The 72,089-nt window shown below is 44.2% G+C and overlaps 1 protein-coding gene and 1 long non-coding RNA gene across 2 annotated transcripts; one reads left to right on the top strand and one right to left on the bottom strand.

Moving 5' to 3' along the window:
* Window positions 1–36,574: 36,574 nt before the first annotated feature.
* On the top strand, window positions 36,575–47,554 carry LOC141917650 (uncharacterized). Its single transcript, XM_074811013.1, has 3 exons — window positions 36,575–36,709; window positions 36,981–37,990; window positions 47,253–47,554. The coding sequence occupies exons 1-3, from the start codon at window positions 36,694–36,696 to the stop codon at window positions 47,439–47,441; spliced, it is 1,215 nt and encodes a 404-aa protein (XP_074667114.1). The 5' UTR covers window positions 36,575–36,693; the 3' UTR covers window positions 47,442–47,554.
* On the bottom strand, window positions 38,500–39,786 carry LOC141917654 (uncharacterized). The gene is made up of 2 exons (XR_012621391.1): window positions 38,709–39,786; window positions 38,500–38,662 (listed from the first exon to the last, which is right to left on the bottom strand). It is a non-coding gene; the product is annotated as an uncharacterized LOC141917654 (long non-coding RNA).
* Window positions 47,555–72,089: the final 24,535 nt, after the last annotated feature.

The following is a 72,089-nucleotide window of genomic DNA, read 5'->3' as shown; positions in this document are numbered from 1 at the left end:
AGTTCACAAAGTGCCTCTCCTGGCATACGGCCCTTTAGGGAATAGATTAAGTGCCTTGTTGTTAGGACATTCTAGTACAACTTTACAAGGATTGTTTGTTCTCCCAGGAGTAATTGATGCAGATTATGAGGGTCAAATTTGTGCTATGATGTGGACACCATCTCCACCAGTAACTGTACCTGCTAATTGTCGTATTGCTCAACTTGTACCATTTGTTTCACGGGCCCTGGGCACGGAACAACGGACCAGGGGAACTGGGGGTTTTGGCTTCACAGGTACTCCGCAGATCTATTGGACGCAGAACATCAGATCTTCACGTCCTATTATGACATGTATCGTTTCGTTATCCAAAGGTACTCCAAAAGATGTGCGGATCAAGGGGATGATAGATACAGGAGCTGACATCACTATCATATCATCCCGAGATTGGCCCAAAAAATGGCCAATGATAAATATTGGGTCAGCATTAGAAGGAATAGGAGGAGCCATGACCACTTGTCAGAGTACTATGCCAGTTCAAATTGTTAACCCAGAAGGACAAGTGGCCACAGTACGGCCTAATGTAGCGGAAGTCCCTCTAAATGTATGGGGACGAGATGTACTGGGAATGTGGGGCCCAAAGAGTTGTGGTGAACGGAGTTAAATCCAGTTGGAGGCCGGTCACGAGTGGTGTCCCCCAGGGCTCGGTTTTGGGGCCACTCCTGTTTAACATCTTTATTGATGATCTAGATGAAAGGATCGAATGCACCCTCAGTCAGTTTGCAGATGACACCAAGTTGGGTGGGAGTGTTGATCTGCTCGAGGGTAGGGAGGCTCTGCAGAGAGACCTGGACAGGCTGGAGCGATGGGCTGAGGCCAACTGGAGGAGTTTCAATAAGGCCAAATGCCGGGTGCTGCACTTTGGCCACAACAACCCCCAGCAGCGCTACAGGCTTGGGGAGGAGTGTCTGGAGAGCTGCCAGTCAGAGAGGGACCTGGGGGTGTTGATTGACAGCCGACTGAACAGGAGCCAGCAGTGTGCCCAGGTGGCCAAGAAGGCCAATGGCATCCTGGCCTGTATCAGAAATAGCGTGGCCAGCAGGGACAGGGAAGGGATCTTACCCCTGTACTCAGCACTGGTGAGGCCGCACCTCGATGACTGTGTTCAGTTTTGGGCCCCTCACTACAAAAAGGCCATTGAATGACTCGAGCGTGTCCAGAGAAGGGCAACGAAGCTGATGAAGGGTCTGGAGCACATGTCGTACAAGGAGTGGCTGAGGGAACTGGGGTTGTTTAGTCTGGAGAAGAGGAGGCTGAGGGGAGACCTCATCGCCCTCTACAACTACCTGAAAGGAGGCTGCAGAGAGCTGGGGATGAGTCTCTTTAACCAAGTAACAAGCGATAGGACAAGAGGGAATGGCCTCAAGTTGCACCAGGGAAGGTTTAGACTAGATGTCAGGAAGTATTTCTTTACAGAACGGGTTATTAGGCAGTGGAATGGATTGCCCAGGGAGGTGGTGGAGTCCCCATCCCTGGAGGTGTTTAAGGGTAGGGTTGACATAGCGTTGAGAGATATGGTGTAGATGGGAACTGGCAGTGTTAGGTTAATGGTTGGACTAGATGATCTTCAAGGTCCTTTCCAACCTAGATGATTCTGTGATTCTGTGATTCTGTGACTATCAGTTCACAGCCAGTGGGTTTTTCATAGGGGCCACTGTCACAGAGGGCACAAAGAGACCAACCATTCCCTTGAAATGGTTGACAACTACCCCTGTTTGGGTTGATCAGTGGCCCCTGTCCCAAGAAAAGCTATGTGCCCTGCAGTCCTTAGTACAAGAGCAATTAAACCAAGGCCACATTGAACCTTCTATTAGTCCTTGGAATATACGTGTTTTTGTAATCAAAAAGAAATCTGGCAAATGGAGGCTGCTGCATGACCTCAGGCAAGTCAATGCAGTGATGGAAAGTATGGGCGCCTTACAACCTGGGATGCCCTCACCAACAATGATACCAAGAGAATGAGACATATGTGTAATCGACCTGAAAGACTGGTTTTTTACGATCCCGTTGTATCCTGATGATGCCCCGAAATTTGCCTTTACAGTTCCAACCGTAAACAATCAAGAACCCTGTAAAAGATATCATTGGACGGTCTTGCCCCAGGGCATGAAAAACAGTCCTACCATTTGCTAGTCGTATGTTGCCTTAGCTCTTTCAACAGTTAGGAAACAGATCCCTAATGTATATTGTTATTATATGGATGACATCTTAACAGCTGCACCAACAAAAATGCATTTGCAGGAAGTGATGCCAGTTTTACGACAGGCGCTGGAAATATATGGTTTGCACATTGCCCCTGAAGAGGTTCAAACACTGCCACCCTGGAGATATCTAGGGGTGAAAATATTAGATCACACTATCCAGCCACAACCAATTCAACTTAATGATGAAGTAAAAACTTTGAATGATGTGCAGAAATTATTGGGTACAATCAATTGGTTAGGGCCCTTGCTGGGCATTACAAATTCCCTTTTGGCTCCAGTGTTTCACCTTTTAAAGGGAGACTTGGATCTACTTTCAGCCTGACAAACTGTCCCCAGAGGCAAAAGCTGTTTTGAATATTGTTGCCGACGCTGTTGCAAATAAGCAAGTTTATAGGATTAATGACCAGCTTGAAGTTAATCTGTATGTCATGCTAAACAACACTCACCCAGTAGGCATTCTAGGACAGTGGGATGACCAACTCACTGACCCACTGTTAATATTGGAGGGGATATTTTTGGTCTATCAACCAAAGAAAACAGTAAGCACTCACATAGAATTGGTAGCAAAATTAATTTGTAAAGGCCGTCAATGTTGTGTGCAACTAACAGGCCAAGATCCAAAAAACATTCTAGTTCCTATAAAACATGATTATCTTGATTGGTGTTTAGCAAACAGTACGGATCTGCAAATGTCACTGTTGGATTTTTCAGGGATAATATTGTTCCACTTACCATCACATAAACTTCTGCAAATGCATTTGGAATTGCAAATTGTGCAACGCCCTTTGGTTTCTCCGGTGCCACTTTCCGGCCTTACTGTCTTTACTGATGGGTCCGGAAAGACTGGAAAAGCAGTTGTTACATGGAAACAGGATGGTGAATGGCAAGACCTTATCGGACGAGAAGAAGAGTCTCCTCAGTTAGTGGAACTCCGAGCTGTTGCAATGGCTTTTCAAAGATTTCCTCATCTTCCACTAAATATAGTTACAGATTCCGCCTATGTAGCTGATGTTGTTAAGAGATTAGATAGATCTCTTTTAAAAGAAGTGAATAATAAGAATCTGGTTTTTCTTTTAAAGACTTTGTGGCATGAGTTGCAATCTCGGTCGCAACCCTTTTATGTGCTACATGTCTGAAGCCATACTGCACTGCCAGGATTCATTAATGAAGGTAATGCACGAGCTGATGCTCTTGCAGCCCCAGCTTGGGCTGCTCCTCTTCTGGACAAATTTCAACAAGCTGTGACTTCTCATGCCTTTTTCCACCAAGGTGCCAGAGCATTACAACGACAGTTTGAATTGACTCCTTCTGCTGCCAAAGATATTATAGCTTCATGTCCAGACTGCCAACAACACATATCTGTGCCTCAGCTAGGAGTTAACCCCAGAGGTCTACAGAGCCTTCAGTTGTGGCAAACAGATTTTACTCATATACCTGAATTTGGGCGCTTGAAATATGTACATGTTTCTGTTGACACCTTTTCCACAGCAGTATGGGCCCCCGCCCATTCTGGAGAGAGAAGTCGAGATGTTACCTCGCACTGGAGATCTGCCTTTGCAGCTTTAGGCATCCCTCACCACATTAAAACAGACAACGGTCCAGGATATGTGGCAGCCCACACCCATGCATTTTTACACCAATGGGGTGTATCTCATGTAACTGACATTCCTCATTCCCCCACAGGACAAGCCATTGTCGAACGTACCCATGCTACTCTCAAGCGACTGCTTGAAAAACAAAGAGGGGGAATGCAAGGAGAGATGCCACACAGCCGTCTTGCTAAAGCAATATATACTTTGAATCATCTTACCATCCCACAATATTCCAATAACCCTGTGATATTAACACATTTTTTGTCGTTACAGAGCTTGAGCGAAGTATCTGTTCCTCGTGCCAAAGTCCTAGTGTGGGATCTTTTCTCCCGCAAGTGGGAAGGCCCCTGGGACCTTGTTACTTGGGGACGTGGGTATGCTTGTGTCTCTACAGATCGTGGTCCGCAATGGATACCAGCACGAAATGTGTGACCGTTTTTATTGCCCTCCTCAGAAGTATCACCTCCGCAGTCTGGATGCTAGCACAACTAAAAACAAATGTCTGGGTCTAACTTGTACCCTTTGCAGGAAGCAAGGGAGGTGAATCAATATTATGGCCTGCACAAACTGTAAATGCTCTGATTGATACTGGAGCAGAGGCTTCTTTAATATATGGGAACTCCAGGAAAAGCTGTACAAACACAAATAGAAAGGGAAATACAAGACGTCCCTGGACAATTGTATTCAGTCACGTTTCCCTCATTTCTGAATATATAATAGGTATAGACATTCTAAAAGGACTAACTTTAAATCTTTCTGATGGTCAGTACACTAAAGGCCTTGATTTTAAAACAAAGAAGGGGGAATTCTCAGGACACACCACATAATCAACTGGTAATGGCTTTATATACTCTTAATTTCTTAAACAGAAATCATTCTGCTTTGACAGCAGCAGAACGACATTTTACTACTACAACAGACTCTGCAATTAAACTACGGGTCTTGTATAAGGATCCCGAAGGAGGCCCGACCTGGAGAGTGGATCTGTTGGTATTGGGGAGGGGGTATGTTTGTGTTTTATCACCCACAGGTCCCTGGTGGATATCAACAAAGAAAGTTAAGCGTATCGTGAGCTGGAAGGAGCAACCCTCCAACCCGATGCCACAGACCCCTCAATTAATGAAACATATAGGTTTATTAGTTACTAGTGAAAGATGTAGCTTAGACAATTCTCTGTTTAGCAATATTAAGAGTTAAGAACCCAGGTGTTTAACCTTATTAGAAACTCCCTTGGTTTTCCCCCTTGAGTGGTGGCCAGGCTCTGGGTGGAACCCAACAGGAGGATGAGAGCAGATGTTTCCGCTCAAAGAAAATTGCCAGTTATTTTGGCCTGTTGATTTAGAGGCTGGACCTGCTTGCAGCGACTTTGGATGCCTCACCTACGGATGGACGCATCGCGTAGGATTTCCGGTTTGCGAGGAAGGGCACTCTAAATTCTCGCTGCATCCAGGGTTCCCCAGCAATTGTGGATCTGAATATTAATACCCCATTAAGTAAGTGTGCTATTCTGTATTTTCCTTATTTTGTAATACTTAGTCATATGCTTTAATTATTGGTAGTGAAACCAGCCTATTCTTTTCAACTAGTAACTGTGACTGCTGTATTGTTTTTAGCCTCTTGTAGAACTATTTTATGCATACTGTGTTTTTTGAAGTTTGTCTAAACTTTAATTGTTAAAGCTTTGCAGGTGCAGCTATAAAACAAAGAAGGGGGAGATGTAGGAGAGACATCAGCCTGTCAGTGCAGCCCCTGAGAAGCAGTAGGGCTTTGATGAGAAACAGGCCTTGGGAGTAAGATCAGAAACTGCTGAGCTGTGCCAAGGTGGCAGGGAAAAACAACAGACAGCTGCAACACTCGTAGGAGCTGCTCAGATTGGGATAGGATAGAACGCTCGGGAGAGCTCATACAGGCATTCTGTGGAAAATTAAATAGTGTAAAAAATCAGTAAAATCCTTAATTGGGCTAGGATCGTACGTGCCGGACAAGTTAACATCCATTAGTAAAGAGCGCGCCCTAGTGCTCACCCGCTGCATCAACGGTGCAGCCTGTTTGTTCGTACTGTGTTCCAAGTGTTATAAATAAAGTGTCTCTCCTCTAGCAGGAGGCAGTAATTTTATGTTAATTGTTGTCTTGAATTTAGGTGCATACGCTGCACCGCGGTGAGAGCACACCTTTGCACCATCTGCCTGAGTGAGATATTGTCAGCTTAATCGGGTAGCGTTTAAGGTAAGGTAGACAAGATGGGGAGCAGCCAGAGTGGGGGAATAGTCAAAAAGAGCCCCCTGGGCTGCATTGTAACACACTGGAAGAAGATAGGGGGACCTCCAGGCGCAAGTGTGAATAAAAAGACCCTAATAAAATATTGCAATCAGTGGTGGCCCCTATATAAACTGGATGAGGGGGAAAAATGGCCCCTTAATGGGACCTTGAATTATAATACCTTACTGCAATTGATGCTGTTTTTAAGGAGGGAAGGGAAGTGGGATGAAGTCTCCTATGCAGACATGTTTTTCACCCTCCGAGACCATCCTGAATATCAAACAGACTGTGGCCTGGCACCCCCACGAGATCCACTAGTGCTGGCACTGGAAAAAGAAAATAAGAAGGAAGGGAAAGGAAAGTTGAAAAGATGTTGTTCATCATGCAGTATAGGACAGAGATGCACAAAACTGGGGAAAGAGAAAAGGGCCACCGAGGTAAAGGATTTGCCTGAGTTCTATAAATCACCGATAAGAAGCCGGCAGGAGGAGAGTGAGACTTTGGAGGAGCCAGAGACAGAGCCGAGCTCCCCGCCTCACAGCCCCATATCCTTTCATACTCAGGGACGGGAGAAACAAGTGGTATTGCAGGCTCCAGTGAGACAAGCCATAGGACCGGATGGGGCCCCTGTCAGAATAAAAGTTCTGTTTACTTCCTTTGATCTCGAGACCTGGAGCATAGCAAAGGGGTATCGAGATGACCCTGTTAGGGTGGCCAGGCATTTTCAGTTTCTAATAAAACAACATGATCCGGATTGGAGTGATATACAATTATTATTGGATCACACAACAGAAACTGAAAAACAATTAATATTAAAAACAGCCCAGGATCTGCTACTGATCACCTTAAGGGTACAGACAAAGATATAAAAGATCACTTCCCCTTATAGGACCCACACTGGGACCCCAACAGAGGAGCCCATATGAGATTGCTAAATGCATATAGGGATTGGATTGCAAGGGGCATGGAGCGGGCTATACCGAAAGCAATTAACTGGTCGACCCTATATGCCGTTCAGCAGGGACCCAAAGAAACTCCATCAGAATTCCTAGAGAAACTGCGGGATACTATGAGACGGCACACACCCTTAGATCCAAGATCAGAGGTGGGAATACAACAGTTAGTGTCATTATTTATAGGGCAATCAGCACGGAATATTCGAAAGAATTTGCAGAAACTGGAACCGCCGGACAATAGGGATCTGGAGATCTTGTTGAACGCAGCATGGAGAGTATGTAGCAATAGGGAGGAGGACCGAAGGAAGGAAAAGCGGGCATTAGTGGCATCACGACCGGAAAGCAGGAGATTCAAGAGTGTAAAACCCAAGCGGCCTTTGGGAAGGGACCAGTGTGCATGGTGTAAGCAGAGAGGACACTGGCAAGATGAGTGTCCGGAGAAGCAGAAAGGAAAAGAGAGAATACAAGCTCATGTCGAGGATGACGACTGACGGGGATCTGGGGAGTCTACCCTAGCGGATCCACTGGTTGTAATAAAGCTAGGGAAACAACAGCACAACATGGAATTTTTAGTTGATACTGGAGCAACATTTTCAGTTTTAAATGAAGCTTTAACACCCTTAGATGATGATTTTATAATGGTAAAGGGAGCTACTGGCCAAAGGGAAAAGGCATATTTTCTGAAACCTTTAAAATTCAAGTTAGGAAAGCAATTAGGAGTACACAAATTTTTATGTATGCCAAATTCGCCAAAATCTTGTTGGAACAATTGGAAGCAGAAATTAAATTCGAAAAAGAGAAAATAGAAATTAGAGTTGGGGATAAACAGTTGGTTGAAATTCTGAGCTTGGCCCTCATAAATACTCCAGCTAAAATGGAGATTCCTGAGGAGGTGAAGAACCAAGTGTACCCAATAGTATGGGCCTCAGAAGTACCGGGAAGGGCAAAGAATGCCTCCCCTATAATAATCAGACCCAGACAAGGAACAAGACCTGTAAGAATTAAGCAATATCCCCTTAAATTGGAAGACAGAAAGGGAATCCAACCAATAATTGACTGATTTATTAAATTGGGATTACTGAAGGAGTGTGAATCGGAGTATAACACTCCTATTTTACCAGTCAAAAAGCCAGACGGTAATTATCGGGTAGTACAAGATCTCAGGGCTATCAACAAAATTGTTGAAGATCTGCATCCTGTTGTAGCAAACCCATATACCCTGTTAACCAAATTAGTGCCTAAATTGGCTTGGTTTACCGTACTGGATCTAAAAGATGCCTTCTTTTGCTTGCCTTTGAGTCCTGAAAGTCAGTTATTGTTTGCATTTGAATGGGAAAACACAGAATCCAGAAGGAAGATGCAATTAACATGGACTGTGCTACCCCAGGGGTTTAAAAATAGCCCCACTCTTTTTGGAAACCAACTAGCTAAAGATCTGGAGCAATGGGAGTGACCGCATGGAACTGGGCAAATTCTGCAGTATGTAGATGATTTATTAATAGCCACAGAGACTAAAGAAATGTGCATAATATGGAGTATTAGTTTATTAAATTTTGGGGGACTTAATGGTTATCGAGTCTCTCCACAGAAAGCCCAGGTATCTCAGCAGCAAGTAACCTACCTGGGATACGAGGTCACAGCTGGCCAACGGACCCTAGGGACTGCAAGGAAGGAGGCCATCTGTCAGACCCCTCGGCCACAGACAGCTAAAGAGCTCCACACGTTCCTAGGAATGACCGGATGGTGTCGCCTGTGAATATATAACTATGGACTCATAGTAAAACCCCTTTATGAACTATTAAAGTCAAATCCAAAAACCCTCACTTGGAATGGAGAGGCAGACAGAGCATTCCATCAGCTGAAAAGGAAGCTGATGGATGCCCCTGCTCTGGGTTTACCAGACATCACTAAGCCTTTCTGGTTATTCTCCCACGAGAAACAGGGAATAGCCCTAGGGGTCCTGGCCCAAAATTTGGGACCAGATAGGAGGACAGTGGCATACTTCTCTAAACAACTCGATGAAGTAAGCAAAGGATGGCCTAGTTGCCTGAAGGTGGTAGCAGCAGTGCTTCCAGGAAGCATGGAAATTCACATTGGGCCAGAAAAATCACAGTACTAGTATCCCACACAGTGTCTGCAGTACTAGACATGAAAGGAGGACACTGGCTTTCACCTCAAAGGTACCTGAAATACCAAGCCCTCCTAGTGGAACAGGATGATATAGAAATAGAGGTTACTAATATTGTCAACCCAGCTTCTTTTCTCAGTGGAACCACAGGAGAACCAGTGACACACGACTGCCTGGAAATGATTGAAGCAGTCTATTCCAGCTGGCCAGACCTCAAGGAGGAACCATTTGAGGACACTGATGAATCCTGGTATACGGACGGGAGCATGAACTTGGCAACGCTATGGCAGATCGTGAGGCCAAAAGAGTGGCTGAGGAAGGTGAAATAGAAGTGCAGTCTTTGGTTCCAGACAGTAAAATACAAATTGATGGTGAGCCTCAATATTCTAGGGAAGACCAAAAACTTATTGAAGATCTAAAGGGAAGCAGAGAAGAGGGCAAGTGGGCAAAGACTCCGGAAGGTAAAATAATAGTACCATCTGCACTATTATGGGCTATAGCAATGGCAGAGCATAGAAAATCCCACTGGGGGGTAGAGGCCTTATATAAATATCTCAATCAGCGAATAGTTGCTCAAAATCTGTATACCACCATCAAACAGGTGACCCAGCAATGTGAGATCTGTTTACAAAACAATCCTAAAACAGGATCGAAAGCCCAACCCGGGCAGATAGGGAAAGGAAATTACCCAGGGCAACAATGGCAAATTGATTTTTCTGAACTCCCAAGAAAAGGGGGTTTCGGTACCTTTTGGTCTTGACAGATACCTTTTCAGGGTGGCCAGAAGCATTCCCTTGTCGAACTAATAAGGCCAGGGAAGTAACAAAGGTATTGTTACAAGAAATAATACCAAGGTTTGGGGTTCCAGCAACAATATCCTCAGATCGGGGATCACATTTTGTGGCAAAAATTGTCCAGCAGGTTAGTAAACTTTTAGGAACAGACTGGCAATTACATACCCCGTATAATCCACAAGCCAGTGGTCAAGTAGAAAAAATGAATCATTTAATCAAACAACAAATGGTAAAACTAGGCCAGGAAGCTGGATTGTCCTGGCCCCAAGCATTGCCCTTAGGCCTTCTAAGAATCAGAACCAAACCCAGAACTAAGGAGGGATTAAGTCCTTTTGAAATAGTATATGGGAGACCATATATGATACAAGCAGGAACATCAACCCAGTTTGGAGATGAAATACTAACAGATTCTGTTATAAGTCTACAAAAGCAGCTGCGAGAAATAGAGAAATTGGTCCTGGGGACCAGAGCTCGAGGTCTGGACGGGCCTGTACACAACATTGAACCTGGTGATTATGTATATATCAGATCTTTTTGAGATTCACCTCTGGAACCTAAATGGGAAGGTCCGTTTCAGGTGTTATTAACTTCCCATACAGCAATCAAGATTAAGGAACAGACATCGTGGATACACCACACCAGGGTGAAGAAAGCCCCTAAGCCAAAATGGGAATCAACACCTGTGGGACCACTAAAGCTTCGCATCCAAAAACAGTGATATAAGCATGGGGGCTTATAATATTGATTGGCTGTGGTCTTGTCTCCTGTGGCCTGCACGGGATTTCATCCCCACAGTTCATAGCCTCAATTATCGGACCGAAAGCTTCATTTTTACAGTCCAAAGATTAGATTCCAGTGTTGAAAGCATCTTCTAGGCTTCAAACCCTCGCTGATAGGGTTCCAAACCTCATTGGTATACTCCAAACCCTCAGTTTAATGGTACAAAACCTCATTTTAGGGCTGAAATTCTCATGTTTAGGGTACAAACCCTAATTTTAAGAGTCCAAAGCTATGCTTCTAGTGTTGAAAGCCTCTCCTTTATGTTCCAAATCCTCATTTTTATGCACCAAACCATCACTTCTAGGGCCAAAATCCTTAGTTCTAGACTTGAATGCTTTGATTCTAGCGTTGGATCCCCCTGTGTATGAAACAAACTCACAATTCTCAGGGTCAAAACCTGATTGTTATGCTGCTAATCATCATTTTTATGCTCTGAAGCCACATTTATCGGGGTCAAACCCTCGTTTTTATGCTCCGAACATCGCATTTAGGGACCACAGCCTCAATTTTTGGATCAAGAGCTTCATTTTTACATTTCAAATATTAGATTCCAGTGTTGAAAGTCTCCTGTACGCTTCAAACCCTCATTTATTGGGTTCAATAACTCATTGTTGTGCTCAAAACCCTCAGTTTAACCATGAAAACTGTTGCGGGAGGATATTGGACCTGCACAACTCTATGAGAGTTATAACAAGCAAAGCCGTTTATTTTTCCAATAGTACATACTTATGCTCTCGCCAAAGCTCTTACTTCATAATTAACAAATCAGCAATCAGACAGCTATCAACCTTTTCTCCTATCAGCATCAGACCACTCTAACACGCGCTGTGCAGACCAATCACCCTCTCGTTCACGCGGCGGTAACTTCTCACAGTCCAGTACTTTGCCACAGCTCAGTGTTGCAGCTGGCCGTTGTTTTTCCCTGCCACCTTGGCACAGCTCAGCAGTTTCTGATCTTTCTCCCAAGGCCTGTTTCTCATCAAAGCCTTGCTGTTGATTCAGAGGCTGTGCAGGGCTGACAGGCCGATGCCTCCCACAGAAAACCCTTATTTTCTTGGCCCAATGCCTGTATTTTAGGGTACAGGCTTTCATTTGAAGAGTCCATGACTCTGATTCTAGGGTTCAAAGAAAGCTTTTTATTCTCCAGACACTCATTTTGAGGGTTCAAAACCTCATTTTTATGCTCCAACGATCTCATTAACGCCCAAAGATATTATGGGTCCCAAAGCCTCAGTTCTGGAGTCCAAAGCTTTGATTCTAGGGTTGGAAGCCTCCTGTTTATGCAGCAAACCCTCATTGATGGGTTCAAAACCTCATTCTCATGCTCCAAATCATCATTTTTATGCTCTGAATCCTCATTTATTGAGTTCAAACCCTCATTTGTATGCTCCAAACATCTCATTTATGGCCCACAGCCTCAGTTTTCGGTCCCAAAGCTTCATTTGCGTGCACCAAAGATTAGATTCCAGGGTTGAAAGCCTCCTGTAGGCTTCAAAACCTCATTCATAGGCTTCAAAACCTCATTGTTATGCTCCAAACCCTCAGCTTAACGGTGAAAACCCTCATATTATTGGCACAACACCTCAATATTAGGGTACAGGCTTTCATTTGAAGAGTCCATGACTCGGATTCTAGGGTTCAGAGACTGCTTTTTGTTCTCCTGACACTCATTTTGAGGGTTCAGACCCTCATTTGTATGCTCCAAACATCTCATTTAGGGGCCAAGCCACATTCTTTAGACCCAGAGCCTCAGTTCTAGAGTACAATGCTTTGATTCTGGGGTTGGAAGCCTCCTGTTTATGCACCAAAATGTCACTGATGGGTTGAAAACGTTGTGGTCATGCTCCAAATCATCATTTTTATGCTCTGAATCCACCTTTTGAGGTTTCAAACCCTCATTTTTATGCTCCAAACATCTCATTTAGGGCCCACAGCCTCAGTTTTCGGTCCCAAAGCTTCATTTATATGAACCAAATATTAGATTCCAGGTTTGAAAGCCTCCTGTAGGCTTCAAACCCTCATTTATAGGGTTCAATACCTCATTGTTATGTTCCAAACCCTCAGTTTAACAGTGAAAACCCTAATTTTTTTGGCACAACGCCTCAATATTAGGGTACAGGCTTTCATTTGAAGAGTCCATGACTCTGATTCTAGGGTTCAAAGACTGCCTTTTATACTCCAGAACTCATTTTTACGGTTCAGACCCTGTACTGGTTCAGCTAGAATAGGTTTAATTTTCCCCAATAGTGGGGACAGAGATCTATCCGGGATATTCGATACCACGTGGGCTCCCAAGTGCGGGAAGAGCAGGGACGTCCTTTGTGCGGTTCAGTCCCCTCACTGCTGTATCTGTATGGTATATCTCTTGTTCTGTTCATTCTTATTTCTGTTATTGTTATTGTTGTTGTTCGGTTTGTTGTTGTTACACTGTTGTGTTAAATTTTTCCTTATCTCAACCTCGGGGTTTTTATTTCACTCCCTGCCCCGTCCGGTCTGAGGGTGGGGGAGGGGCAGCGGGAACGTGGTCTCGGGTCCCAGCAGGGCTTAAACCACCACAGCCTTTTTGGCGCTCAACGTGGGGCCACGAAATGCTTGGGATAAGGTCAAAAAAAAGACAAACCCTGACCAGAGTGTGTTAGAGCAATCTGTTAGGTGTAATTTTTCTGCTTTTATTTCTATTGTTTGGTAAGAAACATTTACAATGCTGGCCAACTTGCTTGCGTGATGGGGCTGGATTAATCCTTATATCCACTGTGTGTTCCCAGTGCTGGTGTTTGTTGTCAGTGGAAAATGTGTCAAGGGTCTTGTTTTGCTATACTGGCTACTGACTGCTTATAATGTGCTTGTATCACTGCTTGTGGGGGTGAACCAGTACCTGTTTGCTGCCTGGTCTTTTGTTAGGGGCCTCACCCCCTCTGTGGGTGAGCCAGGGGAAGAGATCCTCTCGGTTTTTGAGAGTTTTAGCTATCCTTGGAGCATCCAGGCCAGCATGTTTGTGGCACTGTGCATTCTGAATGTCTGCCAGATCTTGTTTTGGGCCATGCGGTACTTCTCCAACAATAGCACCACCCGGAAACCTGCCCCGGGGGCAGATAGTTATAAATGGCTAGGTATGTGGGAGAACATGGGCAAGTGCCTGAGTCAGTGGTCACCCCCAACGTTTTGGAATTTCACTCCTGAACAAATGCAGAGTCCTGATAAACTGGTGGAGTGTTTGGAAAAGGTGTGCTGCCAATCTGACAAACCCCGGGAGACACAACTCGCTGCAATGTTCTGAGGACTTGCCCATGCCGACCGTGTCATCTTTAACAGTACTCGCTGCCCTCAAGGGGGAGAAAGGGCTGCAGGATCTGAAAGTGAACTTACTGGTAGAGCAACTGGGCCAGGGGGACAGGCAGTGGCAGTACCAGTCGCCTCCACCAGCACAGCAGCTGGGCCAGAGGGACAAGCAGTGCCAGTATCAGTCGCCCCGATACAGAAAACCAAATATACCAAAAAGTCAGCTCGCATAGTAGGGGATGGAGATGAGCCAGGACCGGCACGAGAACAGGGGAAAGAGCCGGAGGTAACCATCCGATCTCTATCCCCGAGTGAGTTGTGAGATATGCAGAAGGATTTCAGCCGCCTTCCAGGCGAGCAGATTTTCACCTGGCTGCTCCGATGCTGGGATAGTGGAGCTGCTGGTTTTGAATTGGAGGGGAGAGAGGCCAAGCAGCTGGGACCTTTAGCCAAGCAGGCTGGTATTGACAAGGCAATAGGGAAACAGGCTCAAACCCTCAGCCTTTGGAGGTGACACCTGCTCGGTGTGAGGGAGAGGTACCCCTACAAGGATGATGCTCTATGTCGGTTAGGCAAGTGGACCAACATGGAGAGAGGCATTCAGAACCTCAGGGAAATGGCTGTGTTTGACATGGTCTATGGTGATCTGAATGATGAGCAGTCACCCATGGATCCAGATCAGGCCCCTTGTACACAGCTGATGTGGCGGAAGTTCCTGCAAAGTGAACCAGAGGGACATTCCAAAGCAGTAGCAGTAGCGTCCTGGTGGCGAGACACCCAGACTCAGACAGTGGACGAAGTGATTGGCCAGCTCTGGCAATATGAGGGAAATCTCCCTTCCTCCCAACATGCCTGGGTTTCAGCTGTAAGGGAACTGTCTCAGAGGCTCCAGAAAATGGAAGAGGACATGTCCTACATTCCACCTGCACGGGCCGATGTCTCAGCTATTAGAAGCAGGTGCTTCCCCACCCAAGAGAAGAGCAGTGGAAGGTACACACCACGGGGCACCCTGTGGTTCTTCCTCCGTGACCATGGAGAAGACATGAGGAAGTGGGATGGACAGCCCACTCCCGCCCTAGCTGCATGAGTACAGCAGCTGAAAGGGAAGACCACCATGAAAGGGGAGTCTTCCAAGAGAGACGCAGCTCCAGTGTCCAGTCGGAAATCCCCCAGACAGAATAGAATGGCTAACGTTATGCCTGACCCTCTTGAGGGGACCAGGAAGTCATTCCTGCAGGAGTCATTCTTACAAGTGAGTGATGGTGAGCAGGATTAGAGGGGCCCTGCCTCCAGCCAGGTGGAGGAAAGGGATAATCGGATTTACTGGAAGGTGTGGATCCAATGGCCTGGCAAATCAGACCCACAAGAATATAAGGCCTTGGTAGACACTGGCGCACAGTGCACCCTGATGCCATCAAGCCACAGTGGGGTTGAACCCATCTGCATCTCCGGAGTGACAGGGGGGTCCCAACAGCTGACCCTATTAGAAGCTGAAGTAAGCTTAACTGGGAAGGACTGGCATAAGCACCCCATTGTGACTGGCCCAGATGCCCCGTGCATCCTAGGTATAGATTACCTCAGGAGAGGGTACTTTAAAGACCCCAAAGGGTACCGGTGGGCCTTTGGTATAGCTGCCCTGGAGGAGGTTGAGCAATTGTCCACCTTACCTGGCCTCTCAGAGGATCCCTCGGTGGTGGGGTTGCTTAAGGTTGAAGAGCAGCGAGTGCCAATTGCTACCAAGACGGTGCACCGGCGGCAGTACCGTACCAACCGAGATTCCCTGGTCCCCATCCATCAGCTGATCCATCGACTAGAAAGCCAGAAGGTGATCAGCAAGACTCATTCACCTTTCAACAGCCCTATATGGCCAGTGAGAAAACCTAATGGCGAATGGAGACTGACCGTGGACTACCGTGGCCTGAATGAAGTTACGCCAGCGATGAGTGCTGCAGTGCCGGACATGCTAGAGCTCCAGTATGAGCTGGAGTCGAAGGCAGCCAAGTGGTACGCCACGATTGACATCGCTAACGTGTTCTTCTCCATCCCAATAGCACCAGAGTGCAGGCCACAGTTTGCATTCACTTGGAGGGGTATCCAGTACACCTGGAATCGATTGCCCAAGGGGTGGAAACACAGCTCCACCATTTGCCATAGACTGGTCCATACTGCACTGGAGAAAGGTGGGGCTCCAGAACACCTGCAGTTCATTGATGATATCATTGTATGGGGGGACACAGCTGAGGAAGTCTTTGAGAAAAGAAAGAAGATAATTGAAATCCTCCTGAAGGCTGGTTTTGCCATCAAGTGACAGAAAGTTAAGGGGCCTGGAAGGGAGATTCAGTTCCTAGGAATAAAATGGCAAGATGGGCGTCGCCACATCCCAATGGAGGTGATAAACAAGATAACAGCCATGGCCCCACCAACCACCAAAAAAGAGACTCAGTCTTTCCTGGGTGCTGTGGGGTTCTGGAGGATGCACATTCCAAACTACAGCCTGATTGTGAGCCCTCTCTACCACGTAACCCGCAAGAAGAACGATTTTAAATGGGGCCCTGAGCAACAACAAGCCTTTGAACAAATTAAGCAGGAGATTACCCAGGCAGTGGCTCTCGGGCCAGTCCGGACAGGGCAGGAGATTAAGAACGTGCTCTACACCGCAGCCGGGGAGAATGGCCCTTCCTGGAGCCTTTGGCAGAGAGCAGATGGGGAATCCCGAGGCCGACCTCTAGGCTTTTGGAGCCGGGGATACAAAGGCTCTGAAGCTAACTATACCCTGACTGAGAAGGAGATACTGGCAGCGTACGAAGGAATTTGAGCTGCCTCAGAAGTGGTCGGCACTGAGACACAGCTCCTCCTGGCACCCCGACTGCCGGTGCTGGGATGGATGTTCAAAGGAAAGGCTCCCTCCACACATCATGCAACAGATGCCACGTGGAGTAAATGGGTTGTGTTGATAACACAACGGGCTCGAATAGGGAACCTCGACCCCCCAGGATTAGTGGAAATGATCATGAACTGGCCACATGTTGCAGTCCTCCCAGTGCTGAACTACAACAGGGGGGGCTTCTTCCCACAGAGTCCCAGGGGTCCTCCACAGGCGAATCTCTGTTCCTCCGGTGACCTCCATGGGTGGCAGGGGGGGCAGCCCTGCCATCTCACCATGGGCTGCAGGGGAGCTCTGCAGTGGCGCACCCCCACCCCCCCCCCTCCTTTCTTCCACTGACATCAGTGTTCACACAGATGTTCTCACAACTTGTGGAGGTTTGAACTCAGCCGGCAGCCAGATGCCACGTGGCCGGCCGTTCACCTCCCCCTCCCCCCTCTGGTAAGGTAGGGGAGGGACAAAAGAACAGAATTCGAGGGTTGAGTAAAAAAGAAAGAATTTACTAAATATAACAAGAGAACAACAGTAACAATATTGAGTCCAAAAAGAAAATGGGTAAAATGCAACAGTGGCTTACCGAACACAGCAACCACCCCCCACAGCAACAATACCGCCCAACAAGCAGACGGCGAGCGTGCGAGAGAGAGAGACCCTGAGAGCGAGCCCGCCCACCTGGGCATGACATCGCATGGTATGAAATACTCCAATGAAAATTGACTCCATCCTGGTCGAAACCAGGACAGTCTCCACCCCTTATTCCATACCATTGACGTTATGCTCAGGTTTCCAAATATATCTTAAGGAATCACCACCCCTTTTTTTTTTTTTTCAGGTCTCACAGATATCATTCCCTAAGTCTATGGGCCATCCTTCCACAATGTCTGCTGAGTTCATTTGGTCCATAACATCAGGTTCCATCTGTTATGACAGTCTGTAAGGCTGAGGAATGAGGCGAAGTTAGCTCAGTCGGTGGAGCAGGAGGCTTTGGATGTGGCATGGGGATGTTGCAAGGCACTAAATGCAATAACAGGGTTATTTGACAGGCCAGTTCATTGGCTATTCTCACCTAAAATCAAATCTCCCTGAGGCACACATCAGACTTCTCCATCCTTCTGCATTACCCACCAAGTGCACTCAGGTCCTTCGGCAAAAGTAATCCCACGCATGGGTTTACCTTTACTCGATGCAGGAGTAACCCAGACGGTCTTCCCCAACATATTCCTAATGCGCACTACGGGGGCTTTATCCCCATCCAGGGTATGTAGGAGGTTTGATTGAGCAGGGCCAGCTTGCTTGGCAGATCCTCTGGGATTGACTAACCAGGTGGCTTTTGCTAAATGCACGTCCCAGTGTTTGAAAGTTCCACCCCCCATTGCTCTCAGTGTAGTTTTTAGCAATCCATTGTATCGCTCAATTTTCCCAGAGGCTGGTTCATGGTAGGGAATGTGATATATCCACTCAATGCCATGTTCTTTGGCCCAGGCGTCTATGAGGTTGTTTCGGAAATGTGTCCCATTATCTGACTCAATCCTTTCTGGCGTGCCATGCCGCCATAAGACTTTCTCCTCAAGGCCTAAAATGGTGTTCCGGGCAGTGGCATGGGGCACGGCATGAGTTTCCAACCAACCCGTGGCTGCATCCACCATTGTAAGCACATAGCATTTGCCATGCCAAGTTTGTGGGAGTGTGATATAATCAATCTGCCAGGCCTCCCCATATTTCTATTTTGACCATCGTCCTCCATACCAAATGGGCTTTAACCATTTGGCTTGCTTGATCGTAGCACATGTCTCACATTCATGGATTACCTGTGCAATAACATCCATGGTTAAGTGTTGCGGGAGGATATCGGACCTGCACAACTCTATGAGAGTTATAACAAGCAAAGCCGTTTATTTTTCCAATAGTACATACTTATGCTCTCGCCAAAGCTCTTACTTCATAATTAGCAAATCAGCAATCAGACAGCTATCAACCTTTTCTCCTATCAGCATCAGACCTCTCTAACACGCGCTGTGCAGACCAATCACCCTCTCGTTCACGCGCTGTTCACGCGGTGGTAACTTCTCACAGTCCAGTACTTTGCCACAGCTCAGTGTTGCAGCTGGCCGTTGTTTTTCCCTGCCACCTTGGCACAGCTCAGCAGTTTCTGATCTTTCTCCCAAGGCCTGTTTCTCATCAAAGCCTTGCTGTTGATTCAGAGGCTGTGCAGGGCTGACAGGCCAATGCCTCCCACAGTTAAGTCCACCCCTCGGTCACGAGCCCATCTATATGTTGTATCTCTTCCCTGATGGCCTGAGGAGTCATGGGCCCAGCGAGCCATGAATTGTTCACCCTTATGTTGCCAGTCCAGATCTACTTGAGCCACCTTAATCTTGGCAGCCTGATCCACCTGTTGGTTGTTCTGATGTTCTTCAGTGGCCTGGCTCTTGGGTACATGAGCGTCTACGTAACATACTTTCACAACCAGATTCTCTACTCAAGCAGCAATATCTTGCCATAATTCAGCAGCCCAGACGAGTTTGCCTCTGCACTGCCAGTTGCTCTGTTTCCACTGCTGTAACCACCCCCACAGCTCATTTGCCACCATCCATGAGTCAGTATAGAGGTAGAGCACTGGCCACTTTTCTCGCTCAGCGATATCCAAGGCCAGCTGGATGGCTTTCACCTCTGCGAACTGACTCGATTCACCTTCTCCTTCAGCAGCTTCAGAAACCCGTCATGTGGGGCTCCATAGAGCTGCCTTCCACCTTCGATGTTTTCCCACAACGCGACAGGATCTGTTGGTAAACAGGGCATATCGCTTCTCATTATCCAGTAGCTCAGTATATGGTGGGGCCTCTTCAGCACGTGTTAACTCTTCCTCTGGCGCCATTCTTAAATCTTTGCCTTCTGGCCAATTTGTGATCACTTCCAATACTCCCAGATAGCTGGGGCTCCCTAATCGAGCCCGTTGTGTGATTAATGCGACCCATTTACTCCACGTGGCATCGGCTGCATGGTGTGTAGAGGGGACCCTCCCTTTGAACATCCAGCCCAGCACTGGCAGTCGGGGTGCCAGGAGGAGCTGTGCTTCAGTCCCGATCACCTCTGGAGCAGCTCAGACCCCTTCATATGCTGCCAGTATCTCCTTTTCGGTTGGAGTATAACGGTCTTCTGATCCTCTGTATCCCCGACTCTAAAACCCCAGGGGTCGACCCCAAGTCTCCCCTGGTGCTCTCTGCCAGAGACTCCAGGTAGGGCCATTCTTCCTGGCTGCACTGTAGAGCACATTTTTAACATCTTGCCCTTTTCGAACTGGCCCGAGGGCTACTGCATGAACTATTTCCTGCTTAATTTGCTCAAAGCCTGTCGCTGCTCCGGGCCCCATACAAAATCATTCTTTTTCCGAGTCACTTGATAGAGAGGGCTGACAATCTGACTGTAATTTGGAATGTGCAGTCTCCAGAAACCCACAACTCCCAAGAAAGCTCGTGTTTCCTTTCTGTTAGTTGGTGGGGACATAGCTGTTATTTTATTAATCACCTCCATTGGAATCTGACCACGTCCATCTTGCCATTTTACTCCTAAAAACTGGATGTCTTGTGCAGGTCCCTTGACTTTACTACGCTTTATGGCAAACCTGGCTCTCAGAAGGCTTTGGATTATTTTCTCCCCTTTCTCAAAAACTTCTTCTGCTGTATCACCCCATATAATGATGTCATTAATGTATTGTAAATGTTCTGGGGCTTCACCTTGTTCCAGTGCAGCATGGATCAGTCCATGGCAAATGGTGGGACTGTGTTTCCACCCCTGGGGCAGCCGATTCCAGGTGTATTGGACACCCCTCCAGGTAAAAGCAAACTGTGGCCTGCATTCTGCTACCAGAGGGATGGAGAAAAATGCGTTGGCAATATCAATCGTGGCGTACCACTTGGCCACCTGTGGGGACGAAATCCCGTGCAGGCCACAGGAGACAAGACCACAGACAATCAATATGATTGGAAGTCAAGCTCAAACTTTATTAGCAAGCAAGCCCTTATATACTCTTGTGCCTTCTAAAAATAGCAGCAAGCCCTTATATACTGCTGTGCATTCTAAAAATAGCTCCCCTCGGTACTTTCCACAAACATTGCTACCCGCACACAGCCAGTAGATAAGTTCCTGCTTTTGCAATTCCAAAAGGTCCCTTCTTTATCAGTTTCTTCCTTAACGAGCACATTCTTTTCTTCTGGCCTTCTTGTAACTATTTCTTGCTTTTAGACGTCGTTAATCTTCTGACCCGAGTGCTGGTTGTGCTTTTCCATTGTCAGTATGGGCGGAAAGTTCAGTAAACCCAGCATACGCACCCACAGCCACCTTCGACTCTAGTTCATACTGCAGTTCCAACATGTCTGGCACAGCAGCACTCAGCGGTGGCGTGACTTCATTCAGGCCACAATAGTCTACTGTCAATCTCCACTCTCCATTAGACTTTCGCACTGGCCATATGGGGCTGTAAAGGGGGAGCGCGTCTTGCTGATGACTCCTTGGCTCTCTAGTTGACAAGTCAGTCTATGGATAGGGATTACAGCGTCTCAATTGGTGCAGTATTGCCATCGGTGCACGGTTGTAGTGGCAGTTGGCACCCGTTGTTCTTCAACCCTCAGAAATCCCACAACAGAAGGATCCTCTGAGAGACCAGGTAACACAAACAGCTGTTTAAGTCCTCCTGTTTCCAAGGCAGCTATACCAAAAGCCCACTGATACCCTCTTGGGTCATTAAAATACCCTCTCCTGAGATAATCTATGCCAAGAATACATGGAGCGTCTGGGCCACTCACAATGGGGTGTTTTTCCCACTCTTTTCCACTTAGGCTCACCTCGGCCTCCAATACAGTCAACTGTTGAGACCCCCCTGTCACTCCTGAAATACAAATGGGTTCTGCTCCTTTAAAATCTGACAGCATTATGGTGCATTGAGCACCAGTGTCCACTAAAGCCTTATACTGCTGGGGGTCAGATGTGCCAGGCCATCGAATCCACAGAGTCCAGTAAACTTGGTTGTCCCTGTCCTCCGCCTGGCTGGAGGCAGGGCCCCTCTAATGTTGGTCATAATACCTGCTAATGGCAAATGGGTTAGTGTGGTGTGCACGGGTTTCAGCCTCATCTTGATTACTGGAAATCGGAGCAGCATTTCTCCTGAAAGGACGACCTTCTGTACTTGTTCTTCCTTCCAGCTCACATACCCGCTCTTCTAGGAGGTAGGTAGGTTTTCCATCCCATTTCTTCATGTCTTCTCCATGGTCACGCAGGCAATGCCACAGCTTCCACCGTGGTGTATACTGGTTCTCTTGAGTAGAGAAACGATTGCTCCTAATAGCCGAGATTCTGGTCTGTGCAGGCGGGGAGTAGGACAGGTCCTCCTTAAGTTGCTGGACATCTTGAGATAATTGTTTCACAGCCGCGATGATGGGGGAAGAGACACTTTCTTCATATTGTCGTAGTCGGCGAGCCAGTTCATCCACTGTTGGTCCCTCTTCATCTTTCCATTCCATTAGTGCTAATGCACTGGCATATGATGAGGGTGTGCTCCGTACAAAAGTCCTCCACATGGGCCGGGTGCATTGGACTTCATCTGGCTCTGTGGGTAGCCGTGCATTATCTGGGTCATAGTAAACTACCTCCCACACAGCTAGCTCCCTCAAGTATTGAATGCCTCTTTCCATAGTGGTCCACTTTCTTGGTCGACATGTCAAGTCGTCCTTGACGGGATACCTCTCCCTCACACTTGACAGAAGTCGCCTCCAGAGACTGAGATTTTGTGTCTCCTTTCAAATGGCTTTGTCAATGCCCCCTTCCCTAGACAGGGATCCCAGCTGCCTCGCCTCCCTGCCCTCTAGTTCCATGCTACTGGCCCCGCTATCCCAGCACCGCAGCAGCCAGGTAACGAGTTGCTCAGCTGGATGGCGGCCGTAATCTTTTCTTATGTCTCGCAACTCACTCAAGGACAAGGATTGGGTGACTATCACTGGCTCTGCCTCCTCCTGTTCTCGTGGTGGGCCTGGTTCATCATCACCCTGTACACTGCGACGGGATTTTTTTGTGTATTTCTTCTTCTGTCTGGGAGCAACTGACACTGTTGTGGGTTGGTTCTCTGGTTCAGCTTCAGCGCCTGTGGTCGGGCTTGTAGTGGCTGCAGTCTCTGTTGCTTGGTTACTCTTAAATAGTAGCTTAACCATAAACAAAACCTGAACCACATGCAGGAAAACACTAACTCCTAACAGCACGGTAACCATGTTTAGGTCAACATTCCACAGATATTTGAACCCCCCAAATTTCTCAAACACAGCTGTAAATAGCCCCAGGACCGATGACCGCATGCTATCATAGATGAGCATCACATAGTACAACAGAAACAAAACCTTAACCCACCTCTCACGGAAGGTGAGCAACAGCATGGGAAACACGTATTGCATATGAGGTGATAAGATCTTAAGGAGCCAAGAAATCCACATTTTACCTGTTTTGTTGTTATCTCAAACAAAAAGAAAAGCCTCCGTGCCCCACGTTGGGCGCCAAAAACTGTGGAGGTTTGAACTCAGCCGGCAGCCAGACGCTACGTGGCCGGCCGTTCACCTCCCCCTCCCCCCTCTGGTAAGATAGGGGAGGGACAAAAGAAGACAATTCGTGGGTTGAGTAAAAGAAAGAATTTACTAAATATAATAAGAGAACAACAGTAACAGCCCACCCCCCTGGACATGACATCACATGGTATGAAATACTCCAATGAAAATTAACTCCATCCTGGTTGAAACCAGGACACAACTCGTCTTCACAACTCTCAGGTTCCCCTTCTTAAATACGTTATCACAGAGGCGCAACCACCATCGCTAATTGGCTCGGCCTTAGTGCAAAGGCAGTTCTGACTTTGACCCAGGGTGTCACCAAAACGGGATAAAAGAACTTATCGACACCAATGTGATGTAGATAAGCAGACACTCCTTTATTAACGGCTGGGTGCGCAGGGGAGTCATCTCACCAACAACGCACACCTAACCCGTGTAGCATGCTGCTTATATTGGATACAGTAATGCATGTTAATCAAGTTCTCATACATAAACATGATAATTCCTGTAACTCATTTTCTTATTCCCACCCCTGTCCGGTCATGCGCACTTGAGCCCTGAAATGAGTCGGGGGGCTGCTTTTGCGACCACCACGGACTACTGACTCAAAAGAAAGACTCTCCAATGTCCTTGACTCAAGGACTTTGGCTCTCATTGCAATTTTAACATGCTTCGAGGGCCTTTCACAATGTGTCTTTTAGAAAACCTGATCTACAGGGCAATAAATTGTCCTTAACGAACAGCCTAACAATAGTGCCTGGTCATGAGTCTTATTCTTTGAATAGAAATCTGGTCAATGACTATTACCGGCCTACGCGGCCTTAGCCTGGGACTTTACAAAGGACTTTGTAGCAGCATAACTGGTTGTATGGTTACTCTAAATCATTCCTTATTTAAATCCAAATCACCAAAAATCATTAAAATCAGCTCAAATTAATAACAAATCAGTAACAGGGGGAGCTCTGAGAAGCTTTTCACAGGGGGCCACTGCTGTAGCCTCCTCCCCCGCTACAAAAAACCCTGCCAGACAAACCCAGCACACCTTAGCATTCACAAACTGCTCAGACAACACTGGTCTCTGGAGGACACACAACCAATTTTTTTGCAGGTTTTTGGGACATCGTTCACTTACAATATTCCCCCAGAAGGAAGCTGAAAAGGATGGTTTGGGGGTGGTTTTTATGTTAATTCTTTTAAGAAATAATGTGTTTTATAAAATTCAGCCTGTTACCTAAAAAAGACTCACTTGAAATAAAGACTCTTGAAGACAGAAATTAGTTTAGAGGGGAGATAGTGCTTTATTCTGCACAGGGTGCTAGGTGGAAAGCATCTGCAAACCAAGCACACCCACCAAGGAACTTCAAAGTATTTATACACTCCAAACTATGTTATTACATGTTTTCTATCATGATTATTGGTTAGTTGCTTCTATCCCTTATTGGTTAGTAACATACAGTGGGTTTTTAACTTTCTGCGCAAGCTCAAAGGGTAGGGGTCTGTATCTGGGCAGGGGTCTTAAGCTGATCTACGTAAAACCATTTTAACAAGCTTCCATGTCCCAGGATGTTTCTCTTCTTCAAGGACGGTAGCTCCTGATTAGAAGTTCCTTACTAATTATTGTTGATGGTTTGAAGAACAGAGCGACCTATCTGGTGTGTCCGATTTGTCCTTGTGTTTGATGAGAAACACTTATATGGATAATAATACATACTAAGTGGCCTTGGGTGCGATGAGAAGCATTTCTGGGGCCTGCAATGTGTGATAAGAAACACTTTTGCGGCCTACAATTCCCGGTAAACAATACATTCTTTCCCATGGGTACCACGACATAAAGTTTAAGCAACTCCAAATAAGGCCTTTTGTTCAGGGTAACAAGCCTAGAAGCTGATACCCAAGCAAGTGCTTGATTTTAACTCCATTTGGGAGAAGCAGCTTTACGTGGCAGTTTTACAGTATCTGAAGGAGCTGCATTTCCCACATACATTAGCATTCACCTGTGTACTGGGTCTGGCTGAGCCGGAATTGGTTTTCCCCTGTAGCAGCCCTCATGGTGCTGTGTTTGATGTTGGGAGCTGGCAGGGTGTTGATAGCACACTGGTGGTGTGGCTACTGCTGAGTAGTGCTTACATGGCACCTGCGGGAGAAATGGACATGCGGACAACCAGTGTGATTAAGCAATGCCAATTTTATTGTGGTGAAGAAAGCCTTTTATAATGCTGGTGAAAATCACATGATACAATCACATGGTACAATTCTTTCTGATTGGACAGTTAGCTTTGCACATGCTCCTTAAGCTCTCTTCTGATTGGCTGAGAACTGCCACATCGACATTGTACAAACTTCTTCTCTGTCCAGACCAACACCCTGAAGTTGTTTAACTTCCTGGGTTCTTCCTCATTCTTCCAGGGTCATCTCCTCGTCACATCCTCGCCGAAGCTGAGGCTTTGCCAGTCTTGCTCATATGCAGGATTGCTCACATGCCGATTTCCCAGCAGGAAATCCTTTAGAATCCCCAGATATCCCTCTTTTTGTTTTTGAGCAATCCAAACTCCTTGTAAGCTTTTCCACAATGATTGTCCAATGCGAAAATTTAAGCATGGCAAAATAACAGCAAGCACACTAATCATAATAATTACAATGATTACTCCTTTTAACAATTCCTTCAACCATCCCGTAATGGGTACTAACATTCAGATCCGCAATTGCTGGGGAACCCTGGATGCAGCGAGAATTTAGAGTGCCCTTCCTCGCAAACTGGAAAGTCCTACGCGATGCGTCCATCCGTAGGTGAGGCATCCAACATCGCTGCAAGCAGGTCCAGCCTCATATATCTAAATCAACAGGCCAAAATAACTGGCAACTTTCTTTGAGCGGAAACATCTGATCTCATCCTCCTGTTGGGTTCCACCCAGAGCCTGGCCACCACTCAAGGGGGAAAACCAAGGGAGTTTCTAATAAGGTTAAACACTTGAGGTCTGTCTTCTTAATACTGCTAAACAAGGAAAGTTGAATACAGACATTCTTATAGCATTTCATCCTTATTAATAACTACATTTTGTCTAAGCCACATCTTTGAGCCCATATGTTTGCTGGATGAGCATTAATCACTGTCAGAACCATCACGAGGCTTAGAGTCACAAACTTGATCTCTTTTCCAAGGCCGTACCCAGCGAATGGAACCCACCACAAGCCATGATCTGTAAGCAAACACATATAACCTCTGCCAGTTAGTTGTACTTTAACAGGTCCCTCCCATTGGCCTGTGCTTAAATCTTTGAACATGACCAACGGTTGCTGTGTGCCCATAGACTGTTTGGCATCACCCTTTAGTGCTAAACTGTGAATCATCATTGGAGGTTCCTGACGCGTCCCTGTAAGTCACAGAAAATTTAAAACATACAAAGCTTTGTTTAAACATTCAGCTGGCATCATTCCTAACATTCCCTCTTTTTGTTTTTGAAGCAGTTGCTTCAGAGTTTGATGGGCACGTTCAATGATTGCCTGTCCAGTGGGAGAATGTGGAATTCCTGTGTAGTGTTTGATACCCCATAAAATACAAAAACGTTGAAAGCGACTAGAAATATATGCAGGACTATTGTCTGTTTTGATCTCTCGTGGTATTCTAAGCACTGCAAAGGAACTATATAAATGTTTCTCGACATGTTTTGCTGTTTCTCCAGTTTGGGCTGTAGCCAAACGGCTATAGAAAAGGTATCAATAACAACATGTACATATTTTAATCTACCAAATTCAGCTATGTGAGTGACATCCATTTGCCATAGTTGCAAAGGTGACAGGCCCCGTGGGTTGACCCCTGTTCCGAGGCCAAACCCTATTTTCTGACAGGACGGGCAGGAGAGAATAATTCCTTTCGCGTCTACAAGAGGAATTTTGAATTGTCTATGTAACATTTTTGCTGACTGATGAAAAAAGTTGTGAGATTCTCTAGCTTGTGCAAACAAATCTGGAGAAGGTCCAGACCAGGCTGGAGCAACCAGCTGATCGGCTAAGTCATTTCTATAGCCTAACCCCTCCTTAGATTGGTGACTTCTGATATGAGTAATAAAATAGAGAACTTCCCTCTGATTAAGAGTGTGAGCTAACTGTTGAAGCAGTTTCCCTAAACGTTCATTTTTTACTTCCTTTACTTGGCCACGTTCAATCCGCTTCACTATTCCCACTACATATAATGAGTCAGATACTACATTTAATCCTACATCTGGCCAGGATAAAAATACCCACAAAACCACTTGGAGTTCTAACGTTTGTAAAGAATCTTCTTGTTGGTCCTGAATAATATGATATTTCCATTCCTCTTCTTCTAACCAGGTACATGCAGCTCGCTTTGACTTTTTTCTAGCATCTGTAAAAACTGTTAGCCCTTGAACTGGTATTTCTGATTTTATTGGAAAAGTTTCAATTGTTTGGTTCATTAATAATGGTAATAGACGATGGGCTGGGTAGACATTGGACAGCTGACCAGGGTAATTTTCAAGAGCAATTTGCAACACTTCTGAGTGTCTGAGCAGCCATTCCAAATATTCTTGTACCAGGGGAACAACAATAGTTTGGGGATCTGCGCCTGAGATCTCAATAATTCTATTTCTACCTTGCATGATCAATTGCAATAGTAATTCTGCTCTTGTAGTTACTGTTTTCTTAGGAGTGTATGCTGTGAAGACCCACTCTAGAATACGTAATGGTTGTTTCTGTTCTGAATCCTATTGTATAATGATAGCTAATGGGTATTGTCTGTTTCCGCCGCTATTAACAATCATCAATTGTAATGGGAGTTCTAATTGTAATCTCTGTGTATGGTAGGACTCTATTTTATTTGTAATTTTTTGTAAGGCAATCTTGTGTTCCTGTGTCAAGGTTCTCTTTGTATCGGCCTGTACAGTAGTGCTCAATAAGGGTATTAATGGTTTTAGATCATCATTTGTGATTCCACACAAATTTCTAACCCATTGAATGTCTCCAATCATTTTCTGTACATCATTTAGTGTGTGAATATCTGTATTGATCTTTAATTTCTGAGGTCGAATGGTAGCATCAGTTATGATCCACCCTAGATACTTCCAGGGTGAAGTAAACTGTACTTTTTCAGGGGCTACTCGAAGGCCCCTTTTTGACAATTCTGCATGCAAATTACTTAATATGACTTCTGGTTGCATGTCCTTACCAGCTATTAATATATCGTCCATGTAATGATAAATGATTAATTGGGGAAACCTTTTTCTAATTGGTTTTAATGTCCAGGCAACGAAAATTTGACACATAGCAGGTGAATTTTTCATTCCTTGAGGCAACACTACCCAATGATAACGTTTTGCTGGCTCGGCCTTATTAATAGATGGAACAGAGAATGCAAATTTCTCTCTATCAGCCTCATGAAGTGGAATGGTGAAAAAACAATCCTTTAGATCAATGATCAATATTGACCAATACTTTGGTATCATCGAAGGAGAAGGCAGTCCTGGCTGCAAGGATCCCATGGGTTCCATTACTGCATTGACCGCTCTTAAATCATGCAACAATCACCATTTGTTATTCTTGGGAATAACAAAAATCGGAGTATTCCAGGCACTTTGTGAAGGGACAATGTGACCCGCTTGTAATTGCTCTGTAACTAAGTGATGGACGATTTGCAGCCTTTCCTGTTTCAATGGCCATTGATCTATCCACACAGGCGTTTCTAATTTCCATTTAAGTTTGAGGATGGGCTGCTCATCAATGGCCATCACTGAAAAGGCTGTGTAACCAATGTTGTTCTGACTTGACTTAGGACGTCTTGCCCAAGTAAGGTAATAGGAACTTCCATCACATAAGGCTTCGTGGTGACCTGAGCTCCATCCGGAAATCTGACTACAATGGGATCTTTGCTAATTCTGGTGGCTTGGGACCCCCCAATGCCAAACACTCCTGTTGCTGCTGCAATGGTAGGCCATGAAGCAGGCCATTGTTGAGTCGATATGACTGTAACATCAGCCCTTGTATTTATTAACATTTTCAATTTCTTCCATGTCCCATCAGGGGATTGGATAATCATGTCACATTCTGGTTTTACTCGACTTATGTCAAAAGATAAATATACTTGCGGTTCGCCGGTTGACCCGAAACCACCAGTCCCTCGATGACTGTCTCCTACATTTGGAACACAGGCTTTAAACAGCACAAGCTGGGCTATTTTGCTACCTTTAGGAATAAACACAGGTGGCGTTAAAGTTTGAACCATTATCTTTACAACACCAATGTAATCGGCATTAATTACTCCCAATAATACTTGAATACCTTGCCGGGTCATTGATGACCTCCCTATTAAAAGAGCACTCAATCCAAACCCTAATGGTCCTTTTACATTACTGTCCACTAAGTGGACCTTTTGATCTTGTATTGTAACGTCTACTGCGGTTTCCACGTCCACTCCGGCACTTGCTGCTGTGGCGGAAGCGATATTGGACAGGAAACCATCTCTTGGTCCTGATGTTGAGCTTGCCATGCACCCCTCATTTGTGTCTGAGCACGAGGGGGAATCGCGCTCTTCTTCATGTTTCCCGAGCACCTTCTACACGCTTGAGTGTTATGAGTATCTCGTACACAATTATGACACCATTTTTGAACCTTTGGGTTCCTGCATTGGTTCTGAAGATGACCTTGCTTGCCACAATTGAAGTATTTCTTCCCCCGTTTCTGACCCCCCCCACACTTTTATTCTTAAGAAATGGTGCAGACATGTTGCGCACTGCAGCGGCATAGGCTGCAACATTAGACTGTTGCATTCCTCGGTTGGTTAATTCAATTATATCAGCTACAGATGCTCCATGTGGGAGGGTTGCTATCAAGTGCTGGGTAGATGGGTTAGCGTTTTCGAAGGCCATTAACTTGAACATTTTTTCTTTCATCTCTAGGGTCATGTCAGATTGTTGTTCTAGGGAGTGATAAAGGCGATCTACATATTTTGAAAAAGGTTCATTAAGTCCCTGTTTTACCGTTATAAACTTGTCCTGTTTCTTGCCTTCTGTGTCAGGTACAGACATTAGGGCCTGACAGGCTATTGACTGTGATAGCCGTAACACTTCATTAGAGAGATTGACCTGTAGATCTACTGCGGCGAAGGGCCCTGTACCCAATAGCATTTGTGCTTGGACAAGATGAAGGGGATCACCCTGTGGGCGCGGACGAACCTGCTCTTCGTTAGCTAACTTCGACCATGCGCTTTCGAATAGCATTTTTTGAGATGGAGTTAAAATAACTGCCGCTATTTGATCGATATCTTTTGGGATTAACAATGATGACGAGAAGATATAGTTAATGATTTGTTTGGTCAATTGATGATGGAGACCATTTTGGATTACTGAAGCCCTAGCCTTTTCAAGCAATTTCCAATCGAAGGGATCCCACTCATTGGCGCCAGTAACAGTATTAACGGAAACTGGAAATGCTTGTACAGTTTCTGGGACAAAAGACCCTTCTAGTATAGCATCTCTAAGAACTCCTTTCCATCAGCGTGTAGCTACAGAGGCACTCTGCGTCTGTGAAGAAAAAAGATGCGTAGCTGCAGGGTGAGATGATGAGGGCGCAGTGGCAGGCACAGGAACTGAATACTCGAGTGATGGATCAGGAGGAACAGATGGCTGTGGTCTCGTGTTTGATGAAAAGGTATATGGCTTCTGCTCCCTCTTCTCTGCCTGTGATACAGTCAAGTTGTCAAGCTTGTCTACAATGTGCAGGAGCAAAGTTTCAATGTCTGCAGAGCCGGCTTGTGAGGCGGGGCTCTGTTCTCCCGAGGTGTTGTCCTGTGAGGGCGGGAGGGGCGGGCAGAAGTCCTCTGTACCCCCGCCCTCACCTGAGTCCCACCCACTACTGGCGTCTTTGGTCTCTTCCGGTCTCTCCTCAGTCCCTTTCCGGTTGGCATCAAATACACTTCCGGTGTTTTCAGCCCCTGATTGCGCAGTTTTGGGTTTAGCCCCCGCTGCTCGCCGCGGTCCCGGCGGCACAATTGTTAAGCCAAACAGATTTTTCGGCTGACCCAGCGCGGCGGGCGCCGCAAGCGGCGTAGAGCCCCCCCTCCCTCGTCGCTCCAGGGTGAGGGGGCTGAGGGGGGGAAGGGGCCAGACCGTCCTTCCGGCGGTGGTCGGGGCAGGGCTGTAGCGGCGGCAGCGGCGCCGTGGCTGATATATCAAGATTAGGGGCCGGTCCGAGCGCTGCAGCGACATACACTGCGGCCGTACGCTCACTACTCATCTCCTGTAACGCCTCTCGGATTAATTTCAATAGCGCGGTATAACCGCTCACTTCTTTTGCCGACTTTCCTCCATCACTAACCGAGTCCCATAGCTGTTTCCCTATGGCTTCCCAGGTAGCGGCTTCAAATACAAGCCCTGCACTGGGAATAAGTCCCTTCTCTCGGCTCCACTTTAATAAGCCTTCTAAGGTGGATTTGTCATATTTTATCCCTCTCACAGAGAGGATCAGTTGGAGGAGTTTTACTACTGCTTGCTCGTCTCTAGTAAGCGTAGACCCCATTCCTCCCCGGCTGCCGCCTTTCGCGGATCGTTTGCCTCCAGCGGCTCCCTATACTCAGCCGCCTCTCGCGACTAGCCGCCTCCCGCAGCTCCTTAAGGGTACAGCGCGCTGATTCTCACCTTCAGACACCGGGGCAGCATCTGGCTTAATTTCGACCCGCCTTCCTGTGATAATACCTCACCAAGTCCTCTTTGGACTTGTGCTAATTTGATTTGTGCCCCACGTTGGGTGCCAGGTGCAGGAGATAAACACATGCGAATGATCACACAGTGATTAAGCAATGCCTACTTTATTATGGTGGACAAGCCTTTTATAATGCAGGTGAAAATCACAAGATACAATCACATGGTACAATTCTTTCTGATTGGACAGTTAGCTTTGCACATGCTCCTTAAGCTCTCTTCTGATTGGCTGAGAACTGCCACCTCGACATTGTACAAACTCCTTCTCTGCCCAGACCCACACCCTGAAGTTGTTTAACTTCCTGGGTTCTTCCTCATTCTTCCAGGGTCATCTCCTCGTCACATCCTCACCGAAGCTGAGGCTTTGCCAGTCTTGCTCATATGCAGGATTGCTCACATGCCGATTTCCCAGCAGGAAATCCTTTAGAATCCCCACAAGAAACCTTAACAAAATAGATGCAGGCCTCTCAGCAGGGTGGGCTCTCAGCAGGATGGGCTCTTGAGATAAGGGAGGAGCTGCAACTACTGAGTCCCAAGATAAGGAACGGGGATTCAAAAAATGCTAAATTGACATGCTGAAGAGACCTAATTGGGTGAAAAGTCACGAGAGGAAGAGGAGGCATCTTCAATTTTCACCCTGAAGACCCCCGCCCAAGACCACCAGGAGCCATTGCGCAGGCGCAACGGGGAGGGACTTGGGGCGGGATTTATGATAATGATTTCTCAAAACTAATTGTAATATCTCTCCCTATTCTCAGGATTATAATGAATATGTAAACGCTTTATTTACACTATAGAAAGGAGCTGCTTTTCACTCCAAAATGTGCACGCTTGTGGAGGAGCGATCCCCCGTGCACCCAGCGCTGAATAAACATACCTTCTTTATAACCTTACTGGTTGTAAAGTCGTGACTCCGCATGTCATTTTGGCACCCCAGATGGGACTCTCTCTGCTCGGCTGCCGGAACGACTGAGGAACGGACGTCCTAGCCGCGGCCCGGGAATTCTCGGAGGAACTCCACTCTCAGCCGTTCACTGCAGGGGCAGACAAGAGCCATCTAAACTACGGGCAAAGGTATGTTTACGGGGTAACGGGAGGCTGGTAAGGCGCGCAGAGACGTCTGGCGCACAGCATAAGTAGCGTGGTCCCACGGGTGACTGGTAAGGCGCGCAGAGACGTCTGGCGCACAGCCTAGAGGGAACCCAGTTTGGTTAAGGCGCCTCGGAAAGAGCTCTGTTTAAGGTGTTAAACGGGATAGCTGTCGTTCATATCATCTGTTGTAACCCATGGGAAATCGAAATATTGAAATTATATGTGTTACATTTAAGTTAACTGGCTTTATACCTGTGGTAAACGATTAACGGTTTACGATTTATGTGGTACGCGAATTTAGCTATTATCTTAATTGGTACACTTTGTAGCATGAGTGTGAGTAAAAAGCAAGATGGGCCCTTTAAGTAACTGTGTGACTGAGTGCTTGCAGAGTGTGAGTGAGACACAGCACAGCTGCGAAGCGAGTGCAGAGTTCTGATCCGCGGTTCCATGTTCTCTGCGAGGAGAGCGGCCGGAGACGAACGAAGCGAATTCAGCTGCCAAGCGAGCAAAGTGGTCGTAGGGGGATATCCAACTTAACATATTAAGAGTGTATGAGGCTGGTATGATGGGTTGTATGTCCCTGACGACTGTTGGTGGGATAGTAGCCGGAATAATAATTGTTGTAATCCTTTGTTGCTTTTGTTGCTGTATTCTGTGGTAACACATCGACTCTGTGTATAGTGTAAAAGCCACTGGGGTTCGGCTTGTTTCAGTTGTAGTAATTGCCTGTACCAATATTAAGGTTGTCGCAGTTGAGATAGGTTGTGCTTTGGGATAAAATTGGGAAATTTCAAGTGTAAAGAGAAAGTATAGGAGTGTCCCCCGTTTGTTCCCACTTTAATCTGAAGCAAACTCTTTGGGATTTGGGTGGGAGCAGGATGGGAAATACCCACAGCAAAGGAGTCCTAAAGAAAAGCCCCTTATGATGTATACTAATGCATTGGAAAGCTATCATTAGGTCTGGGGGCACAGAAAATAAAAAGACTCTTATAAAATATTGCAATCAGTGGTGGCCACTTTATAAACTGGACAATGAGGCACAATGGCCACTAAATGGCACTTTGGACTATAATACCCTCCTACAGTTAATGTTGTTCTTAAGAAGGGAGGGGAAGTGGGATGAAGTATCATATGCGGACGTGTTTTTCACTATTCATAATCATCCTGATTGCCAAAGGGATTGCGGTCTAATCGTACCACAAGATCCCCTGGTGCTCGCTTTGGAGCGAGAAAACAATAAAGGATTAAAAGCAAAACTGAGACAATGTTGCTCAGCATGTAGTATTGGCCAGAGATGTACAAAAATTGGAAAGGTGCACCAAGGATCAGACCCCGACCTGACAGACTTATTTAAGCCTCCCCCACAAAAGCAGTCTCCTCCACGGCCACAAAAACAAGAACAAGACTCAGATTCAGACCCTACTCCTGCCCCCTCTCCCCCAGGTAGCCCGGTGTCTTCCCGCACACAGGGAAAATCTGCCCAAACAATTCTTCAGGCACCCCTCAGGGAGGCAGTCGGTCCAGATGGGGGAGCCATGCTAATAAAAATACCCTTTTCCAGCACAGACTTAGAAAATTGGAAAAGAGCTGTAAAGGAGTTCTGGAGTGACCCAATAAGCGTGACCAGACAATTTCAGTTTATACTGAAACAACATAATCCTGATTGGAATGATATACAGTTACTACTGGATTACCTAACAGAGACCGAGAAACAATTGGTTTTGAAAGCAGCAGGTGATTTGGCCTCAGACTATTGCAGAACCACGGGGAACGAGGGTAAGGATTTCTTTCCCCTTCAGGACCCAAGGTGGAATCCGAACAGTTCTGCTCAAATGGACAGGTTAAAAGGATACCAGGATTTAATCTTAAAGGGATTGGAAAGGGCCATGCCCAAAAATATAAATTGGTCAGCATTATATGCAATTAAGCAGGGTCCTTCGGAATCACCTTCTGAATTCCTGGATCGGCTAAGGGAAGTGATGCGTCGAAATACGCCACTAGACCCAGGATCCGAAGTGGGAATACAACAGCTGGTATCATTATTTTTGGGGCAATCCACAGGGGATATCAGGCGTAAGTTGCAGAAACTACGCACCACGGAAAGCAGGAACCTAGAAGTATTACTGGATGAAGCATGGAGGGTGTTTAGCAACAGGGAGGACGAATATAGGAAGGGGCAAGAAAGAGTGGTGGCAGTAATAGATGAACTACAGGGGAGAAAATTTAAGAAGGGGTTTCTGGATAAAGACCAGTGTGCATTTTGTAAAGAAAGAGGACACTGGAAGGCTGCCTGTCCGAAACAAAAGCGGAAAGTACTTGCATCAATAAATACAGATTGACAGGGACCGGAGGAGTCCACCCTAGCGGATCCACTGGTTACAACGAAGCTAGGGAAAGAACAAAGAGAAATAGAATTTTTAGTAGATACCAGAGCAACTTATTCAGTACTTATTCTTCTCCTAGGGGCATCAGAGCTTGATTATGTGATGGTAAAAGGAGCTACTGGACAAACTGAAAAAGCTTATTTTTGTAAGCCATTAAAATATAAATTGGGAAAGCAAATGGGTATACATAAATTCTTGTATCTACCAAATTCACCCAAAGCTCTTCTGGGAAGAGATCTTTTGGAACAATTGAAAGCCATAATTACATTCAAAAAAGGAGAAGTTACTCTGAAGGTAAATAATCAACAATATATACAAATGATGAGCTTACTTTTAACAAATCTTCCAATAAAAGAAGAAGTAATTAGTAAAGAAATTATGGACCAGGTATACCCCGGAGTATGGGCAACAGATATACCAGGGCAGGCTAAAAATGCTATGCCAGTTATAGTAAAATTAAAAGAAGGGCAAAAACCAGTAAGGATAAAACAATATCCTCTAAAAAGGGAGGATTGGGAAGGCATTCAGCCCATCATTGAGAGATTTTTAGATCAGGGATTGCTGAGGGAATGCGAATCTGATTTCAGTACCCCTATCCTTCCAGTAAAGAAACCAGATGGGTCCTACCGGGTGGTGCAGGATCTAAGGGCAATTAATAAAATAACCGAAGATCTATATCCTGTAGTGGCTAACCCTTATACCTTGCTCACCACCTTAACCCAGGAACTAGCCTGGTTTACCGTTCTAGATTTAAAAGATGCCTTCTTTTGCCTCCCTCTCCACGAGTCTAGCCAGAAATTATTTGCTTTTGAATGGGAAAATCACAAAACAGGCCGCAAAATTCAACTACCCTGGACGGTGCTGCCTCAAGGATTTAAGAACAGCCCCACGATATTTGGTAATCAATTAGCTAAAGATCTTGAAAGCTGGGACCAGCCACCTGACAAAGGCAAGATTCTCCAATACGTGGATGACCTGCTTGTCGCTACGGAAACCAGAGAAGGATGTATCGCCTGGACGGTGAGCCTCCTAAACTTTTTGGGTCTACAGGGGTATAGAGTCTCCCAGAAGAAGGCGCAAGTGGTACAACAACAGGTTGTCTATATGGGCTATGAGATAAGCGCGGGAGTCCGTACCCTGGGGCAATCCCGAAAAGAGGCAATTTGCCAAACACCACAACCCAGAACTGTGAAAGAACTGCGCACCTTTTTAGGCGTGACTGGGTGGTGTAGGCTTTGGATATACAACTACGGGCTCCTGGTCAAACCTCTGTATGACCTTATTAAGGCAGGCACAAGCGGAAACAGATTGGAATGGACCCCAGATGCAGACAGGGCCTATATGGACTTGAAAAAGGCCCTGATGTCAGCACCTGCACTTGGACTCCCGGATGTGAGTAAACCTTTCTCTCTATTCTCGCACGAAAAACAGGGAATAGCTTTGGGAATCCTAACCCAAGACCTTGGGCCCTATCGAAGGACTGTGGCCTATTTCTCCAAGCAATTAGACAAGGCTGCGAAAGGATGGCCAGGATGTCTCAGAGCAGTGGCAGCCATAATCTTGAATATCCAGGAAGCTCGTAAATTTACCCTGGGTCAGAAAATGACTGTGTTTGTCTCCCACACTGTATCAGCGGTCTTAGAAGCTAAAGGTGGTCACTGGCTGTCACCACAGAGATACCTGAGGTACCAGGCTATCATGGTAGAACTAGATGATGTAGAAATAGTGGTGACTAACATTGTCAACCCAGCTTCTTTCCTAGATGGCAGGAACGGAGAACTTTTGGAACATGACTGCCTAGAAACTATTGAAGCCGTGTACTCCAGCCGACCAGATCTGAAAGACACTCCGTTGGAGGGAGCCGATGATTGGTTTACCGATGGAAGCAGTTATATGGTAAGTGGTACCCGACACTCGGGGTATGCGGTCACAACAACCAGTGAAGTCCTGGATTCTGGGCCATTACCTGCTTCGACTTCAGCCCAGAAAGCCGAAATAATTGCCTTAACAAAGGCCCTTGAGAGGGCTAAAGGGCTGAAAATCAACATATGGACTGATTCGAAATATGCATTTGGAGTGGTGCATGCTCATGGGGCCATCTGGAAGGAAAGAGGACTTTTGAACTCTCAAGGAAAAGCCATCAAACATGCCACAGAGATTCTGAAACTCTTAGAAGCCGTTCAATTACCAGAAAGGGTGGCTATCATGCATATAAAGGCACACCAGAAAGTACAATCAGACATAGAAAGAGGCAATGAGCTCGCGGACAGAAAGGCAAAACGAGTGGCACAGATGGAACAGGTAACCGAGGGAGCACTAATCCCAGATGGTAAGGTCACACTAGGGGAAAAACCCCGCTACAATAAGGAAGACCTTAAACTTATAGGGGATTTAGATGGAAAATATAATCAGGATGGATGGGCTAGTACCTCACAGAAGAAAATCATAGTCCCCTCACACATGATATGGGCGGTAGTTCGGGAAGAACATAGAAAGGGTCATTGGGGGATGGAAGCATTATATAAATACTTAATTGGGAAGATTGTTGCAAGAAATCTGTATACGACAGTGAGGCAAGTAACTCAACAGTGTGATCTTTGCCTTCAGACTAACCCCAAAGGAGGCCCAAAATTCGAAGTAGGACAGATAGGCAGAGGTAACCTGCCTGGGCAACAGTGGCAAATTGATTTCTCGGAACTCCCAAGGAAAGGGGGGTGTTGCCTTTCTCAAGGCGTGGCGACCTGATTCAGGAACGGCACGGCAACCAATCCCAGGTTGCTTGGTCCATCAGCACACATACACCAATGTGGTGGAGGCAAAATGGCATTTATTGAAAGGTTACACTGCCTTATATCACCTGGGTTTACCTCGTCACTTCCGCCTGCTTACGTCAGAGATCCATATTGATTGGTTGCAGGGAGGGAGGCTCTATCTTTCCGTACAACACGATATCTTCCGGTCGCCGGACCCTAGCTTATCTTTCCGTACAACGCGATATCTTCCGGTCGCCGGACCATACCTACCACATTTCCCCCCTCCCTATGCTTAAAGTAAATGGGCAGAAGTATAAAAGTTTAAAAATATAAAATACAAGGCACATTAAGTTAGTAGCATCTAAAATGACTAAAAATCCCTTATTACGTGTGATTAAGTTGATAAACCATAACGAACTAAAAAGGTTACAATAAAGAGCTTATATAAAACATAGGACATATCGGACAAATAGAAAATAGAAGAAATTCATTAATCATAGAACATACCTTTCTATATAAAAATGATCAAACTAAGATTATATACTAATGTTGCGTTCTCAAAGCAACTGTCGACGTTCTACTAACATTATGTTAACTTTTTCTAGTCGACTCTTAACAAACAGCACAAGCCTGTTCAATATACATGGTCCAAAAATCAACACTAGCATGAACAGTATAATCGGTCCCATTAGCGTAGAAATGAGGGTGGTTAGCCATGGCGTACGATTAAACCACGACTCAAACCATCCTTGCTGGGCTTCCCTATCCCTCTTTCTTTTTTCTAAACCCTCCCGGAGTTTGGCCATAGTATCATGAACGACACCAGTGTTGTCTGCATATATACAGCATTCTTCCCCCAAAGCAGCACATAATCCTCCTTGTTGTAAAAACAAGAGATCTAATCCTCTACGATTTTGGAGAACTACTTCCAACAATGAACTCAGCGATTGTTCTAAAGCGCTGATTGATTTCTCAATTCGAGTAAGATCCTCATCCACTGCCATTCTAAGGGAATGAAATTTTTGATTCTGCTCAACTAATGAAGCTATTCCTGTTCCTGCTCCCGCGGCTCCTATGGTCAATAGGGTAGCTATGGTCAGAGCAGTAAAAGGTTCTCGCTTTTGTACATGGTGCAAGGTTGAAGAAGTCAAATGATCATAAACATATTCCTCCGGGTGATATATAATTCTCGGAATAATTAATACTTGTATACAAAATTTGGCTTTTATCTTAAGTTTCCTAATAGATATACATGGAGTAATTCTGGCCTTTGAACATATCCATTTTGTATTAGTAGCCGGGACTAACCAATCAGCTATTTTTCCGTTGTTTTTATTAAGTTGTTGTCTGTCTTGTATAATCTCAAACTTACATAGACTTCTTTTTTCAAGAGGTATTACACCAACACATGCACCTTGCCCTGACACTTGTTGCATTGTTACTCCCTGTTTGTTTTGAGAATTGTTCCACAAACATTGTATCAGATTAGGCCCACTCACCCATTTTGGTTCAGAAGGTATACCCACTGCCTCATAAAGAGGAGGTCATACATCATAACAAAGCCAACAATGTGTCATCATCTTTGGATTTGTTGAATTTAATATTTGGTATGTCGAATTTAGTAATTTCCATAAAGGGGGTAGTTTAGGATCAAACGTTGTCAAAATTTCAGCATCAGTAGGAGTCGCTTTTCTAACGGCAGTCGTAGTGTCATGTCTTACAGGTTTAGGCGTCTGTGGATTAAGGACTAGATTGGGCCCAATAGCTTGAGGTGCCTGGGGTACAGTCTTAATGATCTGCACAAGTACTCCCATATCTTTGTAACTTCTCTGAAGAAACGGAGACCACATCTTACCTAAAAGCCATCCTGAATCACCCGGATTTAAAATTTCCAAAACCAACTGGAAATGGTTAGATCCCCAGCTCACTCGTAAAAATTCATCCTTTCTTTCTGGTGTCCATCTATTACCCGTCACTATGGTTTCACAACCCCAATATCCACAAAACCAATATCCAGGGTAGTTACAATAACTTTTCCCTGGATTTGAACCTGGGCACCAATATATTTCCCCATATGTTTGTCCATGTCTCCTAATATTTGGGTTTATTGCTGCGGGGCCTGCTACTCCAGGAAATAGAGCTCCGAATGTAATCATAAAAGTCGGAGCCCCTGCTGTTATATTTTCCTTTATTACTCGATTATTTGTTGGGTCCCGCAGGACCCACCTGAATGGCTGATGGTGATTGTAATTTGATCTTGCTTCTCCCATAATGACAAACCCTAGAATTAGAAGTACGCAAAGATGTCGTAGATCCTTTCTACGAAAGTTGTTCTGCCGACGTCTAGGTTCTGTTGATGCGGCTGTCAGTACAGGCTTCTCTGATTCTGTTGGGGTCTCTACTGCTCCGTCATCCCTGTTGCTCATCGGAGTGTACGAATTACGGGGGTGCCCAATAAATTGATCCTGTGAACAAGAACTTACAGTTTTTGTTAGTTTAATTCCATTACTATTGTTGTTATTATTAGTAGTAGTACTATTGCCATTATCGCAAATCTGAAGATCTGGTTTGATGGACTTGAGTGGACACCACTTAATTCTACCGTCTTTTTTAATAGCTGCATATCCTCGCCCCGTAAGAACCAACCTCCACCCCTGTTCCCATTCACCCAGTTCATTTCTGGCTCTGACCAATGGGCCTTCCTCCATAGCCCTTGTGGCCCAATGTTTCTGGGCCGGGCTATTTACTTCTTCACCTCTAGGGTACTGATTTAAGGCTAATAGAGCTGTTGCAAGAAGTTGTGCTTGGTCTCCTGAGGGGATGGCATTATCAAAACCTTCTGCCTTTGCTAGCACCTCTAGTTTTGATTTCAAAGTTTGATTCGCACGTTCAACGATGGCCTGGCCCGTACTATTATACGGGATACCATGTAACAAAGTAATGCCCCACTTCTGAACAAAGACCTGCACAGATTTAGAGACAAAATTTGGTCCATTGTCCGTTTTGATCTGATTAGGAACACCAAGCCACGCCATCGCTGTCAGCCAATGTTGGATGGTTGTTTTGGAATTAGTCTTAAGATGTTGTGTGGCTACAATCATTCCACTAAATGTATCTACAGTCACTGCTAGCCAAGCCCGAGGTTTCAACAATTGGCAATGCGTAAAATCTGTCTGCCATACTTCGGAGGCTTTAAGGCCTCGAGGATTAACTCCACTAGACCAAAGGGGAGCTTTCTGGCAATGAGGACATGTAGCGACTACATGTTTCGCATCTGTAATTGAGACACCACACTTCTTAGCCAGTGCTCTAGCTCCAATGTGAAGGGACTCATGTAACAAACGAGCATCCCTTAAAGTCCACAATCCTTTGGCAGCTGCAGCTGCTTTATCATTGCCCTTTTGAAAGAAACCTTTAACCGGGCTGTGGCTATTAACGTGGATGACCGATATGGTACCCTGTCGAGAATATAGTGCTTTTTCCAGCATTAAGGCCGCTGTAGATGTCGACACACCAGGTCCCGACATGGCCACGCATAATTTAACTACAAACAAAGAATCAGTGACTATGTTAAGATGTTCTGTGGGGAATAGCCCACATGCTAATGCTACGGCAGATGCTTCAAGTAACTGGACCGAGAGTGTACGATCGGTCATTTTGGTACAATGCCATTCTTCTCCCGACTGCCACACAGCTACTGCGGTTGAAGTTATTGAGGACGCGTCTGTAAAGATCGTTGGTCCCGGTTGAGGCCGGTCTATGATCTTTTGAGGAAGGTCAAGATCAACAATTGTCAACAACTGAGTCCAGGGGGGCTTCACGGCATATTGTATTTCTCCACCGAATCCGGCAATGGCTATAGCAAGGTGTTCTGACATCACTACTGATTGTATCGACAGCTGCTTACGAAAGGGTAGATATATTTTTGCGGGTTCAATGCCTAAGTGTCTCAATGCAAGTTTTCTGCCTTTCATAATGAGGTTGCCAAGACACTCGATTCCTGAAAAGAATGCACGTGACGGTTTTCCCAAAACTATCCATTGTATTGGTTGAGCTTTTTCAGGGGGACCTTGGGCTAGCGCCCCTACTCCTCCCCCTGTTGTAAAGTGCACATACAAGTCAATTGGTATAGCAGGGCTCCATCTAGCGAGCATACTAGAAGACATCTGTTGCTCAATAAAATCAAGAGAATCCATTGCCTCGGTTGTTAGAACTTTCTTTTCCCAAGGCTGCTTCCCTTTCAAAAGATCATATAGGGAAGCCATGATTTTTGGTGGGATTAAAATGATGTTACGGAGCCATTGTAAGGACCCCACCAATTGTTGCACATCATGGAGCGTTTTGATGTTTCGATGGATCTTTACTTGAGGAGGGGTTATATATGAACTTGTGATTTCAGTTCCCAAAAAGCTTACACATGGCCCCTTTTTAATTTTAGAGCTCGCGATCTCAAACCCATTTGCCCGCAAAGTTTCTGAAACCGTTAATACTAACTGATCTACTCGGCTACCTGACGGGGCGGCAATCAAGATGTCATCCATATATTGAATGATGGTCGCAATTGGATTACTGCGTCGGACTGGTGCTAACGCCCGATCAACCGTGATCTGACAAATAGTAGGCGAGTTAACCATCCCTTGGGGTAACACCTTCCATTGAAAACATAGATTAGGTTGTTGACTATTCGGAAATACAACAGAAAAAGCAAATCACTCCTTATCGTCATCATGCAGAGGTATTGAAAAGAAACAATCTTTGATGTCAAGGATCGCACATGGTTGCCCTTTCGGTATCATAGAATTCATGGGTAACAACGTTTGAACCTGACCCATGGGCTGAATTCTCTTATTTACCTCACGTAAATCATGGAGAAGGCGGTATTCTGTACTGTTTCGTTTAGGTATTACGAAAACTGGAGTATTCCATGGACTGGTAGAAGGTTCAATGTGACCTCGTTGTAGCTCACAATTTACCAACTCTAAAAGAGCTTCCATTCGAGGCTTCGACAATGGCCACTGTTCAACCCATACTGGGTCAGATGATTTCCACATTAGTCTAATTGGTGGAAATGGATATGCTGCCGCAGTCCTTATCATGAACAAATTTGTCACTCTAGCATCTAATAATGCTAACGCGTCCCTTCCCAATAGGGGTGGGACTTTTGACATGACATATGGGAAAAGGGCAATAGTTTTTTCTGGTCCCCTCTCAGTATGGAGCGTAATTGCTATTAACTGGGTACTCTTTCGGGCTCGAGTCATTCCCCCAACTCCACCTACCATGGGGGCTTCCTCCAATTTCCATCCCGAGGGCCAATTCGTTTCAGAAATAACTGTTACATCCGCTCCCGTATCAATTAAGAAGGGGACGTTGATAGTAGTGCCATTGGGTGCGTCATAAAGGGAACAAATTCCCCACACTATCGGTGGACTATCACATCTTATTGCCAAGGCCACCCTAGGGTCCCGCTCCCTGAAGGCGGTCCCTGCAGCGTAGGTTGAGTTGGCTGATTTCCCATTTGTTGAGCTGTAATGTTGGTCGTTCCCTGAGGGGGCAATGGTTTCGAGGATATCTGGCCCCCTCGGGGGTCGATATAGTTTGGTGGCAGGTTTGGGGGCACCGGATCCCACCCAGGATTGACAAGGTTGAGCCGCCTCATATCTCGTACGGGAGGAAGCTGTGCGTGGCTCAGGCGCCTCCTCCCCCTCCCGTTTCCCTGACTCTTCAATTTACATTCCTTTGCATGATGTCCATTCTTACCGCAGCGCCAACATGGACCTTTAGGTGATATCTGACGTGAGGTAGGTATCGTGGGTGGATTCATTAATTGAGGGCAATTTGCCATGATATGGCCTGCTTGGCCACATTTAAAACATGCCATTATGCTAGCTATTGCGGTATGGACAGCTGCTTGAATCGGGACTAAATGTTCCTCTTTCGCGACATGTCTAATCATGTCTGCCAAACTCGACCCCACCGGCAGCGATTGTAAAATTTCTTTAGTGCTGGCATTGTATTGTTGGCGTAAACAGTCTGCGACTACCGGACCCTTTGCCTCTGCAGGCAGGGAGGAAGAGTCAATCGCTGCTTGAAGGCGATCCACAAACTGCGCGAAACTCTCACTCTCATTTTGTTTTATAGTTGACCATGGGGACGGCTTGGCAATAACCTTAGAAGCTGTACGAATAGCTTCCCTAGCTGCACGGGTGGTTGTCATCACCTCATGGGCTCGCAGACCCAGAGCCTGCGCTTGAGGTGTGATCATTGTTGGATCCGTTCCCATCAATCGTTGTAAACTAGAACCATACAATGGGTGGTCCACCCCTGTTACCTGAGCTAATTGTCTCACGCAGTTGTCCTCCCAATCTTGTTTGAAAACTATCATCCCTGCGCCATCAAAAATCAGCCTGCAGGTTTGTTTTATATCAAATGGGAGCATGTCATCTCCTCCAAAGATGCCATCTACTAAAGTAGAGACCATGGCAGAATTGAGCCCCTTATCAGCGATCGCCTTAATGATCGCCTGTATATCTTTAGGATTTATAGGAGAGTACACTCTTCGTGCCCCATCACCATCTCCCATTACTCTAACCGGGTATGCTAGCGCGGCTGAGGGGGCCCAATCTGCACATGCAATTTTTATTTTCCTCCAATCCGTAAGAGGAATTTTATTCTCTCGTATTCCTTTTTTGCTATGAGCAGTATTATATCGAGTTCCAATTTTTGTCTCATCTTCATCTGAGTTTAAATCAGCCGTAAGCCAGTCGTCTCCATCTGCATCCGACTCAAGATCGGAACTTGACTCACTAGTCACTTCCAGGCTCTGATGTTTTTTCTTTGGGCTCCTGTCCCGCCTACATTCCTTTTTGGGACTTCGACCCCTCCTACTTTGTCCGTAATCGGGCAATTCCCTCCCCTTCGACTCGCCCCCTTGTCTGACCAGGGAGGAGTTTACTCTATAGGGGCATGTTTGTAGGGGGACATTCTGATTGGTCCTCCACTCCTTAGTTGCCTCCGCCTCCCCTTTCTGACCATCCCTACCATTCTCCTCCTCCTCACTCTCCATTGGTGGAGAGTGCGGGCATATTACTGGGTAAATGCTCTGATTGGCTTTCCCCTTTTGATTGTCCATACCGCCTTTCTCTTTTTTGTTGTCCTTATCTTCTTGCCCACGTGTATTCATTAAATCTTGCATTCCTTCCTTATCTTCACCAAGAACATCATCGCCCCTCCCTTCCTCTTCCCGGTCAGTGCCATTCAGAGGCGCATAGGGCAGCGGTCTCACCCAGATGTTATCAGATTCTATTTTCTCTGCGGCATTCCCAGCCTCCCCGGCCAGCCCACCCCAGAGGGACTCCGCCCGCCCCTGATCCCTCACGAGCGGAGTAGGGTGGTTTGGGGATTGAGGGGGGGGGGGTATCACCCTCCCGCCGGTCCCCAGGGTCCGCTGAATTATCATCATTTAGAGGGCGTGAGGTCTGTGTGGCTGCTCCGACCCCAAGTTTCGGGACAGCTAATAAACAGTCCCTTGCCGCCCTCCACATTTCCTGCTCCTGCAGGGCTTTTTTCAAAGCCTGCACGACCTTCCCCCATGCCTTAAGGTGTTTTGCCGTGCCTGAGGACATGGTCTCCTCGGCAAACACTTTAGTGCATTTATCCCACGTTTCTGGGTGGAGTATATCCACCGGCTGATCAATGACCCCAATCTGTAAAAGCCTCGCAACTGCAAGGGTAAAATCTTTAGGCTTACAATCAATCCCCCACTGCTTATGCAGCTCAGATACGACCTTTACAAGGGCTTCCATTCTCCTTGATGGTCCGGGAGCGTCCTCCCCGCCGGGCTGGTCCTGCCGCTCCGGCCGCCGTTCACCAAATCCAGGCGAAATTCCCGGGTTTCGGCACCACTTTGTTGCCTTTCTCAAGGCGTGGCGACCTGATTCAGGAACGGCACGGCAACCAATCCCAGGTTGCTTGGTCCATCAGCACACATACACCAATGTGGTGGAGGCAAAATGGCATTTATTGAAAGGTTACACTGCCTTATATCACCTGGGTTTACCTCGTCACTTCCGCCTGCTTACGTCAGAGATCCATATTGATTGGTTGCAGGGAGGGAGGCTCTATCTTTCCGTACAACACGATATCTTCCGGTCGCCGGACCCTAGCTTATCTTTCCGTACAACGCGATATCTTCCGGTCGCCGGACCCTACCTACCACAGGGGGGTACTGGTATTTGCTGGTATTAACGGATACTTTTTCAGGATGGCCAGAAGCGTTTCCTTGTAGAACGGCAAAAGCCCGAGAGGTCACCAAAGTCTTGCTACAAGAAATCATTCCAAGGTTTGGTGTACCATCAGCAATGTCCTCAGATAGGGGATCACACTTTATATCAAAAATAGTTCAACAAGTGAGTTTGCTGTTAGGAATTGATTGGCAGCTGCATACACCTTATCGACCGCAATCGAGTGGCCAGGTAGAGAAAATGAAGCACTTGATTAAACAACAGTTTGTGAAATTGGGACAAGAAGCAAATTTGGCTTGGCCACAGTCTTTGCCTCTGGCACTCTTACGAATCAGGACAAGGCCCAGAGCCAAGGAGGGGATAAGTTCTTTTGAAATTCTATATGGAAGACCGTATTCTGTAAAGATGGGGATATCATCACAAGTAGGGGAGGAAATAATGAATGGGTACCTCATAGAGTTGAGCAAACAACTCAGAAAGATTGAGAAACATGTATATAGTACTAGAGGCAGGGGGCTTGATGGACCCGTACATAAGATATCGCCTGGCGATTTTGTATATGTGAAGTCTTTTGCAGATAAGACCCTGGAACCACAGTGGGAAGGACCGTTTCAAGTACTGCTGACCTCTTACACGGCTATCAAAATCAAGGAACAGAACGCCTGGATTCATCACTCACAAGTGAAGAAGGCACCTAAGTCCCAATGGAGAATCACACAAGTCCAACCAGGGAAATTATTCTTATCTCGGTCATAATATTGAGTCAGGATATGGCAGTGGGAAGCAGCTCTTTTTTGTCACCAATGTATATGTTTCGGCCAAATAAGAAAAACCAACATCTAGTGGTAGTAGCAATACAAGTGTCTCTGTATCTGAATGACTCATGGGTCTGGGATGAGGAAGCAGGAAATTATGAAATCATGGCAAAAAAAGGGGGAATGTTAATAGGTTGTGCAAGGAACAGTTTTGAACCGGCAAGTATTATAAGTGTTGTAACTCAACCCCCTAGTTGGAAGCAAATCACAAGGTTTTCTAAACGATTGTTTGATCTATGGAGATGCTGTGAACTGGGATGCTGTAGCACCCCGGGTGTTGGCAATGACAAGTGGCCGTGGTCACGGGCTCATTTGGCACACACAGAGACAATGGGGAAAAAATCAGATATACAAGGGCTAACTTTAGCTACTGTGGTCATGTACAAAGAAGGCTCTGGAGGTTATGTATATAAAGAGGGAATATGGAATGAAGGTGAAGGAATCCCTCAGATATGGGGGATATCCGGGGAAGAAATTAGCATAGGATGTCGAATGGTGGATGGAACCAAGTATAGTGGGTCCACCCAGATATCAATTTCAACCTCACAGGGTAAAAGCGTTACAGACTGTGATGGTAGTAAGCCTGAGTGTTGGCACGACCACATTTTAGAACAAAATGTTATGGTGGAATGTCTATGGAAACGACAGGGAAATGGGTTAAAATTTAAATTTCAAATCCAAGTCCAAGCTGAATCAACTTGGCTGAGTTTTTCATTAACTGAGACAGCAGAAGTCAGCTGTATATGGAAACGTCCAGATGAAAACATAATTTTTAGAATTAAAAATGGAACAAGGCCAATAAAGCCAACGACGATGACGGTTAAGCCAACAATGACAACAATGGTCAAGTTAATGGCTCCCCCATACCCTGGATACCATATTTATGAAACAGGCCCACACATAATTCGGAAAACAGGTCAGCAGATTGTATTGTACAATCCTAAATGGTCATTGAAGCAAATAGAATTACATTTGCAACTAGATATGTCAGGCGTCCACCAAAAATGCCTCCCATTTATAAAAGCAACCCAGGAGGGATGGAGAGAGTGGTTAAAATCTCGCACTATGAGGTCAAAAAGGGATGTGACAGGGGTCTTAGGAACAGGACTAGGAGTACTAAACAGCATAGACCCAGAAGTAATAATGAACAAGCGGGCATCCACAACCGGAGAGCTGGTCAAACTAAAACAACCTTTGATATCATCCTTGTTAGCCTTAGGGAATCATGAATGGCTGACGTCTAAACTACTCCCTGATTGGGAAAAAAACAATATTAAGGACCATTTGATGATAGTAGAAGGATTGGAAATGATACCAAAAGACATATCCTGGGCCCTTAGTTGCATCCAGGCACAAATGTGGATGCAAATTGTCATTTCCGATATCTTAAGAGAAGGCGAAGAAGGAATCCTCCCAACAGAGATTAGAAAGATAATTTGGGATAAGGCAAAACCTCAAGAGAGGGAGTTGCAGTCCTGGTGGAAACTGGTGAATTTTACATATGAAAGTCAGGATGACAAAATAATTGCCTTTGCATTAACAGTTGTAGATGCTGCCCAACATAGCATATACCCTGTTACCTCTATAGGACTACACCATGGGGGAATGATAATCAGTCCAGTAGGGCATAGGAGATGGGCATGGAAGCAAGGGGATAAATGGCAAACCGTCAACACAGAACTATGCATTAATATGGGCCAGCAGGGATACGTTTGTGAAGGGAACGGCATACAGGCCGAAGACATGTGCTTAGACACACATCAGAAAGTGTGTCATTTTGAGATACAGTCATCCATAAACAATGATACAGTCATGATATATATAGGAGAAGGGTGCATATGTCTTCGTACCCTTTGCACAAGTGTGCTCATAGATGGCTATCATAGGGTAAAGATAGGAATCTATTCCAATCATTGTGTATGCAATTTCACAAAAATTGAAGGGTGTGATTTTGCCTATACTATCCCAGTACTAACCTCTCAGGTAATAGAATCAGATTATACCTTGATTAGAAAAATAGATCCTGTCTCTATAGGAATGAATTTGAATAGGATTAAAGAAATGTTACAACATAAAGACTTACTCTCCATCCTAGAAGATGTAAAAAGGAAAGGAAAAGAAACGTTGGTTGTAGTAAAACATGATACAGAACAAATTCATGAGATTCTAACACAAGTACAGAAGACCACTGATCACCACTGGTGGGATACTCTCCTTGGGTGGTCACCTACAGCTACCGGAATACTTACTATAGCTCTCCACCCAATTATAGCATTGCTGATAGCAGTAGCAATCCTACTAATTCTCACTATAGCCATATATGTCTGGAATTGGAGACTTACCAGGCGTATACAGGCTATATACGAGGCTCTTCACTTTACTCCGATACCAAAAAACAATAAGGCCCTGAAAACTGGATTTAAACTATAAGATAAATATAAGTGTTAGATTTAGAAGTAAATTTCAATAAGTAAAACCATTAGTTAGTATAAGGATTATGAGTGAATTTTAGCTAACGAAAGAAGTAAAAGAATTTACTACTAGGAAAAGAAAGGGGGGAATTGAAGTGAGGAACCTTAAAAAAATAGATGCAGGCCTCTCAGCAGGGTGGGCTCTCAGCAGGATGGGCTCTTGAGATAAGGGAGGAGCTGCAACTACTGAGTCCCAAGATAAGGAATGGGGACTCAATGAAGACTAAGTTGTCATGACTATAGAAATGCTAACTAGGTGAAAAGTCACGAGAGGAAGAGGAGGCATCTTCAATTTTCACCCTGAAGACCCCCGCCCAAGACCACCAGAAGCCACTGCGCAGGCACAACGAGGAGGGACTTGGGGCAGGATTTATGATAATGATTTCTCAAATCTAATTGTAATATCTCTCCCTATTCTTGGAATTATAATGAATAAGTAAACGCTTTATTTACACTATAGAAAGGAGCCGCTTTTCACTCCAAGGTGTGCATGCTTGTGGAGGAGCGATCCCCTGTGCACCCAGCGCTGAATAAACATACCTTCTTTATAACCTTACTGGTTGTAAAGTCGTTACTCCGCATGTCACTAGGCAAGGAGTTAAAGGTTTCAAAACATCTTACAAGTGGGTAATGACTACAGAGGGTAGTTAGGAAAAAGTATAAATGAAATTATATACATTACAGTAAAATACAGGAAAAATAAAAGGTAGTAAAACACAAGTGATGGTTAATGTTAAAACTAAATGTCCTACTTTACAGGTCCCTGTACATTAGCAATTTCAAGTATACTTGTAGCAACTTCCCTTCAAGTGATTGAGTGGCTTGGTGGGCACCAGGCATCCAGCCAGGCTCAACCCACCATACCTGTTATGTGCATTTTCTGATGGGTCAGTGAACTGACTAGTGTCATATGAGGGATCAGATTAGCACCAAGGGTTGGTGGCATGGAAGGGATGGGAACGTGCAGTTGGGAGGGGATGCAGAAAGGGGTGAGCCTACCCTTCTGATAGCAGTGAGCTGTTAGTTGTCTCATGAAACCTTTTGCTCCATCGTTTTGAGTTAATATAGACTGAAAAGTGTCCACTCCATGCATGCCCTTGTTTTGTACCATGAAGGAAAAGGCCATCAAACTTTACTTTATCTGTATATGCTTCATACAGCATGTTAGATCACTTGATGAGTCAACACACTGTGTTTATTTGTAGCAGCACTGTAGGTCCTGCCATTCAGCCTATTTGCAGCATGGTACTGAAGTCTGATGAATTAGGTGTTGGGTTTGTGTGTGGTAGGGTGTTGGTAGTGTAAGGAACTGAAGGAGTTAATAACTCCAATATTCATTGACGCAGAAAACCTCAATGACAAGCTGTGGCCTTTGTGATTAGTCTAAGGAACTCTGCCAAAGGAAGCAGAGTGTATCAAAGGATGCATGTCCCTACTCCCTTTCCATTGCATTGTCAAACTCCTTAGATATGTTTCAAAGGGGGGAATTGTACTGCTAATCACTGATACTTGTGGCTCTATTGTGTAAGCCCCGATACTGTGCAGGCCTTGCTAACAATTTTGCCATTGAAGAGGTGATAAGGATTGGTAAGAGGTGAGCATCGGGAGCTAGAAGCTAGATGATTGCTCAAGAAGCATGAAGTCAGCAAAAATCTGGGGGAGAAGTAAAGGTGGCAGGGCAAGCACGACCACTGACTCAATTGGACGAGGGAGTTGGGGCACCCTGTTGATACAGAGAAATGATCACTTTCCTTGCAAATTATTTACTTATAGCAACATATGATGATTTTTGAATGTTGCTTAAGAATCCTGCTTGCCCAGACTGCTCTGTGGATTCAGTGATAAGAAGGTAATAGCTAACCTTGAGTTACAAAGCAGAGATAATATGAACATCCTGGAGACTCAGTTATCTTTGGGAGAGCAACTATCTTGAGGAGACTGGCACTGTGAGCTGGGGCCCTGCCAGCTCGGCATTCCATTCAAAAGGTGAAAATTATATGACAAGGAAGACTGTGGGCCTTCCTCCAGAAGACCCCCGAAGACGACCACCAAGAGGCAATCCGCAGGTGCAAAGATAACAAACTGCTAACACTAACCTTTTGAACTAACCCCACCCAACTTATGCATAGGCATGTTTGCATTGTGTAGCCCTATGAATATGTATGCTTTAGTGTAATAAATATCTGGCTGCTTGCCGAGACAGCGTGCAAGCTTTGTGGAGGAATCCCCTTGCATTCCGGCCGGAATAAACATGCCTGCTTTATAACTCTCTCCGAGTTGTAGAGTTTGTTTCCATGCGTCACTGTTCCCCCTCAATGTATGTGCAGAACCCATGCTCCATCTTTTCCTCGTCTCTCATGGAAATGAGTTCATGGAATACCTGCCTCTCTTTGTCTAGTATGCTAATCAGCTGATAAGATGAATTTAAAAGGTGACAGAAAACTGCTGTGTGTGCACCCACCACCTAAGATTACCAGACCTGAGACAATGCTGGAACCTAGGGGTGGTGATCTGGATTTCTTTGACTCTCTTTCTCTCCTTTCTTTTCATTTTATTTCCTTTCTTATCTTTCTTATAGATTTATAAGAGACCACGTTGCTTATTATCCTTTTCCAAGTTTAAGCTATTTCTACTGCAAGTAAAACATTTTAACTGGCTGTTTGGTGTCATTTCACCTTAATTACAGAACCTTAATTAGAGGGGATTACAGAACATTTATGACTTTCTGGGCTCCTAGTCCGACTTGTAACAGGTAGCGAGGGAGGAGGCTACAGAGGTGGCTCCTGTGAGAAGCTTCTAGAAGTTCCCCTGGCTCCAAGTTGGACCTGCTTCTGGCCAAGGCTGAGCCAATTAGAGATGATGGCCACACATCTGTGATAATGTATTTAAGAAGGGGAACCTGGGGGGAGGAGGAGGAGGAGTAGCTGTGAGGGAGATACCTCTGTAAACGCTGAGGTCAGTGGAAGAAAGGAGGTGAGGGAGGAGGAGGTGTGCAGAGGGAGCAGAGATTCCCCTGCAGCCCATAGAGGTCACTGGTGGAGCAGATGCCCACCTGCAGCCTGTGGAGGGCCCCATGCTGGAGCAGGTGTCTTCGCCCAAAGAAGGCTGGGACTCTGAGAGAAGCCTGTGCTGGAGCAGTCTGTTGCTGGGAGGGCTGCACCCTGCGGCAGGGACACACACTGGAGCAGTTCATGAAGAGCTGCAGCTTGTGGGAAGGACTCGCGTTGGAGGAGTTTGTGAACAGTCTCCTGTGAGTGGGACAGAATCACAGAATCATCTAGGTTGGAAAAGACATTGAAGATCATCTAGTCCAACCGTTAACCTCACACTGACCGTTCTCAACTCCACCATATCCCTCAGCGCTGGGTCAGTCCAACTCTTAAACACCTCCAGGGATGGGGACTCCACCACTGCCCTGGGCAGCCCATTCCAACGCCTAACAACCTGTTCTGGAAAGAAATACTTCCTAATATCCAGTCTAAGCCTTCCCTGGCGCAACTTGAGGCCATTCCCTCTTGTCCTATTGCTTGTTACTTCGTTAAAGAGACTCATCCCCAGCTCTCTGCAACCTCCTTTCAGGTAGTTGTAGAGAGCGATGAGGTCTCCCCTCAGCCTCCTCTTCTCCAGACTAAACAACCCCAGTTCCCTCAGCCGCTCCTCGTACGACATGTGCTCCAGACCCTTCACCAGCTTCGTTGCCCTTCTCTGGACACGCTCGAGTAATTCAATGTTCTTTTTGTAGTGAGGGGCCCAAAACTGAACACAGTAATTGAGGTGTGGCCTCACCAGTGCCAAGTACAGGGACCCCACACTGGAGTAGGGGAAGAGTGCAAGGAGTCTTCCTCCTGTGGAGGAAGGAGTGGCAGAAACAACGGGTGATGAACTAACTGCAACCCCCAACCCACACTGCTCCCTGTGCCACTCGGGGGAAGGAGGTAGAGAAATTGGGAGCAAAGCTGAGCCTGGGAAGAAGGGAGGGGTAGGGAGAGGTGTTTTTAAGATGTGGTTGTTTTTCTCAGTCCTACTCTGATTGGTAAATTAATTGTTGGTGGTAGTGGTGTTCAAATTAAATTGATGTTATTTTTTTCTTCTTCCCCAATCAAGTCTGTCTTTTGCCCGTGACCATAATTGGTGAGTCTTGATCCCTGAGCCTTTTTTTTTATTTTCTCCTCCCCATCCCTGAGGGGGAAGGAGTGAGTGAGTAGCTGCATGGTGCTTAGTTGCCCTCTGGGTTTAAACCATGACAAATTAGCATTGTTGTCAAGATTTATAGAAGGTAATGCATGGTGAGGTTAGTTCTTGGGTTTTTGTAGAAAGTAGTGAAAGGGCAGCTAATGCAGAGGAAGTTGATCAAGGGTGCTCTGTTCTTATTTGTCCTGCTCCTACTGGACAGTATACTGAAAAAATGTTTATTAATAAAAAAACCTTTGGTTTCTATGAAAGTGAATAGTGAAGTTTTGAAACTTATTCTGAGAGATTATAAAATTATCTTCAGTGGAGGTGTTACTGTAAATTCAGTCTCAAAAGAACCCTCTAAGACTTAGTTTGCAGTTTTAGAAGGCAGGCATTCTTTATTGCAGCACTGGATGCATGGGGGATCAGTCCACCTAACATGCATGCCAAAAGACAAAAGCACACTTATATACAATAATAGAAATGAATATTCATGTAATTCCCGAGAAGTACACACCTATTTCCAGAGGATCTAATGCACATGTTAATACATTGTGCAAGCGTACTAAAATTTGGGGCAGGGTCTCTGAGGGGCTTCCATGGGGGTTTTCGGTGGTCTGTGGTGGTCCCTAGTGGTTGTTGAAGAGGTGTCTCTTGGTGTCCTTTCCATGAACTCTGAGTCTTTCATATAAGATCTTGTCTTGGCTCATGGCTCTGTCTGTAAAGTTTCTCAGCTTTCTTATCTTTGGCTCCCACAGGTGTCTGTTGGTTTCTCTGCCCTCCCCAGGATGTACCCATCACAGCTGCAAAAATTATGTCCTTGGGTGCATTCTTGTTTGAAGCCCCTTACAGCAATTAGCATCAACTGCTGGCAGGCATCAGAGGCCTTAGAGAATTCATTTAGCTGCTGAGTGAAGACTTGACTTAGCAAATCAAGCTGCATTTCCACAAGCCTTATTCCTTTGTGTATTGTCTAGATCTTCTGGGTTGTTCCCACCTGTTGCTTTATCATTTGTTTCTTCTACCTCCTTTTAGTTGTTGGCTGTCCCAGAAACAAAGGAAAAATAAAATACCAAAGGTGGAATACTGTAACTCAGTGAAGTTTTGATGCTAGAGCTAAATTGATCTAAAGATTTAAACCCAGAAAAGAGATTGCTTCTGTTAGTAGAGTTATTTTTCTGCTCATACAATTCCCGAATTGCTTGTGAGCAGTAGTGCTAGCAAAAGGGAAGCAGTGGTTTTGCTAGTTGTACAGATCTGGGATGTTTCAGATCTTGCTGTTCTTTCACACCTTGTTGGCTGAGCTACGGGACTCTAATCTCTTTTGTATCCATTCTGGCCTTGTGTTTTTCTGATAACCTTTATTTAACTGCTATAACTTCTAAAAATAGAAGCCTTTCCCCATAAAAATATTTTCAGTATCCGTAGGATTTTCTTAAAACTGTTTGTACTGTTACTCTTGTATGAAAGTGTATGAAATCTTTATCAGGCTTCCATGAGTGCTCTTGTACTTCTGGCACTTTCCAAATACTTCTTGCATGCATGTTAAAGGCTTTTTTTCCTTGTTCATGAGAAGTTGATGCACTTTAGGTATTAGACCTAGAAACATATGGTCCAAATCTGGATGTTAACCAAGGCAGCATTCCATTGCCAACTTTGCATCACCTAGTTCAATATAAATCTCTGAGAAATTCTCATAAGCTTTTCTTTCATTTTGGTTTTATGCTCAAAGGAGGAACCTTGTCTTGGTCTGGGCTGCTGTATCTAGGAGTCCTTTATTATCAGTCATCAAGGCACAAATTTTGTAAGGAATATGTGCCAAATTTTGTTCTCAGATGTCCATTATCATACTTCTGGGCAGTGCTATTTGGGTTTTTCCAGATCATGAATTAGTCTCGGTCTTTTCAGATGAGTGTGGCACTTGTCACTTACTACAGAGTGGAATTGTTTGCTATACGTGGGAACTGAAGAATGTTCTGTGGCATTAATGTGTGCTAAATAATCTCTAAATAGTGAAATAAACCAGTGCAAGGTAGAAGCATGCATCTTTTATCTGCAAACTGCTATCTCAAACTTTATTTCAACCAGATGATAAATTATTTCAGGTAACATATTTAAGCTTTGTGATGGAAAAAGTGTGGTTTATACAATTTTTATATGCAAGTTATTAAATGTAAAGTGAACTTTCAGGGGGAATTTTCTTAGAATACTGTATTGTCCATCTAGCCCCATATTTTTCATTTGACTACGTGGCGAGGATGGACATTTGTGTTGTGACTTGCTGAGAGTTTCATGCCAGATAAAGTATGGGTTTTTTTGGTTGGTTTTGTTTTTATCTATGCTGGCTTATTTTAACCTCAGACTTATCTCATATTTAAGATTCTCTTTTGTTTATGCCTGCTTGGCTCATGAGAACATCTCCAAGACTCTTAAAGTCCTCCTGAACTTCAGAATCATTCTAGGCTGCTTTAACTAAACTGTTCTGAATTTTACCTGAATAACATTGCAAATAACTTTGTGCATTTTTCAGTAATTTTTTTTTTTTGATTCCCACACTGTGCTTGGTACAAACTTGATATTAAATAGCATAACAAACTAGAAAGCTGTTGACATGTTTTCATTGCTAGCAAGTATTGTTTGCATAAGTTTTATCTCCTGAGAGGAGAAGGGATTGCTTTAGAGTACATATACACACCCACACCAGAAAAGATTACCAATGGTTAGGTTAATGAAAGCAAGCTTATTTCTGTAATCTGAAACATTTTCTCAGTTGTGATGTTTCCCTATACTAAGTTCCCAGCTGGAAAAAGGAAACGTGTTTTCAGCAGGAATTGATCTTGTCTTATTTGTGAATGACAGTTTGGTGATGGTCCTTCCTTTCAAGTTTACCGCATTTAAAGTGAATTTTCTCTACTGTATCGGTTTGAATAAAAGCCATCTGAACTGCTACCTGGGTAATGGTTATCTACAGATAGCATTTCAATTCTTGAGTTAGTGCAGACTTTTCAGACCTGTTTGCATGCACACATAAAATATTTTTGGTTCTAAATTAAAAATTTATAGTTTATTATTTCTCTTCTCAAAATGGAGTAGATAAAAGCTATTACTGTTTGTAGTGGGTTGACCTTGGCTGGTTGCCAGGTGCCCACCAAGCTGCTCTATCACTCCCCTCCTCAGCAGGACAGGGGGGAAGAAAATAAGATGGAAAAAACCTTGTGGGTCAAGATAAAGGCAGTTTAATAAAGCAAAAGCAAAGGCCACACAAGAAAGCAAAGTAAAACAAAAGATTTATTCTCTGCTTCCCATCAGCAGGCAATGTCCAGCCACTTCCTGGGAAGTGGGGCCTCAGTACATGTACCGGTTGCTCTGGAAGACAAACATCATAATAATGAATGCCTCCCCTCCTCCTCCTTTCTCTTAGCTCTTATTGCTGAGCAGACGTCATATGGTATGGAATAGCCCTTTGGTCAGTTTGGGCCAGCTGTCCTGGCTATGTCCCTTCCCAAGCACTTGCCCACCCTCAGCCTACTGGCCTTTGAGGGCAAGAGGGGGAATGTTGGTGAGACAGCCTTGATGCTGTGCCAGCACTGCTCAGCAGTAGCCAAAATGCGGGTGTGTTAGCAACACCTTTCTAGCTACCAATACACAGCACAGCACTATGAGGGCTGCTATGGGGAAGGTAACTCCATCCCAGCCAAACCCAATACACTGTTTAAGACAAACTGTCTGCTCTCTGTGTGTTAGGAGCTGGTTCTGCTTTCCTCACTGACTAAAATACTGCTGGGGTTCTGTGCCTTTTTGGGAACTCCCAGAACAGTTCACTGAACTCCAGTCAGTTGGGCACATCTGTTAAAATCACAGGGATTGCATACATGCGACCAGCAGCACAAGCTAGCCTGGAGAACCTTTTACTATTTGACGTAGGAGAGGTGAACAGCACATCTTAACTTTTGGATCTGAAGTTCTCTGGAGCAATGCCTGCAAGCAAAGCTGAATTTATTCCACAGAAATATGGATGCATTCTACATGAAATTTGGTGAGATGCAGCAAACATGGAACAAGAGTTTAATGTTTATAAGAAGCTTTTTGAAGTGGACAGCCAGATGAAGTATACTGAAGTCAATATTGTTACCTGAAAAGCGGATTCGTGCCCGGCGTGCAATAACCCAGTCTTAACACGCTCAGGAGAGATATTGTATTTATTCAGGCCTGGGTGCTCGGTGGACTTTTCCACAAATCAAGCACCCCAATAACAGGTTTTCATGCTCCTTTTATACACAAAAATCAGAGATTAGTACTTTTCCATAACATGTCTATTAGATACTGATTGGTTAGTGATTAACATACAATTATAATACAGCTTATATAATGCTTCTACTACTGCGCATGCTCAGGGGAAGGGTCTTGACCTGGGCAGGGGTCTTTTTGACCTGTGGGTGTGGTTTTTAATATTATAATGAAGACAGTTCACTTTCAGGACACTCAAAAGTTAGTTTTATTGCCAAGTTAAGTAAGTGAGTAGTCACTCTGCCAGGTTGTCAAATAATTCATCCTCAAAACAATCCCAGACATTGTCTTTATGGTCCAGGATGTTCCACCTTTTTTCTAAGGTTTGGAGATCGAAGCTTGTTCTTCTTGCTTGACCTCGCAATTGTTCCCACATGGTAACTATAGCTACTAGCATAATCATTAACCATGGCTACTAGCAAATGTGACGTATACTATATCAGTATGGTTCATCTTTTGGTGCCGCGATTGAGAGACGGGAGACAGGCTTGATGCAAGCAAAGTTCTCCACTTTATTACATGTAACACTCATTTTTATAGAAAATCAGAAGATGCGTGTGTTAAATTGATTGGTTGCTATGCTTCAGAATTCTTATCAGTGTGCGCTAATTGGTAGCTACTTAAACTTTAGCAATTGGACTAATAGCAACTAAGCCACTCCTGTAAAAAACTCTAAATTCCTAGCTGTCTGCACCGTCTTCGGCCCTTTATCAAGCATGACTCACAGGTTAGCAATTCTTCACCATATCAGCACTTTTCTCAGCGCTTTTCTCTTCCCTTTTTCAGGCCTCCCAAGGTTTGTAGCCTACAAGTTCCAGTACGTCCCCCTCTAACAACGGAGCAGTACAGGCCATTCTGTCTGAGTCCTTCAAGTCGTACCCGACATCTTGGTAGTCATTTTCTGTCCTTCAGGCTTACTCCATTTGGCATGCAGTAGTGGAAGAGCAAAATGCTTCCTTGCTTCTGTTCAGCTACAGGGACAAAGGAATGTGCTGTGTGTGGTCTCTAAGCAGCAGCAGGAGTAGCAAGCATCTCAAACACCTGCAGATCTCCTGCCTTTCCTTAACCAGCTCCTGCTGCTGGCTTCATGGCTGGAGCAGGGAGGGAAAGGGAAAACAACAGGAGGATGTACTATTTCCCCTCTGCCACCTTTCTTTTCTTCTTTCTCTTGAAGAAGTGATTTCTGCATCTGCATGTTTTGCAGTCCCTGTGACAGACACTTGTAAGCAGAAAGCTTCCTCTGCTGCTCTGTCCCAGAGGAGATTCCATCACCTCTGTGGAAAGGTTTGCTTTTCCTTTTAGCCCTGATGTGCACTGGTGTCCTGAAAGAGGTATTTCTCAGTGTTGAAAAGTTTGGGCTGCTGTGTTATAAATGGGAATTGTGTTTATTTTGTGCTGTCTGAACTGCCTTAAGCATAATGAGTGAAATTCAGCCTATAGCAGTTGTAAATTAGTGAACTCTGCATTGTTCCCATTAGAGTTACTTCCATTCTGAATGTGAGTTGGTCTCCATGTCTGGGATGCTTCTGCCAGCACTGTGAGATGTTGAACAGCACATGATGGCATTTTTGGAATCAAGCATGGAAATACTCATCTCGGGGACATCCACTGCCTTTTCTAGGTTTTAGTAAAGCCGTGGTTGTTGATTATCCAGCATAAATGAATAGATGTAAATCCATAAGGTATTGTTTTGATTACTGTGTCTTCATCCATAATAAAGTCTATAGGTATCCTCTAAACTAAAACAGATACTTTGACCCTACCCACAAAAAGCTAATTATGATTTGAATATTTTCATTAGTAGAAAATCCATTGCAGTCTGGGCATGATATTCTAGTGTTTAACTGCCTCTCCTTTAATAAATGTCTATTTCATTTTTGATCCCCTTCTGTATGTTTTAAGGAAAATTTTCCTTTTTTTTTTTTTACATAAGGCAAATATTACAAGTTCCTCAAGCCATGCATTATCAGAGATTTTTTTTTTTCTAATCTTCCACTCATTCTAATGACTCTTCCCTGACCTCTTTGATTCTATTTTTCTACGCATTTGAACACTCTTTGGGGATGTCAGGACTGATAACACCAGTGCTATGGGAATTATTCTTGTCAACTACAGACATCATAAAACGTTTCTTTTCCAACTTTTAAATTTCCTAATCTCCAAAGCAGATGTAGTGCATTGAGAAAATATGACAAAAGGCTCACGGGTCGAGATAAAGACAGGGAGATCACTTACCAGTTACTGTCATGGGCAAAATGCACTCAACTTCAGTAATAAATTAATCTCCCTGTCAAATCCGAGTTGGATAAGGAGAAATAAAACCAAATCTTAAAACATCTTCACCCTACCCTTCCCTTCTTCCTGGTCTCGACTTCACTCCCAATTTCTCTACTTCCTCCCCCTGAGTGACACGGGGGGATGGCAACTGGGGGTTGCAGGCAGTTCATCACATGTTGCCTCTGTTGCTCCTTCCTCCTCACACTCTTCCCCTGCTCCAGCGTGGGCTCCTTCCCATGGGCTGCAGTTCTTCATGAACAGCTTCACCGTGGGCCCTTTCCATGTGTCCCTTCTATGGGCTGCAGTCCCTCAGTAACAGACTGCTCCAGCATGGGTCCCCCACAGGGTCACAAGTCCTGCCAGCAAACCTGCTCCAGTGTGGGCTCCTCTCCATGGGGCCACAGGTCCTGCCAGGAACCTGCTCCAGTACGGGCTTCCCATGGGGTCACAGCCTCCTTTGGGCACGTCCACCTGCTCCAGTGTGGGGTCCTCTATGGGCTGCAGGTGGAGATCTGCTCCACCGTTAACCTCCCTGGGCTGCAGGGGCACGGCTGCCTCACCATGGGCTGCACCAGGGGCTGCAGGGGAATCTCTGCTCTGGTACCTGGAGCACCTCCTCCCCCTCCTCCTTCACTTGACCTTCACAGAATCACAGAATCGTCCAGGTTGGAAAAGACCTTGAAGATCATCTAGTCCAACCATTAGCCTAACATTGACAGTTCTCAACTACACCATATCCCTCAGCGCTATGTCAACCCGACTCTTAAATACCTCCAGGGATGGGCACTCCACCACCTCCCTGGGCAGCCTATTCCAACGCCTGACTACCCGTTCTGTAAAGAAATGCTTCCTAATATCCAGTCTAAACCTTCCCTGACACAACTTGAGGCCATTACCTCTTGTCCTATCGCTTGTTACTTCGCTAAAGAGACTCATCCCCAGTTCTCTGCAGCCTCCTTTCAGGGACTTGTAGAGGGCGATGAAGTCTCCCCTCAGCCTCCTCTTCTCCAGACTAAACAACCCCAGTTCCCTCAGCCGCTCCTCGTACGACATGTGCTCCAGACCCTGCACCAGCTTCGTTGCCCTTCTCTGGACACGCTCAAGTCATTCAATGTCATTTTTGTAGTGAGGGGCCCAAAACTGAACACAGTCATCGAGGTGCGGCCTTAAAAGCGCCAAGTACAGGGGCAAGATCCCTTCCCTGTCCCTGCTGGCCACGCTATTTCTGATACAAGCCAGGATGCCATTGGCCTTCTTGGCCACCTGGGCACACTGCTGGCTCATGTTCAGCCGGCTGTCAATCAACACCCCCAGGTCCCTCTCTGACTGGCAGCTCTCCAGCCACTCCTCCCCAAGCCTGTAGCGCTGCTGGGGGTTGTTGTGGCCCAAGTGCAGCACCTGGCATTTGGCCTTATTGAAACTCCTCCAGTTGGCCTCAGCCCATCGCTCCAGCCTGTCCAGGTCTCTCTGCAGAGCCTCCCTACCCTCGAGCAGATCAACACTCCCACCCAACTTGGTGTCGTCCGCAAATTTACTGAGGGTGCACTCGATCCCCTCATCTAGATCATCAATAAAGATGTTAAACAGGAGTGGCCCCAAAACCGAGCCCTGGGGGACACCACTCGTGACTGGCCACCAACTGGATTTAACTCTGTTCACCACCACTCTTTGGGCCTGGCCATCCAGCCAGTTTTTTACCCAGCAAGACCTTGGTGTCTGCAGAGTTGTTTCTCTCAAATATTGTCATGGCTGCTGTTGTGCAGGGTTTTTTTCCCCTTCTTAAATACATTATCGCAGAGGTGCTACCACTGTTGCTGATGGGCTTGGCCTTGGCCAGCAGCAGGTCCATCTTGAAGCCAGCTGTAACTGGCTCTGTTGGACATGGGGGAAGCTTCTGCATCTTCTCACAGAAGCCACCCCTGTAGCTCCGCCACTACCAAAACCTTGCCACGCAAACCCAGCATAGCAGACATCAGTCCTTTGAAGCTGACTGACCCTTACAGATGCTACATGAAAATTTACCTACCATGCCCAAAAGCATTTTCAGAGTAGAAAACACCACCTTCTTGTTTCTAGATGCAGGTGTGCATACCCTTGTATTTCTTGTTATACCTACCATTACATGTGCTCAGAATAGTCGACGTGGCCTCTGATTTGCTTTCTGAGATCTTTCCAAGAAACCCAGTGCACATCCAGTTGCCTAAAACAGGATTATCTTCTGTAGATTTGTTCAAGGATCATCTATTCCAAATTACGTTGCTGTGCTACTAGCCACCTAGTAATGTATTGACAATGTCTTTTTCAGTATTTATTGTTTTTGTTTCTCTGTTGTTGATGTTCTTGGGTTTCTTTGGAACAGGTACTGTTAAATGTCAAACAGCACGGGCAGGTCCCATGGGATCATGCTAGAAACATATCACTCGATGAAAGCTCCTTATTTACAGCTATATCCTGGAGCCCATAAATCAAATAAACTTATACAGTTTTAAAAGTTCTTTCTTGATATTGGATTGTTCTAATGGATTAAGCAAAATGTTCTAGAGTGCCAAACTGAGTGTCTTCCAGGAGAATAAGAATATTATATAAAGACTTAATTTTTTAAACCCAGTTTAAAAACAATAAGTCTGTTGTCTGTAAGACCTGTTGATTGCCATTCACTGTATAATTTAATTGTTCATAATGAAGACCCTCTAACTATTTCACTATATAAAAATTATTTTTCTTCACAAAATCTACTTCAAGCTGACAGGCCTATAATTATTTAGGGCATCCAATTTCATTTTTGTAAGTATTGACATAGCACCTGTGTTCTTTCTGTTCTTGTGATCTTTTCCAGTTCCAGTTTTTCAAACCTTAATGACAATAAGCATTACCAGTCCAGCCAGTACCTATGCCATCTCTTTCAACACACTTTGCTGATGTAAAAGTTTCTCATTAATAGCTGCTGTTTAACATCTTCTTGAGTTATTGTTGGAATGGAAACTATTTCATCATCAGAAAATTATTTGCTTTTTCTCAGACAGATGTGCATATTAAACTCCTCCTGCTTTTATTTGTTACTGTCAGTTATCCTACAATTTCCATCTAATAATGGAATTGTCTCCCCCCCCCCCCCCCCCAAGAGGACACTTTAAAAACTATTTGTCTAACAGTTCTAGGCACTCGCTTATCTTTCGCAACTTTTATAATTTTTTGCAGTATTAATTCCCAGTCAGAATTCCTGTCTTGGTGGGCAACTGATACTCTGTTAATGAAGAGAGATTTTAATAAGGCTGCCATGGATGAATTAATCTCTTTTGCCAAAGAAAAATGAAATACCTTAACTGATCTTCAATATGAACATCCTGTTGATAATTATTTCTTTACTACAGGTAGGATTAATTTCCCCTAAATCTAAACATCGAAGTAGACCTGTGACCTTAGATGTCCATTTTAGAACAAGAAGAGTCTTGCTTTTAGAGGTGCCTCTTTCCTTTCACTGGGTGTAAAGGGCACCTAGACAATTAGCTCGTTCTTAGGTTTCTGATTTGTGGGTGCGAAGCTGATCATCTTCAAATATAAGAAAGGAGAACTACCAAGAGAAGCATCATCTAGATTTCAGTTCCCAAATTTTGCTTTTCTAAAAACCAAGATTTAAAAGGTCATCCCTTACAGATAGTGTTTGCCTTTGTCTCCTGTTCACTGGTGACTTCAAGTCAAAAACTGAATGTATTTTATAAGAAAAAGTTACTAATTTGTATATATTATATCTGACATCTGAAAGCTAATTTCTTTGTGTTCCTGATGGATTCTCTGGGCTAAATTTTGATAGTCTAGCAGCTTTCAGATTAAAATCTCTTCCCCGATCTGTTGGAGAGAGAAAATGATTAATGTGGTCAGCACTTTCTGATCAGAATTGTATAAAAATTTGGTCTTTTAAAATTTCCATTTCATCTGTATTTCTTTTTGTCTACCAGGTATAGAAAATAAAGAGAAAGCTGTAACTTGCTATTGTGGGTTCTGCAGAGCAAGTATATTCTATGATTCTTGAAGAACTCTTAACAAGAAAGACAGGTAGAGTGACTGCAGAGGTCTTTTGGGAAAGCTGTTTGTTACCTTAAAGATAACATCAAAAGAGAAATATGCAAGAGAAGCTACATAGCAAAAATAGAATAAGGCTAGAGCACAGAATCTTAGGGTGATCTTTGGCTCTGTGAAACAATGCAGAATTAAATGTTGATATTTATGTTTTGATAACAGATTGTTTTGTTTAAGAAGTTCCAAGACCACCATACCTGTAACATCTCTGCAGATCTCTAGGGGCAGACTGCACCTGTGGTTTCTGAAAGGTCATTAACATTTTGATAGAATTTGTTTTTTCAAACAAACAAAAAACACAAAAAAAACCCCAAAATAAAGCAACAAATGAAACCCCCATGTGTGTAACCTCACAATATTGCAATTATAGATTTCACAGTTATTCTCACCTTTTTAAAGTTATCTTCAACATCTGCCAACTGTCACCATCAGCTCCAAATTACTACTCATGGTAACAGGTAACTTGTTTTTATTGCCATGTAATCTGTGAGACATAAATAACATGTACTGTAATTACATGGCACTTACCTTATGATTGAAGTAATTACATGGCTGTTTGTACCCTGTAAAATAGTGATAACTTTTTTTTTTGTGTTTCATAATGGAGTTCAATTTGTCTTCGGTATATTTATATATTAAGTTTCAGTAGTCTCAGCATTATGATTATACCATATGAGATTTCTTCCATTAAAAAAATGTTTAATCTCTCTTTTCTTTAAATTGTGTCAGTGGTTTCTAGGGGATCCAAATTTGTTGTTAATTGGAAGAGCACTTTTGGAGTGGAATTCTCAAATATATAACCCTAACAACTTACCAGACAAACTTATTTTTTCCGTGAGCAATTCAGTGACACAAATAAATCCTTGTGCTTCTTTTTTACTAAATTCTTTATCATATCAAGACTGTGATTGAAATGAATTAGGCATTTCAGTAACTTCCTGGCAGCTCTTTTAAGTTGCTGAATGCAATATCTTTTTATTAGCTAGTGTGTGGTCTATCTGCAAGCTATATTTCAAATGGAGGTATGATTTCAGTAGAAATAAATTTGCTATGCTAAAATTTTGAAAAAACAATGATTGTTATGCTTACAGCACTGGGTACATAATTTGGGTAGCCTTGCAATGTTTGTATATGTATGAAAATTGATATTTTCTCAAGATACAAACAGATGTATTTATGTTTATATTCTGAAAAGAACTCAAAAATGGAAAAGGGACTGTGTCTGTGTTCGGGGGTGGGGGGGGTGGGGGGGATGTATACAGCTGCGTTGGTGGGCTGTCCAGTGACTTAGAGTGCCATGTGCTGCTCTCGGGAGCAGCTGCAGCTCTCAGCTCTGCACTGCAATTCTGTGCTTCATAGACATTTAATTAAAAAAAAACCCTTCCCTTTTATATTATGTAGAATTATAGAATTACTAGAGGAGTTTACTGATGCATGTGCCTTTCCTGAGACTGGCTTCTCAAGGTTCAGTCTCTGATTTTGCTCTGTCTTGTGTGGTGCTTAAGAGATGGTAGTTTAAAGCCAGAGGTCCGATTGTGAAAGGCTTCTGCTGCGGCAGTGAACAGTAGATGGCAGTGCTGTCCTGTTTCAGTGCTTGAAGGGACGTTATCAGAAATTTTAAATCCTGTGTAACATGCCCTTCACTAAATATTTGCTGCTGAAACATTTTAATAGTTAGGTAAGATATTGGTCCATCTAGAATTAGGTTAGTTCTCTAAAGATGATTATCTGTGTCAAAATTTGGGGGGGGACAGGATGCTATAGGTTTTTATTTATAAATAGATGCTAAGTCCATATGTATTCTTTGGTTATCTGTTATATATAAGAGCCTAATGCTAGTATAATGCCACTTAATGCTATTTTAAATGCAATAAGAAGTCACTGCAATATGTATGTTTCTAACTTTTTTTCCTCTAGGGGAATGAATTGCTTTCTGTAGAAACAACTGTTGGTTTGTGATGCACAGTTCATTCCTGTAAATCTCTCACTCCCTCATTTTGAAACATCTCTACAGTCTGAAAACTTGATGTCTCATAGTTTATCAGTCTTTTGAGTCTTAAGTTGACCAATCCTTCATGGCTTTTCTAGTACAGGAAATCTTCACGGAGGTTTTTTTCTGTTTATCCATGAACACACTTTGAATGGAAAGACTACTTGATAACTTTTTTTTTGTCCTAAAGAGTCATCTGATTTCAAAAATAAGTTTTCTCTGTCTCTTTTTTTTTTTTTTTTTTTTTTTTTCTGGAATATTAATCCTCTAGAAAAAGATGAAATTGTATTTAATCTATACCACTAAAAAAAAGTTATTAGAATTGGCCCTTCTGATGGCATGTTAGCAGAAAGTTCCTCAGAATATTTCATCTTTCTAACAGTCTGAACTTTTTTCTCTTCTGAAGTTTTTACTAAAAACTTCTGAAGTTTTTACTTTGTAAAGAACTTAGATCTGTATTCTTACAAGCATATACTTTTTCAAGTTGGACTGAGAGTTTTATTAGAATCATAGAATATCTCGTGTTGGAAGGAACCCATAAGGATCATGGAGTCCAACTGCTCCTCACAGGACTACCTAAAACTAAATTGTATGACTAAGAGCATCATCCAAACACTCCTTGACCTCTGACAGGCTTGGTGCCATCACCACTTCCCTGGGGAGCCTGTTCCAGTGACCGACCACCCTCTTGGTGAAGAACCTTTTCCTAATGTCCAATCTGAACTTCCCCTGACGCAGCTTCATTCCATTTCCATGTGCCCTATCACTGGTCACCAGAGAGAGGAGATCAGCACCTCCCCCTCTGCTGCCCCCCTTGAGGAAATTGTAGACTGTGATGAGGTCACAATTATTTGTGCTTGGAAATTTAGTTCCAGTGATTTATTTTTTTGGTGTGTGTGTAGATTTACAGGATTTTTGCAGGATCTGTAAAGGAACTAAGTTTATATTTCTACAGTAATTTTAAGAAACATTATATTAGAGGTGCAGTATTTTATGACAGGCTATTCTTGTTAACTTGCTAGTTCTGTTTTTTGTGAATATGGAAATTACTAACATCAGACTATAAAAGTTTAAAATGCAGTTTTAATAGTTATTTAATTTGCATTGAACTGCTCATGATGGCATAAATAAATTTTGCCACTTGTAATTTTTGAATTTACAAAGAGAAGTATTTAAGGATTGTGGTCTTGCCTGAATGTTTTCCATATGAAATACTTCCATATGAGTAGTTAGATTGCTTTGAAAAGATTAGAGAAAAATACTTAAATGATAGGGTGTCAATTTTTAAAGATGGAGCTTGTATCAAAATGGTTTTTAAAACCTGCCTTTGCTTTCTGTCTTGATACATCTTCAGTACCAGCATAGTTTTTTTTCAGAAAGACTAAAGACTGCTTGCCATAAACTTTTACAAATTGAATAATCAGAAGAAAACAAAGTTTAAATGGGAGATACAGTCTTAGTGGTCAAAAGGCTGGGAATGATATAATTGCTGGAAGCTTAGTATTAGTGGATACTTCAAAAAAATAATGGTGGATTTTATTACAAAACTAAATGTCTTGTGCAGGTTGTTGAATTTATTACATAATGCATTACATTAAATTAAAAGATCTCTTGGAGGGCAGTAGTTTAAAAAACACCCCAGAAATTGTTGGAAGTGAGCTATGCAGAAAAAAACCAATAATCTTTGATTTATTTATTTTTGGAGTGGATGAAGCTTTGTCAATTTAAAGTTTGCAGTATAGCTATATACCACTTCTTGTAAATTTTTAAGCTGTATCATGGGAAGCCATATTTTGGTTTTTGGAGGCAGAAAAAAATTGGCTTTACTTTTAGTTTCTGCATAGCCAGACTTGCTCTTATGTTTGTAATATTTAGAGAAGTTCAATAGGGGGCCCTTGGTGCTTTGATCTAGTGCCATGGTGCAGTTTAATGAGAGGGGTTTTCAGTATTGTCTGCAATATTGCAAATTCTGCCAGCTCTGTCTTAAATAAGAAAATACAAGATTTACACCTTGGAAAGCTTCTCGTATTTGTGGGCACTCTTTCTGTTTGAAACAGGTAATTAAAAAAACCTCCAGGTCAATTTTGTAAAGGGGCACCCTGATGGGTGCCATGACTGAAGTGTGACATGAGCCTTTTCCAATACAATGGGTGGTCTAACATTCCTCGGGAAGGCTAAACTCATTAAATATTCTCTCTTTTTTTTTTTTTTCCACCCTTTCCCCCTCTTCACACACTTAGCTTGAGTTGCACCAAGTCTGAGATTTCTTGACTGAAGACTTAGGAAAATTGCATAGAGTTCTTAGATTGAATTTTTTATGCGTATGACTTCATGATGGTATTAGCATGTGCTTTGATCCATGTGTGAATGGCACTGGGTCGGCTCTTGTTGCCATATCCAGATGGTGTTACAGGGAACAAACAGTTGTGTTTTAGGATGTCTCAATAGACTGTCTAGACTGGTCTTGCAGCAGACAGATACGTTTGTCAGATTTATGGTAATGTTCACCAAAGCCTTCCTGTCATTGACATTAAGATTTATGCCTCCAAAGTTATTTTGTCTTCCACAGAGTATAAAGTCTGATTGTGTGTATGTGTGCGATTATCTACATGTAGATGTATATTTGCATATATAAATTTTTAACTAAAGGGAAAGAAAGCAAGTGAAGAGAAGTAATTGCTGTTGTAATAGTCAGAATTTTGAAAGTATTTTTTTAGGAGGCTGATTCCTACAGCTGGATTGATTAAGGAAGCTTTCCCTTGCCCATCCATCCCCTCCCTTCAAATAATAATACAGATGTTCTGTTCCAGTCAGTGTCTCCCATATGCCCTTTTTGGAAAGAAAAACATGTATGTGTATTACTACAGCTTCATTCTGCACTTCCATGTTACACTGGAGTAATATGAGCTGCTCCCTGTATGCAGTGGGAATAACCTTTTGACAGGCAGTATGTCCATTCTCAGTGGAAATGTTTTTCCAAATCTGGCCAGGGCTCCTTTGATCATGCCACCTCAAATGTAGAGATCATAGCTACTATGCAATGTAAGAACCACTGATGGTTAACCAGGGGAGAGATGATTTTGATGAAAGCATATTTAAAATAAACCAAATATGGTGGGGTTTGGAGGGGGGTGGGGGGGTGGGGCTGTTTTTATTTAAGGCATCAGTAATTTGTGTTGCAGTGGGAATGCTAAGCAGGAATGTTGGGGAAATTTTAAATTAAGCTGGACATGCTGATACATTTGACATTGGAAACAAGAGGTGGTGTAAATTTCAAGTAGCTGAATTGCAGTGGTGAGCTTTGGGCTTGAACATGCCAGAGCATGTTTTGAAAATGTTTCCTTGTTATAAGGATATTTCGAGAATAGCCAGGGGAGTAATGGGATGATGAAAGGATCTAGATGTTATAGTAAACTGTATATTTGGGGAATGCTATCACTTAACAAAGAAGCAATTTTACAAAATACTTGAATTAATTTGCAAGTCTGTGGTACGTGCTTTAGAAAGTCTCTCCCCTATTTCCTAGGAATGAGAATAATTATAACTGATAATGAATAAGAACAAGAATTGGATCAAATATAAAGTCATTTTATGGACAGTTTTATTCTCTACTCTTGATGTTTTTCCTGCTTGAAGGAGCTTTGTGACATTGGAAGAAAGTAAATATGTTTGGTAAATATGTAAATAAAAAGTAAATATGTAAATATTAATTGACATGAAGCAGCTCCAGGAAATCAGAACTGGTTCTCCAGTAGGCAGTTCACCATCCCCACAAAATATGCATGCACACCCTGTTCATTGTTTTGGGGGCTCACAACCTCTGCTGCATAGCAGCAGCGTACCACTGAATCTTGGAAAAAGCAACTAGTCCATGGTCAGACATTGTGATGGCATAATCTTTGTTTATTGGGTAGATTTCTGTGATTTATGTGTTCTGAACATCTTTGTTACACAACTTTCCTCTGTGAGAATTCTATAGTGAAAAAAAAAAATAATATATCAGAGAAACAAATCTTTAACAGCAGGATAAGAAGAATTAATTTCCTTTATGTGGAGAGGACACAGAGCTGTTTTGGTTTTTTTCTTAGGGTTATTATCTATTGCTACTGGGACTAATATGTTGTCGAACTTTATCTCCACATTGTATCTTTTTGTGCTCAGTGGCAACATCATTTTCTGACTGTCTTTAAGTAGAACAAGAGAGACATTCCTGGTTTCAATTTTTCTTCCTGTACTCCAATTTTATCAAAATAAGCATATGTTGCACTGAGATATTTTAATTAACTAGTTCATTTTCTGTATAAACTTAACAAACATTAATACAGCATTTAAACAGTTGAGTAAGCATTTTAACTTCGCTACAGTTTTATTCTGGTTTTAACTAGATGTTGTGAAATGTACCTATGTACAATAAATACAGATGGTTTTGGTTTATCCCAAGACTCTAAGTTTATACTTGGTTACTTTTTATTCTTTGCTCATGGAGCATTAGAAAACCTTACCCAGCCTTGGAGGCTTTAGATGGGATAGTTTTCTTTGAAGTTTAAGAATTGAGATTTTTCTCTAAGCATACTTCTGGTTTTATTTTGATATGGTGAAAACCTATGATGAAAACTATTTCTTCATGCTGTCTTAACTTTTCTCAATCAACTACAAGATTTTACATGGCCAGTTTAAATTTTCAAGAATCATTACTTCTACAGCAATAGAGTATTTATGTAAACATTACTCACTTTAATGGATGTGGCTTACTGACTTGGACGTAACTTTGTTGTGTATTAGAAGTGAATTTGTCAAAGATGGGTTAAAAGCTATGTGTTGTATTTTTTTGTTTGTTTGTTTTTCTTTTTTTCCCCAAAGTCCACTTTTGGGGCAGCCTAAACTTATGGAAAGCAACAGAGGGTCTAATAACAATATATTTGGCCTGGCCAGGTCCCTGGCAGGATGGTGTGTTGCGCTGCTTAAACTCACCTGGGTGCCTCAGTTTGGTGCATTTTTTGAAGGAGATTTTGTTGACAGGTGATTAACTAGGAAAGAAGGGGTTCCATCTCCCCTTTCCTCCAGAAGTGGAGAGAAGTGGGAGCAGAAAGGAAACAGACTGTGGCAACTGGTTTGTGAGGCATGGAGGCAGAGGAGTGGAGTAAGTGGTGAAAAGCAGGCAGGCAGCTGAGGAGGGGGGCCCAATTTTTTAAGAAAAAATTGAGACCAGCCTGTCCCTGCCAGCCCAAAGGTGCTGGTGGTATGTGCAGCTTGCCTGCCCTGACAGCGGAGCCTGGGCACTCTGCTGCTGGGTGCTGGCTGGGCCACTGCTACC

The sequence above is a fragment of the Strix aluco genome, chromosome W, assembly GCF_031877795.1.
Source record: "Strix aluco isolate bStrAlu1 chromosome W, bStrAlu1.hap1, whole genome shotgun sequence".
Classification (NCBI taxonomy): Eukaryota; Metazoa; Chordata; class Aves; order Strigiformes; family Strigidae; genus Strix; species Strix aluco.
The sequence above is the reverse complement of the archived record's forward strand: the minus strand, read 5'-3'. Positions and strand labels throughout refer to the sequence as shown.

Bases quoted from the DNA above. Each gene is read 5' to 3' on its own strand.
- LOC141917650 (XM_074811013.1), top strand. The intron at 37,991-47,252 runs GTAACCGAGGGA...GTATATGTGAAG, and splicing joins GAGTGGCACAGATGGAACAG to TCTTTTGCAGATAAGACCCT.